This window comes from Carassius auratus, unplaced genomic scaffold, assembly GCF_003368295.1.
Source record: "Carassius auratus strain Wakin unplaced genomic scaffold, ASM336829v1 scaf_tig00020605, whole genome shotgun sequence".
NCBI classification, from domain to species: Eukaryota; Metazoa; Chordata; class Actinopteri; order Cypriniformes; family Cyprinidae; genus Carassius; species Carassius auratus.
In genome coordinates this window covers 73085-123798 of record NW_020525038.1, presented here as the reverse complement: position 1 = coordinate 123798, position 50714 = coordinate 73085, and the positions used below count along the sequence as shown (strand labels likewise).

General features: G+C 40.1%; 1 protein-coding gene and 1 pseudogene across 2 annotated transcripts; both read right to left on the bottom strand.

Moving 5' to 3' along the window:
- Positions 1 to 1875: 1875 nt before the first annotated feature.
- On the bottom strand, positions 1876 to 10399 carry LOC113076510 (protein capicua homolog; annotated as a pseudogene).
- A 10606-nt stretch (positions 10400 to 21005) lies between these two features.
- Positions 21006 to 46951, bottom strand: LOC113076509 (ETS domain-containing transcription factor ERF-like). 2 transcript variants are annotated; one of them, XM_026249203.1, is made up of 5 exons: positions 46407 to 46951; positions 25713 to 25947; positions 23048 to 23163; positions 22009 to 22946; positions 21006 to 21915 (listed from the first exon to the last, which is right to left on the bottom strand). In XM_026249203.1, the coding sequence occupies exons 1-5, from the start codon at positions 46426 to 46428 to the stop codon at positions 21358 to 21360; spliced, it is 1869 nt and encodes a 622-aa protein (XP_026104988.1). In that variant the 5' UTR covers positions 46429 to 46951; the 3' UTR covers positions 21006 to 21357. The 2 variants fall into 2 exon arrangements, with proteins under 2 accessions (XP_026104988.1, XP_026104989.1); XM_026249204.1 differs by having other exon boundaries at positions 21358 to 21915; positions 25713 to 25932.
- Between the last annotated feature and the right edge of the window lie 3763 nt (positions 46952 to 50714).

The following is a 50714-nucleotide window of genomic DNA, read 5'->3' as shown; positions in this document are numbered from 1 at the left end:
TTCTGAAGGATCATGTGACTGGAGGAATGATGCTAAAAATCAAACTTTATTATTGTTTGGGTGTATTTTTGATCAAACAAATGCAGCCTTGATTAGCATGAGAGAGCACGAGTGTAATGTTTTAAAAACATTTAAACAATGTACAGAAGTGCATATTGACATTAAATGGGCCATCAACCACCCTGCTTTCCAGATATTTGCATCTACTGTATATCGACCACTGTAAAAACTGATATCAGTAATTCAAATGCAAAACCACATTTTACTTAACGTTATGTCTTAATTTCAAAGGAAAGACAGCACAATGGAATGACATCTTCCTCTTATGAAGTATTTCACAATATTTCACCAGAATGACTGTACCTGGAAGGCAAGATCATGATACTTCTGCTTCTCTTTGGGTCCCAGCGCGTACCACCATTCACCCAGTATTTTACTGACAGTACGGTTGTCCTGGTTGGGGTGCCGCTGGTGAACCAGGGCACGGTGCCGCTTACTAAAGATCATAAATGCGTTCATTGGCCGCCTGATGTGGTCCTTTTCCCTCTTTGTGGTTTGAGAGAGAAAGAGACAGAGAGTGTACATATTTATAGCACTTTTAACAGAAGACAATAAGGGAAATTAATGATTGCAATGCTTAATGATTGTAAACTGAAACCCTTGACAAGTTTCCAAGGTTATTTTTTATGCTCTCACTAAAATCGAGAAAGTAGACTGTCGGGTGCTACTCAAAGCAAACCAAGCAACTGACAAAATGTCTTGCTGTTTGTCACTATTGCAGCCGACCTGGACACGAATAGACTTACAAATAAAAACGTACCTTTTTGTCACCATCTTTTGGGAGTGCACTGAGAGATTGTGTGCGCCTTTTCACTGGGCTGATGGATGGAGCATGTCTTGAACTGGAAAAAAACTGAAAAACAATATAAAAATAAAATAGAGAGAGAAAGAATTGCATCAAGAACAGTATCAGAAAAAGTGAAAAACTAAGAAATTATTGTGATTTCTTTTTAATAAATATTTTTCCCATATGTGTATATATTTATATTATATTTCATTATGAACCGATATTAATGAAAATATTGTAATCTTAAAGGGATACTCCACCCCATGTTTTGTTCCAAACCCGTAAAAGCTTACTTCGTCTTCTAAACACAATTTAAGATATTTTGGATGAAAACCGGGAGGCTTGTGACTGTCCATAGACTGCCGAGTAAGTTACACTGTCAAGGTCCAGAAAAGTATGAAAGACGTCATCCAAATACTCCATCTGTCATGGACTTTCCTCTCCTCTGTTTCTCTCCACATATAATGAGCTGAACGCAGGCAGTGTACACTCTTCTGTATCAGCGGCGCCACAAGTATACGTTTTTTGTACATATATTTATGCTTTGATTTGAAAGAAAACAGCGCAACCTTGTGGCAGGGCTGACTTAGAAGAGCGTACGCTACCTGCGTTCAGCTCATAATTTTCAAAATGGCGCTACGATGATATGGAGAGAAACAGAGGAGAGGAATTGTTGAATAAAGTCATTATTATTGTGTACAAAAAGTATTCTCTTCGCTTCATAATGTTATGGTTGAATCACTGATGGCAGATTCTGACAATGTCTTTCATAGTTTTCTGGACTTTGACAGTGTAACTTACTTGGCAGTCTATGGGACAGTCACAAGCCTCCTGATTATAATTCAAAAAATTAAATTGTGTAACGAACCTTTTACAGGTTAGGAACGACATGGGGGTAAGTTGAATAATGACAAATTTAATTTTGGGGTGGAGTATCCCTTTAATGTTCGCTTTTATTGTCAAGAGGTGAGATGCAAACAGATATTTACAGGTCATCAGCATTCACTCTCGGTCTCACTGTCACCTCTCTCTTCCACGGGTGGGTCTTCAGCAGTAGGAGGGGGGCAAGACGGGCGAACCTCTCTGTGGTGCTGGGTGTTCAGTAGGTCCCTCAGTCACAAGGGCAACTCCACAGCGAGGTTCTGCAAGTTTTATTCAGTTCAAAACTTTCAACTGAAAACATATATTGTGAATGTGATTTTTGTGTATAGTCTATGTAGTTTCATACAAAAAGCTGTAACGGTCTAAATATAGTGTTTCTGGGTTGTTTTTGTTGTTTTTTTGTGCAAATGTTACCTTTGCCCTGATTTACAAGTGTTTGGCCATCTGCAGGCTGCATTGACATTTTTGTTTGGTTGGTCTCCAGAAAAGGAACCAACGAATGCCACGCAAACACTGGCACAGAGCGGGGCTCCCACGTTGGTCCAAACTAAATGAAGAGACAGACAAACCTTTTACATACACGCAAATCTGTTTTCACAAAACCTACAGCCTCTCTTATTCTCTTAAGAAGGAACTGGTGAAAAAGGACACCTTTCTGTGTCAGACTGAACCTGAATGAAAGCCATTCATATACATACAGTACATCAGTGATTTGTAAAAACAAAGAAAGTGTGTAACTGTCGAGGCATCTGTCATTCCAGTAAACTGTGTAACTCAGATTAAGTACTCATTAGAATCGGGCGGTCCAATCACCCTCTAGCCATGCAAGTCTAGGCAAGTTCCTGTGTATCATTTTAGACATGCTGCAACTGTCTAAAGAAACATTGACCCTGAAAGCACAGTGCATTCATTCTTCACTACACACACTCCAAACACACCTGCTGCTGACCAGCATACCAAAGTCACTCTGAGCCCCCTTATTTTCACAGTTTGTCAGTCTTGAGAAGAAACAGAAAGTGTTTACTGGTGTTCTCCAACTTACAAAACAACATATTCTGGCCACCACAAATTAATCCAGAAAAAATGTTATCTTCTCTTTAATAAAAAAAAATATATACATAACAAAATGTGCAATAAATTAATTTTGGATAAAATACATGTAAAAAGAACTGCCTAGATAATTTGGCATTGGAAGAATTTGGTAGATCGAGATTTGTTCTGAAACATGTTAGAATCTTTTTCAGGGAGAAGGATTCATTTAATGCAACCTTGATAAATAAAAATATCAATTTATTTTTTTAAACCATACTGATTACACCTATTATGCCCTGAACTTTTGAATCATAGTGTACACACAATAATAAGTTGGCATGTTCACATTTTAAATTGGATTCATTCATACTTTAAATTGTGAGTGGCATTGGTAATCAATAATTTACAAATGTTAGTGCTCTAATTGGTTTTATTTATATTTTAGGTTTCTTACCAGTGCCAGGTCGTCCCATGATGATGTCTTTGCGAGGAGCAGGGTGAGGGGACTCGGCTGGAAGGATGAGGGGCAACAGAGCTGTGGGTGAAGGATGGCAAGCCACAGGCTGTGGGAGAGCACCACCTGCATCTGCAGGTCCACCTGACTTCCTCTCTTGCTCTTTACATCCTGAGCCTAATAGTGCAAGGGCAGGTCCAGTGGTTGCATTAGAAGTGGACACATTCAAAGTGGCAGAGTTTGAATGGGCGGGATGTCCAGGAGCCACAGGTGTCAATGACTGAGAGGAAGTCACCAAGACTAAGGTGGGAGCAGGATTGCGAAGGAGAACGGCTCCATTGGTGGCAGCGCCATTGATGGGCACAGGTGCCTGGAGGCCCATGGCATGGTGAGGGGGCAGGCTGTGCTCCCTAGAGCGTGAGCTTCCTCTACGGCTCAAGGGGCCATCACTGAATTTTGCCAGTGGTACATCGGGGTTACGAACGATGACGGGCGAATCACGTAGGGGAACAATACGACGTGAGCTGGGATCCTGTGGCAGGGGTGAGGGTGGTGTGGGAGAAACCAGCATAGGGGGTGGAGTGGATGCGGCAGAGGATGAGGGTCGACTTGTGACACTCCTCTGTCGAGGGAATGAGAGAGATGAGGGGGTGGTAGGCTGGCTTTGGGGGGACAGAACCCTGAATGCTGCTGTGTTGAGGCTGAGGCTGGGGTCATTTAACTGGGGATCAGATTTCGCATAGTCTAATGCACTGGGCAGCGGGGGTGGTGGGGCATCCAGCTTACGTTTACTGGGACTCATGGGTACAGTGAATGTCAGGTTGGTCTGAAAGGTGGGCATGATGCCAGAGATGTAGCGCTCACGTTCTGTGCTGGGAGTGCCAGGGATTTTCGTGCCACTGAGATGTCGAGGGCGGCGAGGGGTCAGAGGTGCTGTGATGGGGCTGAAATTAGCTGGGCGGAAGCCAAATAGTGTGGGTGAGGGGGATGGTGCAGGTGAGAATGGTGACTGATTGGATACAGGTGAAAATGAAGGTGTGCATGAGCGCGAGCTGCCAAGTGAAACCAGCATATTTGCAGCCTCGCACTCATCAAAGTCAAAACGGGACATGTCACGTGGAAGTTCTTGTGGTATAAGAGAAGTCATCACCAGACGTGGTCGAGAGTCCCCGCCACGGCTGCTTGCTTCACTGCTGTCTCGTGAGTTGTCATCCCAGTCATACTCGCTGCTGGTGCGTCCACTTAAACGAAGGTCAGGTGTGAGAGTGCCAGTGCTACTGGCACCACTCCGGTCTCGGCCAACCCCGCCTCCAGCTTCCATCTCTTTGGTGCGCATGGAGAGATGCCGCGAGCAGTAGCCGCGCCTTTGTGACTCCTTTGAGCAGCCTTCACGTGAGCACAGTCTGCGCCACTGTTTGCCATTGAACTTCTTGCGGATGCCTGTAGGGGTGCATACCACATCGCCCTTCTTGTACTTCTGTTGAGCGGCTGTGAGGGGTGTGCGGGAACGGGAAGAAGAGGACGAGGATCCAGAGCCACCCCCTGAAGCACCATGCGAGTTGGAGTTGGGGGTCTTGTCCAGGGAGCCTCGAGAAGAGCTTTGGGGCAAGGGAGGAAGCTGGGATGTGGAAGAGATGACTGGCGCACCTGTGGCTGAGTCCAGGCCCAGGAGCATAGGGGGATGATTTGGGTGAGGAGCAAGCGGCAGATGGGGTGCAATCGGGGTGCTAAGCCCTCTCACCACAGAAAGGTGAGGGCTGAGGTAGTTTGGTTTAGAAAGAATGGGCCGATGCTGAGAAGGAGCCCCCAGAGCTTTGCTTCCCATTGCAGTAATGCCACCATCCCTTAGCTGACTAAGACAGCTGACTTCCAAGTCCACCCCATCTGGGGTAGATGAATGAAGAGGATGAGACTTTTGCCTTTCCCTCTCCCTATCTCGATCTCGTTCCCTTTCTCTCTCTAAGTGCCTATGCAACTCTCTTTCCTGGTCTTTCCCTCTGTGTTGTTCCCAGTCTCTGTTTGAGGCTACACTGAGTACAGATGTGATGGCAGGGTTAACGGCAGAAGACAAAGAATGGGGTGAGCTGAAAGGTACAGTCACAGGATGCAACAAACTCTGAACAAATGTTGGTCTAGTCAGTTGAACCACCTCCTGCTCCACTTCCATGTCATCTCTTTCCTCCCACTCTCTTTCTCTTACCTGCCTACCATCAACCCCTGGCTCTGCTGGCTGGGGTGGCTCTAGGTCCCATGGAGGAACCAGGAGGCGGAGATTTTGTCGTGAGACCCAAATAGCCTGAGCCCTTCCATCATCCTCTACACCTCTCCTCTCCTTTCTCTCATCAGATTGATCCTCCCGTAGCTGAACGCGGTACGGGAAAGACACTGCTGGGTGTGGATCGACTTGAGTGACTATACCTTCTCTGTACCACTGTTGCGCTCCCTCACTGCCCTCGTCACCTCCTCCGAAGGGGACGCAGACTCGTGTGCCTATAGCCACCGGTGCCAAACCTGGAAGTGACGCATCAAGAATAAGGTCAACAGAATCAGAAGCCACTCTAAAAGGGTACTTGCATATGGTCTTTTCTCCATTCAGCTGCACCTCCACAGTCCCATGCTCCTCGCTAACTCTCCGCACAACTCCAGCACGAAACACTCCAGACATTTCTTGGCCCCGATCGTGAGGCCAGCCTTCCCCTAATCTGGGACCCTGTCGGGCCAGAACTCTCTGATTTTTGAGACCTTTGGCAAGGACTCCAGCTAACCCAGATGACAGGCTCTCCTGTGAGGATGCTGAAGTGTTATGTGCTTGTGGCTTTTGGGAGTTGGAGTGAGAATCACGTCTTGAAGCTGTCACTTCTAGGTCGGCTGAGTGTTCACTGGCTGTATCAGTTGAGGAGCAACGCTGTGGGCTAGATGTGCTCACCCCATCCCTCTCTCTGCACTCACCTGCAGTTCTACCTGTAGGCCCAGTTACATTGTTGTGTCTGTACCCAGTGATGCTGTCCTCAACCAGCTGGCTTTGACCTTGTAGGTCTGTGTACGCAGCAGAGGCAGCTGGGCCCTGGCTAGCACCACTTGCATTATGAGAGCTGCTGCTGCTCTGTGGGGGTGTGCTGGGAGTGCTGACGTTGCCATGGTTTCCTGCACAGTGTTCTGAGATGTACTTTTTCTTGGGCACACGGGTCTTAAAAGTGGCCGTCTTACGACTAAACAAAGGGTTGGGGCTATTGCTGGCACTGGTCGTGCTACTGTTGCTGTCACTCTGTGTTCCGCCAGACTTGGAGCTCCCAGGGCATTCCTCTGTTTTCCCAAAATCCACTGCTATACTGAGGATGCCATCCTTTTCTGGAGACCCACTTTTTCTCAGTGGCCCTTCCTGCGATGAGTCAGAATTTGAGGAGAAATGTCTCTTGGGAGAGGTAGGTGAAATTTGGGGTTTTTCTTCAGTTTCTCTCTTCTCTTCTTGTGGGCTACTATCTGCTGGCCTCCTCTTAACTCCTTTGGCGCGAGTGGATGGGGGCGACCCCCTTTCTTGCTTTTTAATGGGCTTCATCTTTTCTTGCTCTGAGAGAGTCTCTAATTCCCCTGATTTCCTGCGAGTCCCAGCCTATCAATATCTTCCACTCTGTTTCCCTCTTGCATCCCGCCCCTTCTCTGTCTTTTTCTTCTGTTCTTGTCCAAGCCTCTTCCTGTTTGCGCTGTGCTTTCCTTCTTAAATTAGAGCCTGCAATGAAACACAGCACATGAGGTGGATCAGTCTGTTATACAGCACTACAGTTCTCATATAGAGAAGGGAGTATGAATACAACATATACAATAAAAAAAACAATTAGTGCACAAAATAAAGTTGTATGTTTAGTGCCTAATCTTATCAAAACATCTCTATAAGTGTGAAAATGGAAAACATAGCCCTGAAAAGTGGATATAACAACTTAACACAGAAAAAAAAAAAAAAAACACAGAACACAAATGAAAAATGCTTGCCCAGACAAGTCACACACTCACTTTGTTTTTTTGGCTGGATCAGAGGAGGCGGGGGAATTCCTTGTTCAGTGGTATTTTTGTGACTCTAAGGCTCTCTATCACTCGCTCTTTCAAATGACCTTTTTGCATTCGTTACAGAGGCAATCCACCCCTACAGTCCTCACTTCCTGTCACAGCACTACAATATCTCAATGTACAATACCATCCTTACACATTACTACTTACACATTCTTTCCTCCTACCAAAACACCCTTTTCTTCACCATCCAAACATCTTACAGTGTGGATTGTGTTTAAAGCCCATTTAAAACCCACAGATATGTTATCAACCTTAACGTTTGTATAAATATATTTAGACACTTCAACACACTTGCTACAAACCATCTTATATACGCCCTACATATTACAAATAATTCAGTGTAATCAAATGACAATTAATTTAAACTTTGAATATCTCAAAACCTGCATGCAGGTTTTATGAATATAAAATATGACTGACTGGTCTTCATTTAATTACTGATGTGCATCTACCCTGTTAGCACACATACAGCATGGAGACGTCTATTTGACATCTGCATTTACATCTACAAGATGTATTTTTTAAGGTGTTTGCTCATCTGCAATACATCTGTAGGACATTTCATATCAGACATCAAACAGACGTTTAGAAGATGAAAACTGACATCTTAAAGACGTCTATCAGATGTTTGTACACAGCAGATGCTTTCCAGATGAAGCGATCTTGCAGATGTATGTGTACTATCTGGGTAATATATTATGGTTAAAGGTCAGAACATGAATGACCTCTTTTGATAAGCCAATGCATGGTGCCATTGACGAAGACGTAACAGATCATTTTAGGTCCGCAATGAAAACTGTCCTATTCTTGTGAGCAGAAACCACAGTAACCACACTGCCATTTGCACTGTAAGACAAGTTTGTAGGCAATATGCAAATCTAAGATATGCAGTATATTACCTCCAGTAAGAAAATTATACCATAAAACAGTGTACTAAGACCTGCTAAGACTTTTATTGCTTTGTCGTGTAGCTGAGTAAAATTTTTGGGTCACTAAACTATTCCAGTGCATATAAGATAACACAACATGTAAATAATGAAAGGTTCTATTTAAAAGGGCACTCAGTTTTTATCCCAATAGTACCACTTGTTTGGATGTTATACTGACATCACTTTTTTTACTCAATGCGTCCTTATTCTGTATGGACTTGCGGATTCCATGCTCTTACACACCAACAATATGTGCTTTCTAAAGTGCCATACATAAAATAAACAGTTTATATGTTAATAAAATAAACATATTTTATATTTTATAATCACTGTGTTAATTTAATATCATTTTATGCTTTATAATGTCATTACAAGTAGCAGTAATTGTAAACTCTGCATGACACACTGTGTCATGTGATGTCAACATGACAATGCTCAATTGCTCATAAGGTGGAGACCCGCTTCATGTGAATTTTATATTTATTTAATGATTTTGAAACTCAAACCATAGAGATGACACCAGCAACATCAAAATTATGGGTTTGATTCCCAGAAAAATTAATGAACTAGTAAAATTTATACTAATGCGCTGTAAGTCAATTTGGACGAAAGGTCAGCAAAATACATGAAATTAAACCTGTGAGCTGTGACTCACATTTTTGAACATAGACTTGAAAGTGCATGATCCAAACATATATTTTTATAATTCATGACCTGAAAACATTTTGTAACATGATTTTGATGCACCATTTTCATGGTAATGTAATGTTTGAATTTAAAATGATGAATTTTGAGATTTTAAGTTTTCAAGTGACATATAGTTTCTGATGATTTCTAAAGTGTGATAGAGAAAAAGTCAACAAAGACGACTTTTTTTTTTCTAGACAAAGGTCAGAACTCCTGTTATGATGTAGGTTTTTGAGGTGCACTCTTGCCATAAATTAATCTATTACTTTTCCTACATAATTTTTAACAAAAAAAAAAAAAAATAGATTTCCAACTACCTTTCCAACGATATATAGATTGTCATGATTAGATTAGGATTTAATTGTAATGTAGTGAAGTAAACTTAGGCGGCCGGGTGGCAGTTAACAGGTTAAATATATACGTGTGTGTGTGTATGTGTAAAACTTTTTGAACTGGCAAAAAAAATTTAAATAATGACTCGCCAAAAGCACACTAATAAATGTTCCCATCCAACAGCAAGTCTCCAAATAAACTCAAATGCCCTGAAACAAAGTAAAAGCGCCGTCTGACATCAACAATGGTGCTGCTGTCGTCGACTTGCGAAAGTTTTGCTGAGTAGTACATACACCGCCGTATCTGTGTCAAGCGCTTTTATTGGTCGTAGTGCCTTACTCTACGCTTACAACCACCTACGACACAGTCGAGTGCTGTAGGCCTCCTCCACAACACAAGGCCGCACAGCAGCTTCCGTCTCCCTGAGGCTCCTGAATCGAGGGAGACGTTGCCCGTGATATTAAAAAATAAGAAGAAATAAAGAAAAAGAAAAAACAATCCTTCTCAAATACACAAATAAATTTAGGCTATAAATATGAAAACATCCGAGTTAAATGTACTGAAGGCACCTGAATATATATTATTATCTAAATATAATCAAGATTAACTAACAGAACAATCGTTAATAACATAACAATATGTTAATGTGAAAAGCTATGGATATACAATAAGCAGTGACAGTTTCTGAAAGGTACACGAATAACGTTACACAAAAGCAGTTTGTTGAAGCTGTAGCTTTAAATATTTTCAGGAAAAAAAGTTTTTAGGCTGACTGTGCACCTCCACCCCTCCGTTTCAATGTGTGTGTGTAACGTTATGTTAAAATGCTTAAGTTAATGTTACTCCGCCATTTTACACAATCCAGTAAGAGGAAAGTAAACAACTGACAGCGAAACGTTATAGATGCGTCCGCGACGTAAAGGCAACACACAGCGTTAAATGTATAGGAAGATCACTGCAGTAATGCAGATGAAAGGTTTCAACTCACCCCGTGAATATTTACAGAGCCGTCGAAATGGTGTCGAGGCGAAAGCCAAGCCTATGAAACCACGGAATCCACGAGAAAGCTTTTGCAAAGAGTGTTTTTCTTCCGCAAATGAGAAAAAACTCCAGCCGTTGAGGTTCCAGGGTACTCTACAGTCGCAAAATGGTGAATGAAGCACTAAGCCTTGACAACCAGCGCCCTCGACCAATCAGCGTTCACTAAAGGGTACAGTAGCCTGTCAGCGCTCGACTAGCAGTAATGAGGGCGGTGTCATCTGTCAAAGTCCCGTTGATTGACAGGTCGCTCGGACCAATCGCGCTATGGGAAAACAAGAAACAGCTGGTCGATCCCGAGACTGCATCGGCCAATGGGATTAAAAGGGAGGGGCAGCCGAGGGGAGTAGGTGGGCAAAATCGAGAAAATTAATAATTTGCGATTTCAAAATAATTGATCGAGGCATTATTCCAAATCAAAATATAAATCAATAAAACGAAAATAGCATAGTAATGTTAACAAAATATAATAAACAGGACATTCATGAATTTTAAAACTGCATACCAATACAACAAATGACAAACGCCTAGTTGTTGGTTAGTTTACAGAATACATCTTTAAAAAAAATTCTTAAAGAAGATATAAAATATGCTAAATCTGTTAAATCTGTTATATATATATATATATATATATATATGTGTGTGTGTGTGTGTGTGTGTGTGTGTGTGTATTTAGTTCTAAAGGTAAAGTGGTTCAAGCATACTTAGACTTAGAAGTTATTTCCTTCCTGTTTATTATTTACGTTAATATCAGCCCTGACAGTGAATCCCACTAAACTGGTAACCGTGCGCTTTTCCAAAAGCGAATATTTTCTTAAATATGATTATTTCCATAAGAAAACAGGCAGAAAACTGATTTCCAAGTCTGAGTACGTGACAGGTATTTTAGCATATATATATATATATATATATATATATATATATATATATATATATATATATATATATTCTGCCTGTTTATTATGGAAATAATCATATTTAAGAAAATATTATATATATATATACATAAACACACACACACACATAGGCGCAAAATTAAACCAGACAAAAGATGCATCTGCGCTGCGCAGACCGATCTGCGTTACTGCGTATGACATAAAAGTACCGCGAGAGTGATTGGAGTGCAGGCGACTCTCTGTGCTTTTGAATTGCTCTCGCGGTACTTTGATGTCACACCCCGATCGTTCTGCGCAGCGCCGATGCATCACGAACTAGTCTAGGACTTCAGTAACTCCTGTTTCATTTTACACTTTCTATACCCTCTCGAATCCAGCCAATCGCGGAGCTCGCGGTCTTGAGACCGCCTTACACCGGCAGCTTCATCAAATCGACCTGTGATTGGTCAAGCTGTAGGGGTCTCCAGACCAATGACCAAGCCATGTGATGAGCTCATAATGCCTGTTGCCATCAGTACAACCAAAAGGGAAGGGTTGAGAGTAAATTAGTCTAAATGAGGAATTAAAATGCCTAGCCACAGAGTGTAGCAGACATAGGTTTCTGCATTGCAAATTCAGTTTTTATCATTGTGGGTGGCCTCCTTCAAGCCATATTTGAATAAACGTGTGGTTTCAACCAATGCAAATGGTGTGTGTGTGTGTAACTGCACGCTATGGAGATGATCAGTTTATGCATCACAGCTCAGCTGGACCGTCGCGCATGCATGCAATAATGACATGCAATGGAAAATTGCATAACGCACACACACACACACAAACACACACTTAAGTACTCAGTCATCCACACAGAGACCATAATCTCTTAGTAAACGCCACACCCTGTTTCTGTTCTTCTGTTAAAGCTCACGAGAAGTCCTGCAAGGGGTTGACGTTCAGTACAGATACGTGAGCATTTGTCTGTCTTGTGTGAGGTTAACATTTAACTACGAGAAGAAAAAAGTTATGTCAGTGCTCAAAGGCCAGTTTCGGTCTGACCTATAAAACAAAGTGAAATCGAAAGGGAAAGGGAGGCCAAAAAGTGGCATATTCAGTCATAATGAGACTTTCAGGTTGACTCAGTACACACTTCGATGGGGATATTATGAAGTACAAAGAAAGGGTATGAGGCCTTCAGAAAAAGGGCTGAGCTTCAGAAGGTGCCAATTTGAGCTTTTGACTCAAACAGTGAGGAAACAAACAACCACTCTGGTCTGACTTAGACACAGACACTCAAGAAGAGTCTGAAAATGTAAAAGTCTTTAATTAATACCAAGAAGTGCCTCATTAGACAATTCACATATAAATAGACCCTATAAACTTTCTTGAGCACCAAAGCAGTACTTTCAAAATTAAATTCACGTGTTCATGGAATTATATACGTATATATATATTTCAATACAGTATATATATATATATATATATATATATATATATATATATATATATATATATATATATATATATATTTAAACTACTTTAAAATATTTATTATTATTTAATTTATTATTTGATTAATTTTAAAATATATTTTTATTTATTTATTTATTTATGTCTCATTTATTTATCTGCCTTACAACTGGAATCTCTTTTGTGTTCTCTGTTTCTTTAATTTGGATTCATTTAAATAAAGTCAAAAGCCAGTCACTGTCAATCAATCTAGTCAAATAGCACAGATACACACTGCTGCTTCAAAGCACACAAACAATCATAATTAGAGACAAATTAGGCCTCCATGTTACAACCAACCACTGGTTCATAGTGCCTGATTTTCCAGCAAAACTTAACCTTTGACCTACCCTTAGCAGGTCAACGAGCCCTCACAGCAAGTGTCCAGGCTTCGCTGTCAATCAAGCAGTGTGTGCCCCAGACTCCTCCACCCCCTCCTCTTTTGTAAAGCATTTTATTATTTCAGGGTGAAGAAAGAAATCAGATTTCTATGGTGTAAAGTGATTAAAAACCTTGACAGAGTATGCAATGCAAGGAAATGTGTGACATTTGCATAGTCCTGGTTCCTGCACTGAAACTACCAGGGCAGAGCATATCCACAAACTCATAGAGAATAACCAAAACTATACAAGGTTTATTTAGCACAGTGGCTAGATTAACAAATAACCAGACACCACCCAGTCTACATATTCCCTCAAGTTTAATAGTAATGACTTTATGATTCTCTTCAATGAAAAAATAGATAGCATCAGAAATACAATTACAAATGTATCCTACAGCATCTAATACTTTAGCTTCATTCATCACACCCAAAGATAAACTGCAGTGCTTTACACTACAGGACAGGAAAAGCTAAATTAACTTTTTACTGCATCTAAATAAACAACATGTTTATTAGATCCTGTACCCACTAAATTACTGAAAGAGTTGTTACCTGTAGCAGAAGAGCTGCTTCTCAACATTATTAACTCTATCTTTAGGTCACGTTCATTCAAGCTGGCGGTTATCAAGCCTCTTATTAAGAAACTGCGACTAGATCCACTGGTAAATTAAAGACCCATTTCAAATCTTCCATTTATATCTAAAATTTTAGAAAAAGTTGTGTCTGCTCAATTGAGCACCTTCCTACACAAAAATGATCTTTATGAAGAATTTCAGTCAGGTTTCAGGCCCCACCATAGCACAGAATCTGCACTTGTTAAAATTACAAATGACTTGCTTGCTTCTTGCGTCAGACCAAGGCTGGATCTCATTGCTAGTTTTATTTGATCTTAGTGCTACGTTCGACACCATAGATCATGACATACTCATAGATCGATTACAAAACTATACAGGTATTCAAGGGCAGGCTCTAAGATGGTTTAGATCCTACCTGTCCGATCGCTACCATTTTGTTTATTTAAATGGGAGTCATCACAATTATCACCAGTAAAATATGAAGTGCCACAAGGCTCTGTCCTAGGTCCAGGGGCGGATCCACCCCAGTTGGCAGCAACGAATTAAAGATTATGGCTAATTTGAAAATTTACGAGCGTGAATCTTCCGTGATTCATGATCCGGCTCCGGCTCCGGCTCCGAACTCCCGAACTGATTTAAATTATTTGCGATCCCCAAACTGACTCAAATGATTCGCCAACCCGCTCCGAACTCCTGAACTGACTCAAATGATTCGCGATCCCGCTCCGAACTCCCGAACTGATTCAAATTATTTGCGATCCCCAAACTGACTCAAATGATTCGCGAACCCGCTTTGAACTCCCTAACTGATTCAAATGATTCGCGAACCCGCTATGAACTCCCGAACTGATTCAAATGATTCGCGAACCCGCTCCAAACTCCCGAACTGATTCAAATGATTCGTGATCCCGCTTCAAACTCCCGAACTGACTCAAATGATTCGCGATCCCATAACTGACTTAAATGATTCGCGATCCTGCTACGAACACCCGAACTGATTCAAATGATTCGCGATCCCCAAACTGACTCAAATGATTCGCGAACCCGCTCCGAACTCCCGAACTGACGCAATCTGCCTAGGGCACCAACTCCCAGAGGGGGCACCATCCCAGTTGCTCCAAAAAAAAAAAAAAGGCTCGCAACCTTTACAAAGTATTAATATACTTTAATACTTTTTTGTTGTTGTTGTTGCTATAAAAATAGACCTAAGCCATCAATAGCCTTTAAAATGACTTAAAATGCATTATATAAAAAATAATGAGGCAATAATGATTGGTTAATAATAACACTGTTACAATACATAATGTAGGCAAATACAAACTAAATCTTTTATTTTTGGACACCTTTTTGCTATAGATGACACAGGCTTTATAATTTCTTCAACAAAAAACGTGCATATCACAACCCTTACAAAAATAAACCATGGTTTTATCATAGTAAAACTTCTTAATTTCCTTTTGCATGATTTCTGAATGCTTGAGACTATAAAATAAATTAGAGTCATAATAAAGTTATAGCCAGAGCTACAATTGTGATTTGTAAATAATACAATTAATTCAGTTTTTTATTTGATTAAAGTTCTTTTTTCACCCCTACAGTAGGTGTTTTTTCCATCATCATATTTGAGGAAGGGGGGCACAACAATACAATCCTGCTTAGGGCACCCATTTGGCCAGCAGCGGCCCTGAAGGTGTTGTTATACACGTCTCTGGGAATGTGTGCTCTACTACACACACACACACTCACACACACACACACACACACTGAAGCACACGTGGTGGTTTCAGCTCTTAACTATATTGACACATGATGTAGGCATTCGTATCGTATACACAGACTGACAGAAACTGCAATGTCTTTACGACAATCTCTCAAAATAAAATTTCGGTATGACTTGAAGACATTCAAACAGAACCATAGGACTATTGCACAGTAGAGCAATGTCAAGTAGGCCTAATAGCTAATAATAATAGTTAATTAAAAAACACAGAAACTCTGTCTACAACTCACCAAAATAAAAATTTGGTCTAACTCGAAGAAATTATGTAAGAAATTGCACAGTAAAATATAGCCTACTTTAAAAAAGATATACTAAAACATTATTTTAAAGGAATATCACACAAGTTTTCATAGATATTTTAATTTAAACTTGCCAAAACAATAACACCATATTTTTCAAAAACAATTTCTAAAAGTACATTTGTATTTGTGCCTATAATGTTTATTTATTTATTATTATTGTCAGCTAATAAAACCTATGCTTCAGGGACCATATTCATATAACATCTAAGGCTAAATGTAGCTCTTGACTGGTTGAGTTAGATGATGATTAACACTAAACAGTAGAAAATCAGTTGAGTCTCCCCAGCTGGAAATGTCATTGGCTGTTAAAGTCTTGTTTTTCTTATAATAAACTGACATATTGATAACACTGAACCTTTTATAACGCTCTTAATTACATGTCGATGCATACTGTATGCATTAGTGAGTGTGGTGGTGTTTATGGGGTATGGTCACTTATTCCTTATATGAACTGTTTCAAATGCAAGACATTGATTGCATGAGATTAAGTTTGTAAATGATAGCCTGTGTCTTTTTGTAGTGTGCACATATATTTATCATCAAACTGTGATAACTGTGACTAAATTCAGTATATATACGTCTGCCATTTGTTGCCACCCCTCAAAAATTCCTGCCCCCTTCTCGCCACCCCATCAATATTTTTCTAGATCCGCCCCTGCCTAGGTCCTCTGCTATTTTCAATATACAAGTTGCCTCTTCGTAATATTAGAAAATATGAAAAATATGAGAAAATATGAGATTAGTTTCCACTGTTATGCTGATGATACTCCGCTATCTCAACGAGACCAGATGAAACTTCTCAATTATCTAAGCTAACAAAGTGTGTTAAAAATGTGACCAATAATTTTATCCTATTAAATTCAGATAAGACAGAGATATTACTTATTGGACCAAAAACAGTAAATAGAATCTAGTAGACTACAGTTTGCATCTAGACAGATGTACTGTTACTTCCTCTTCAGTCAAAAATATGGGTGTTATATTAGACATCTTGTCTTTTGAAAACCATATTAAATCATATCAAAAACAGCATTCTTCAATCTTAGAAACATTGCCAAGCTATGAAACGTGTTACCCATTTCTGATGCAGAAAAGCTAGTTCATGCATTGATGACCTCTAGACTGGACTATTGTAATGCACTTCTAGGTGGTTGTCATGCATCTTCAATAAACAAGCTACAGGTAGTCCAAAATGCAGCAGCTAGAGTCCTTACCAGGTCAAGAAAATATGATCATATTACCCCAATTTTACAGTCTCTGCACTGGCTACCTATTAAGATCCGTATCAGTTACAAAATATTATTACTCGCCTATAATACCCCTAAATGGTTAATAGTGTTCTAAGAAAGCTACAATCCATCACTCTCCCTAAGGTCACAATACGCGAAGTCCACTAAAGGAGGTAGAGCTTTTTCTCATTTGGCTCCCAAACTCCGGAATAGCCTTCCTAATAATGTTCGGGGTTCAGACACACTCTTTGTGTGTAAATCTAGATTAAAGACATCTCTTTAGCCAAGCATTCAAATTATGCATCTCATAATCTTGGACTGCAGTTACATCTGATTAAATGTGCATTATTATTCTTTAGTTTCTGTTAAACTAATTCATTTTACTTGTTGGAACTGCAGCTACGCTAAAGATGTCTCTATTTGTTTCTTCAGTCTGGATCCAGAAGTGAGAGAGATCATGCTCTCAAATTTTGCTGTAATTATGATTGCATCATAACATTGCTGTTAATTGTGTGAATCATCTGTTTGATTACATAATTTTTTCATACATTTCTGCCATATACATAAACTGACAGTCACCACTGATAAGCTACTACTAAATACTGTAAAAACTTAATTTTCTGTAAAGTTGCTTTGCAATGATTTGTATCGTAAAAAGAACTTTACAAATAAACTTGAATTGAATGTCATGGTACATATATTGGGTGTTTTATGTGTTAAGATACATTATCAAATATATACTTTAAGCTATTGCAACACTAATATTACCAATTTCAGAAATTATAAATAGCTTAATACCTAAACATTTTTTTTTTAATTGGTCATTTAAAAACGCTTTGGAGTAAACCCATGGCATTAGGTTTCTGGGTTGGCCTATATATATTGACATCAGGACTGAACTGCTCTGAAAGGTAAGGAGCTTCATTTTTACTTGAAGATATGAACATTATTTTATTATATTAGCTCAAAGGTGAACTCTTTCTAAACCGCTAGTGGCGCCAAAAGGAATTGCAAAAAACAAAAAAAGTGATTAATGGGGACTACTAAACTAGAACAGGAGACAGTATAACACACACACACACACACACACTTCGCCTTTAAGAGTCTCGAGTACTGCTAAACAAGAGTGAACGGTGACGGTATTTAGCAGCAGAGGGCGCTGTTTTATAAGTAATTACAAGTGGATAAACTTCTCAACTTCTAAGTTGTCTTCTGCACGGTACTTTTTTTAACCAAGTGCAGCCTAAATGAGGAAACTATTTTAATATACATTTGTTTCCAGGTTTCAAAATGCAGGTTTCTCTAAAACGAAAGATTGTTGTTTCGCGTTGAGCTCACAAAAGCGGCCTGGTTCGTGCTGAAACGTTAGCGTTAACGGTCGTCCTGTGGCGTGAATTTCTACTTCATTAGAAAAGCAAATCCTGGTTGATTTTGCATCTCGTTTCAGCTCAGACAGGATCTGGAATAACAGCCCTGGTTCTTTTGTGGTTTAAACTGAAGCAAAGGCACTGCAGAATTCACAGGTAAAGTGAAAAGAGCTTAAATGTGTGCATGTACAGGCCTGGATTCGTGTTTAGCAGATTTTGTTCCAACTAGTCCCAAAAATACCATGGTATAACTACAGTCTGTCACTTTAGTACTATTCCAAATAAAACCCATTATATCAATTAAGTGGAAATCTGCCATTCTAATTACTGTAACTTGATTTGGTTTTAAATTGAATTAGATTTAATGAGATAATTATTGGTTAGAATTTTCTGTGGTTTTAATAGATGGTATAATTAAATAATTGTGAAATATTAGTTGTATTTCTATGTGTTTATCACATACAATACACCATCAACAGAAAAAAATAAAAAATTGATTAAATGAAGGACGAAAAATCCAGATCCGTTTTTACCTGTTTTAATGAACCCTGATTACAGTTTTAATTACAAGAGCAAAAGAAACCACATGAGAAACTGAAGTATGCATGGTTCCTTGTAACGTCAAGTTTCGTCTCTCTTTACAAAGTATTACATAACCATTGAGAGAGATGGAAAGCTTTAAGAAAGAAGCAAAAGGAGAGAGACCTTGAACACAAAGAAATATTTGTCTTTTTCTTACATCATCATCCCTTCAAAATGGAAAATATATATTTATATATGTACACACCCCCCCCAAAAAAAAAAAAAGACATTAATGTCTCCCTCCCTCTTAACCTGGTTTTCTAAATTACAACTAAAAACCAGCAATAATACAAAGCCAGAGCACTTTTATATCAAGGTATCAAAGAGGGTAGAGGAATAGGCTTTATTAAACAGGTTAAAATCCAGGTAAGGGGTACAAATGAAATACCAGCAATATCAACAATAAAACGATAAATGGTAATATAAACAAAAAAGGTATAATGAAACAGCTATTTTTATATCAAATAGAGAGCGAGAGGACAACAAAGTATATTCTAACAAATAAGGCAGCTGTCAGTTAAAATACAGATATTGAACCTGTGTAAGGCCGCCAAGCAAACTCCAAAAAAGTCAAAAGAGGGGGAAAAAAAATGAGTGTTAAGTGTGTCAGGTCCTATACTTCCCACTTGAGATCAGGGCTCAGGGCCTGAATGTCTACGGTCGAGTTGTCAGTTTGGTGAGGTCCCTTTCTCCAGGACGTCATTGACTACGAAGTCCATGCTACAAATGGAGCTGGCCGTAGCCAAAAAGGATGTGTTACCTGTTCAATCTTGATTATCGTAGATAAAGAACAGCCTCCTACAACTAAAACACTGCAGAGAGACTGAGATGGAGAACGCAAATGCGACGGGTCGATTTAAAACTATACGCAGACCTTATAAGGCCAAGTACAGCTGTGGCATTCGGGGTTCTCAACGATTGGTCAGTTTTTCTATAACAACAATTTTTTATTTTCCACAGTAAAGCACAGTAGGGCCCTGAAACTAAACTGAGTTACCATATAGATTTAACTACTGAAATAGAATTTTGTATCAAAACCAGCGTTTGTTCTTTTATCAAATATATATATATATATGACTATCGTGCAAAAAAGTGAGAATATATGGACTCTTAATGCAAATCTTATTTAGGATAGTTTCTTTTAAGGTACAAAACTAAATAAGGCATTAAATGCAGTGTTTGAGGTCATGTTTCTAAGGCCTCTTCTTTATGGGAGTTTGTACGTGTCGATAAATTAACCCATTTGAAAGCATTGTGGGCAGTCAGTCTTCTGTAAAAAGGCACAATGTTTGTTCAGCTGAAGGCTTTATATTCAAAGACAACCTGTTGAATAGAGGAAAGGGATCCGGGGAGGTATGCCTGAGATTTACCGCCAAAAAACCATGAAGATTTGCGTTCTTTATAAAACAGCAGGGTGTACAGGATTGTTAAAGTGGTTTTAGGGATGATCACGAAGCTAAAACCATAAAGCGCTCTCTGATACGTTGCCCAAATGTTCCTATTACATTCCCTCAGCGTTACAACTGCATTATGAAAAATAAATAACATGTTGGAGAAAGAATAATCATGTGATCTATAATTTGTCATCCAGCTGATGGTCAAAGATGGACTAAATTATATAAAATGAATCCCCCAATGTATATACATGTGTTAAGATACGTTAAAAGGTTGTTGAGTGGTCCCGTCAGCCGCTGAGCTTGCTGGACAGCTGGTAAAGTTGGTGTCCTGAGCCGGGAGTGAAGGCCGGTAGCACGATAGCATTAATGGCTCTGAAGGCAGAGACATGAAGGTCATGGTTTGAGAGTGAAAGGCAAGCTGGTTCTGCAAAAAGTCTGGGACTTTAATCTTGGTATGCAAAACACAAGAAAGAGCGTCTGTAATCGCAGAGTCTGAGAACTATGATTGAGTGGGGTGTGGTCAGCCAGCATCCTTCCTGCATTTTTCACTTCATCCTAGAGTGTCGGTTTAAAAAAAAGACAATGTCCACTTGCCTGTCACCCTAAATTTCATGGGTATGAATGACAAGACCAAAAAAATTTATCACCACCATCTTTTCTCAGATTTTACAGAATTGCATCAACGTCCTTTTTAGGCACTACTGTAATCACTTTATTTATATATATAAAAAAAAAAAAAAAAAGTATTGGGTTGATCCCTAAATCTTAATTCAATTAGATAAGTGGGATGATGCTAGTCTAATGCAGCAAACAAAAAGGATTGGGTTTGGTAAGCAGGTGGCTCTGGCTAAACTTGAGAAAGGGGACCTGTTACTTAAAATGCATAAAAAAAAAAAAAAATGTCAGTATTAATATTTTTAGTGTTGCAAATTTTTGAAGTGAGTGAACCTGGATGTTCAGAAGTTTGAAAGGTGGTTTGGGCATCTGAACTCGCTGAATGGCTGGTCTTCACGTAACATTTGAGAGCAACAGTTGCCTTCAGCCCTTAAGGAGGACAGCTCTGTGTTGGCAAGTTTGTGTTTGACCACGCTCTCTTCAGCAAATGTTGTTTTCTAAAGACAGCTGTGCTGTCGCTCGCTGCAGCTCAGAGCTCACCCTCCTCTGGCCTGTCCCCAGGGGTGCAGCCAAAGTCTCTGGACTCTTCCGGTCTCCATTTTCCTCGCCCAGTTTAGGCTCCACATCCTGGGTAATTTCCTCTTTCTCTGCCCTGCTCTTCTTGTCCTCAGCCTCTTCGGTTCCTGCCTCCATTCGCTGGTCCTCACTCCAGCGGCGTTTAAAACGTAGCTTCAGAGGGATGCAGCGTGTACCCCCGGGGCTAATGGGAGCGCCCTGACCCAGGTTTAGCTCTCGGGGTTCTACTTTAAGACCTAAAAGATTTGCCCCAACTCCTGAGGTAGGGGCAGCTGGGGTCTTGAAGACGTCTTCCTCAAGATCATCATCATCAGTCATGCGATCGTGGTTGAGTGGAGGGGCGAGACCACCATTGGGGTGGGGAGGGGAAAAGACATCACATTCATCATCTTCATGCTCCTCCTCACTGATGTCAGTGACCTCAACTTCTTCCTCCGACTCCATGTCTGAGATAGGCTCAACCTACAGAAGGAAGCAAAATGAGTGTTACAGAAAACCATTTTGATTCTCAAAGGAGCTACAGTGTAGATTTATTTTTTTAAAAGGTGAACATACCTTGATCTTCGGTGGACCAGCTGTGGTTGAGTTATTGGTCATCATTCCGGATGAAGCAGAGTTTGAGGCTGAACCAGGCTCCCCGCTGTAAGAGAAGGAAGCAGTAGTGCTTCCAGAATTTTGAGCATGTCCTGCTCCAGCCGGGTTTGGCCCTTCTCTCTGTTTGCGACCCAGTGGTGGTGGCTGTAACTTAAACTTGAATGGAGAAAGATGAGGCTCCTCAGCCTGGTGGTGCAGAGGGTGACTGGACAGGTGTGGACCTACACCCGCTGGCCCTCCCAGTCCCTTGTCTGGGCGCTGGGGCTGGGGGATGACGATGTTGGGATAGTGCAAGAATGCACGAGGACTCAGATGATAGTTGTAGACACTTTGAGTGTGAGCCTGCAGGTAGCGCTTCATGTCTTCTGGATTAAACGAGAAGTGAGAGCCCAGCATGGGTGACAGGGATGGAGAAGGTGTGTAGGCCATGTGAGATGTAGGGGTCATGGAGAGAGCTGGAGAAAGAACAGGACCCAGCAAGCCTCCAGGTCCTGGGAGAGGGGACACTGGGAATGGAGACAAGGGATCAGGGTGGACCCTGTGTGGGGGCGCATGGGGCCCACTCCTGGGGAGCCCAGTTGGGTTTGGCGGTGCACCGTAGACACGGAACAGAGCATCGTGGGACAAGCGAGAATGGAGCAGGTTTCTGAAGGCACGGTCAGCCGAGCGGTCATCATTGGGAGCCATGCCAGTTTCCTCAAGCTCCGAGTTGGTGGAGGTGCCATCGCTGCAGTCGGATACAGAGCCACGAGCAATGCGTCGAGGCACAGCACTGAAGACACCAGGACTGCGCAGTTCCTCGCTAGGAGAGAGGATGTCAGATGGTGTGGATGGAGGGAAGCGGAAATGATTGCTTACACCAGATGGGACAGGCGGTGCACTTTGTGGAACACCAGAACCTATAAGAAAGGGTGAGAAATGTTAATAATTGTTTTGCATTGTACATCAAACGTAATGTGTGGGTTTGAGAAAGACTAAATTTATGATGCGGGGTCTTCACCTGCAGAGCCCATGTCAATGAACGGATAGTTGACCAGCACTAGCTTGTTAAAGTTGAACTTGTAGGTGAATCTTTTCCCTTTGGTCTTGTGCAAGATCCTTTTGTTGTAGTAGTATCTGCGGAGACAGTGTTGGCATGATTACACAATTGGCAAAACAATAATGAGGAGTCACAATTTGTTGAAGGCCGTTCATTTTTATGTATTTGACATTCTTGCATTTGTTAAACTTTGCAAAGCCAAGTTCAAAGATAAAAATGTTACAACAGAAGAATTTAATTTGCACATTTAATCAAAATAAAAACAGCTTTGATTAGTTTTCAAACACATAAGTTCTCTTGCAATAAGTGATGCATCAAAAACGAAAGTTCTTGGCTGAAACTGAAAACTTGGGACAGAAAACCCAAATTGTTCACTTTAAATTCACTTCTGAATACCTGTAAATCTATAAATCATATCAATATTAATATTTAACATTAAATTCAATATATTCTTTCTTTAGTTAGACTGGCTTTACAATAACAAAATTGTCATTCAAACGGCATATTACATTAAATCCAATTGACCTGGATAAGATCGCATGCTCACTGCTTTTTATGCTTAACACATTTTCTTAATCTTTTACAGATCTGTTAATAATCTTTTGTGTAGCCAAAATTGTAGTAAAGTGTTGTACACACACAGGGCTACTACTACTACTACATGTGAAATGATCACATGCAAAATGTCTTTTTTCCAAAGAGAGAAAAACCAAACCCTTTTCAGTTAAAGCTTGAAGTATTTACTGTACCATTAAGGAGCACTGAAGGTTATTATATATAACATGCATGTTAATTTCTCCCATACATGAAAGGATTCAACCAACCGGATTTAGATATGTGCAGAGCAGATACGTGACTTCATGGCTATTTGAAGCTTTGGATGTTGAGGTGATTTATGGTTTCAATGTGTTTAATTAAGACGTCAATGAGGGTGCGGAGAGTACATGTGTGAGAAGACATGATGTGTGAATCGGGGCACTGAAAAGTTCACAAGCGCATACTCAACCAACAGAGAAAAGGGCATACACACAACACTTACACATGCACAATACTCTTTGAAGTGCATCTGAACATGCTTCAAAAGAGCACAAGATCTCTCAAGCGTTGTCTGTATTTGCACACGCGTGTTGTGCAGACATTCACATACATGCAATACATACGCTGTTGAGTAAAACAGCTCATCCATATGACCTTTTGTTAACTTTAACTGAGCTTAACACGGACGACATTCATTATGAAAGCAATGGTCTGGTTATGTGATGGTCTACAAGCGGCATCAGGTTATCAGGTAAACAGAACGAGTGTCTACATGTTATTTTGCATTGTGTGTTGGTCTGGAGTCTGTTCATTTTCAACAGCTCAACAAAGGGACGCCTGTGGAGCCTGAAGTCTGTCTGAATGGTGTCTGAATTTTAGGTAACACGTGCAACCTGTTAGGTATGGATGAAAAGACTGAGCAGAGAGAGAATGTCTTTTAGTCTTTCTTTCCCTAATGACTAGATTCAAGCTGAACATTTCCCCCCAAATAATCTGCAGAATAGATTTACTAGTAAAATCTGTAAACTAAATTGAAACTACTGCTATTGGTAACTGAACAAAGCATAATGAAATTAGTGAAGTGTACATGTTCGATCATCTCTTCAAGTTATATTCATTCAAAACTCTTTTAAAATGCAATTATATACTTCGAGTCTGATGGTATTACCATTTCTTTCTTTTTTTACCATGTTAATACCACAGATTCACTGATGCACCTTAAAAGGACCACATAAATATTCATTTCAGTACATTCAGTACCAAGGTATATTCCAAATATAGAGCCCCAAAATTCACAATTACACAAATGAAGAAAGCCAGCTTAAACAAAGCTTGAATAAGTCAAAGTTTGTGGTTACAGTAGAATGTATGTTTTTCGGAGTTAACCTTGAAGGACATGTTTTGTGTCCTCCACATGTGTTAAACATAAGCAAATTCCCTCCAAAATCTCTGCTGTGACACTGAAGAACTTTCTGGTTCACATCTGAACTATACATAGCTTTCTATTCCCTCTCTTCTACCCCTCCCTGCCTCTTTCATTCATATGTCCATATGTCTCTTTGAGAAATGAAAGGAGTTCTCAGAAGTACAGGACGCACACTAGTCCAGTAAATGATGGTTGATGAGCGCTAAGTGGGCTTGATTATTCTGGGATGGTGAAGGCAGGTTCAGTAGGTTTGAGTGGGCATCCGCAGGTTGCCATGGTGACTGGTCCAAAGTGTTGAATAACATGAGACACACAAACAGACAACTGGACAGATTGCGCATGACAGACGAGGACAGAAAAAGGAAAAGGCAGAAAAACTGTATACTGGGAGGCCTATTCACACCAAGGATGACTATAATGCTAACTATATAACTAATGTGTTGGTAAACATTCTAGTTCTATTGCAACAGCGGCATCCGCTTTTAATGATAATGAAAGAGAGAAAAAATATTGTTGAATTACTTGACTGACAGCCAATCAGAATCCATCTGACTTTAAAGCGCGTGTATTTAAAGTGGCAGACGTCCTAACAGGACACTTCTAATTCACATAATGGGTTATTGTCCATTGCGATGGGATTTTATAAGCAGATTTAGTCTTCACCTGAGCGCTCGGCTGAGCTTGTCATAATTCATCTGGGGCTTGCACTTGCGGGCGCCCCACAGTCGTGCCACCTCGTCCGGGTCCTTGATGACGAATTCGCCGTAATCCCCCTGCCAGGCGATGACATCGTGGTACTCCTCCTTCCGCAGCAGCTCCAGGATGAAGTGCCAGAGCTGGATCTGTCTGGAACCAGGACTCGACTCCGGCTTGTAGGCCCAGTCTGGGAAGGCAAACCCTAGAGGTCAGACACAAAACACTCTTGAAAGTCTTGCCACTTCCATGCAATCTAGCCAACGTTTGGTGAGGGTAAGGTGAGGGCATGTTTAACCACATCTTATCTTGATTAATAAGGGGTTGTATTACTTCTGCTGTCTATTAAATGACATTAAGCCAAGGGAATGATGGGTTTCCAAGGCTGTAGGCCTTTATGCAGACTAACTCTCTGGATTTTAGTCTGGTAAAAGTTTGTATGCAAGTTCTATTTATCTCTCAGTCCCCTCCAATTCTGAATAAGCTGTAAGAAATGCCATAGTGTCTAGCTAACAAGCGCTTTGATCCAGAATCCTTGAGGCAGTAGTCAAAACACACACACACACACACAGATGGTACACAGCCTCTACTATTAGACTCAATACTTGCAGAAAAATAAGCAGAAGGCTGCTGGAGGCAACACAAAAACACAGCCATGACTTTAAGGGTCTTTTGTCTCATTACAGAAAATGTTCTTTGAGACATTAACATGGACAGACGGTTACACAACGTGCTAAAGACAGACCTATTACGAATCCATACACAACGCTGAGTCAACGTGACATCGTGAAACAGCGGAAAAGCTCTTTGAAACAAGCATGTCAGACACATCTGAGAAAGACCAGAGAACGTTTGCCTGTTTTTTTTTTTCACACACGTTCAAATATGCCAAAGTCTGCAGACTCAACCCGAACGAGGTGAGGTATTTCTACTTGCTCTAAATTAGACATAATGTCCTATAAAGAAAGAAAAAACAATGAACCAAGATTCTATCTCTCAGGCACGCTATGTCAGGTGGGAACGACTGAAAATAACAGCACAATTCCCACACTCGCACACAAAAGAGAGCGAGAGGGTCTTGGTGCATGACGTGTCATGGTGTTCACTGGAATGCCTCTTTCCAGAGGTGTAAAGAGTACCTGAAACCATACTGGAGTAAAAGTACCTTACAGAGAATATTACTCCAAAACAACTTGAGTAAAAGTCTTAGAGTATCTGTGTAACAAACATTCATAGGTCGGGAAAGAGAAGGAGGGAACCAGGTCCGTTCCCATAACTCTCAGCCCCACCCCTCTCATCACAATCTAATTTTGACAGTACTTAAGTATTTTACTAATATTAAATATAGGCTCAAAGATGCACAAATCAAAGAGACATGCCAGTAAAACTAAAAACTCTTGATTTACATTTAGTCATTTAGCAGATGCTTTTATCCAAAGCGACTTACAAATGAGGACAATAGAAGCAATCAAAACCAACAAAAGAACAATGATAAAGAAAAGTGCTATAACTTGGTTAAATGTGAGCCAAAAACCATCACAATTAAAAGAACCAAAGATTAAAACACTTCAGTCTGTGTGCATTGACTTTAATACACGATTTTTCACAGTTTGGGTTGAATTACTGAATTCTAATTTACTGAGGTGCACCTGTAGTACTTTCAGATGTCACTTCTTTTGAAGCAGAAATAAACTGCTGCAGAAAAAGCCTGGTGCCACGTGAAATGTAATTGCAACACTCATTACAAATGTAGTGGAGTTACAAAAATGTAGTGAAGTAGAGTAAACATTGCTAGTAGCTTTGATGCTCAGTAAAACTACAGAGTATCCAAAAAGATACTCAAGTACAATAATTAATTACATTTACTCAAATGCTCTACACCTCTGCCCCTTTCAGGCGGTTTAGAGCTTGGCTGCTAATAAAGCTCATCACAGTGTTAGGCATCGGACACAGAACAGCTCAGCATTACCGCCGCCGCCAACCGCACACATGTGCTGCGGGGACTCACGCTGCGCAGGGGGGCGGTAGATGATTTGGACACCGTGTGCTGGTACTAACTGTCCGTGACAACTGCTGAACAGTCGGCAATGTGGCTTGACTCATGATTGAGATGTTTGGTTGAGAGATCTGGCAGATCCGAGATATAAAACTGGAAAAAGCAGCAGATCAGTTCGATATCTTGTGGTAAACAACAGAGTCATATTAGCAACAAGTCAGTGATTTAAGTTTCACAAACTTTAAATAGCCTACGCAATTTTGGCTCATGTATAAAGTTATAATAACAGTTCAATGAGAGTCAGACTTTGTTTCAGTAACCACTTAGCAAGTTCATTCAGAGAAGTATACCTCAGGTTTCTTCAGACCAGCTCATAAGAGTCATTTAAATCATCAATCAGACAGTGCTTCTGCTTCCGGCAAATGGACTACACAGGTTGCACTGTATGTTTTTAATTTAGTAAAAAGAACCAGCTAATAACAGTAATTTGCTATAGAATCAACTTGCCATTAATTAGCAAAAGTATAAACATTCAATGACAACTGCAAACTCATTCACGACTTGAGAAAAAACTCAACGACTTTATTCCTTTTGCTGTGTTGTGAACATTCAGGAAACGCTGGAATAAATGCAATAGAAATTAGAAATTATATAGAATAGTCAAAAAAAAAAACAAAAAAAAAAAAAAATTTAAAAAAAACAAAAGGTCCAATTTTGGCTTCTTTTTCAAACCGGTTTATAGGATTGCAACTTCAAAAAGTCTCCAGATCCTCAAGTCAAATGCATTTCCCACCATTCATGCCAATTTTCCCAAGACATGTCACACTAAACGGCTCATATATGATTAGTTGTGTGTTTGTGGGACCAGACCTCCACTGAGCGAGTGGGCACATAGAAACGCAAAGCATCCCACAGTGTGTGTGCGTCAGCGCTGACTCACGGCATATGCGTGAGTGTATCTGTCATTCAGCTTTCACAAGAAGTGCGCCTTTTTCCTCCACTCTTATACCTTTCTGTCTCTCTCATGTGTTGGGTCCCTGACTCCCACATGATCTCCTAGCAACAAGACACTTTAGTGCTATAAATACACGTATAGCAGAGAGAGAAAACGCTGAATGCAATTAATCAATTAATGAAATCAAAACACACAAGCTAAAATATCCAAAGTAAATTTGATTTTAATCAACAGAGAGATTAAAGGGACAGTTTAACCAAATATTAACATGTATTAATGTAGTTTTGAACTTGTATGACTTACTTTATTCTTTGAAACACTGAAGACTATTTAAAAAACACCATTTTTTTTTGTCCATGCAATGAGAGTCAGTGGGCTCCAAAGCTGTTTTTATGGACAAAACATTTTTCAAAATACCTAATTCTGTATTTTGCAGAAGTCCGTCAGTCTAAAGGTTTGAAAACACATGAATTGTATATAATTATATCAAATAAGTTTTTAATTGTACAATATATGAAGATGTCAAACTTTACATTTGTGGGTGAACTATCCCTTTAAGTCTATTTATTGCTATTCCTAGGTGGTTGCTTAAAAATAAGTCTTTATTTAATATTTTATCAAAAATATTGAAAATGTTTACTATACCCAACACAATTTGACTGTAGCCAAATCTCTAACCAGCAACTGTAACAGGGATGTTTGCCCTACAAAAAAAAAAAATGAACGAGAAAGCCAAAATTGTGATTATAAACAGAAAGTGATTATAAACAGGTAGACGTCCTTTAATAAGAAGAAGGGACATAAAATAAACCCCAAATGAGGGCTAAACATCAGACTCTGGGGAAGGCTGAGGAATGACTTTACAAGAAACCACTTTGAGGTACTTTCAAACAAACCAGTGTGCCATAATACACTCTTTTTTTTCACATAGGACCACAAGCCCACAAGACAACTTAACACGTGCACACAAACATACTCAATCAAAGCGCAATAACAGCTAAAACAGGCACGTCCCCTGGTGTCTGTGGGTTCTGCTGGGACCTCTGTTTCTCTGACTGTTACTGTCACTAATGGGTATGGAGTCAGGAGACTGCCAGACGAAACCCTCACTCGACAGGGCCCTGAACACACGCTTAGAAAAACAATATGACATAAGCCTTACATGATAGCACCTGTACTAACTGTACTGGAACAAACGAACAAACTGGCTGGCCAACATCTGACCGAGCATTACACACAAGTTTGAGGAAATTGGACGGCAATATCTGCCTTGTAGGGTGTAATGGTACAAGTATTCGTACCGAAATTTCTGGTATGGGTCTTTCTGGTCAGTACGCATGTGTACCGAACAAATACAGCGTTGTTTTATCCACTGTACAAGTGGAACTTCATTGGAAACTTCAAGTATTATATTCAAACAAGAGATTGCGTCTTGGCGCTCTTTCATATGGTGACAGCTCGCAAATAAACGCGTGGACTGTGTAAATGATGATTTAAAATCTGCATTATGTGAAATTTACAAGCTTGCATATAATTGTTATTTTAATTTGAGTGTTTATTATAGAAAAATAAATAGTAATTCAATTTAAGTTTGAGCTCCGCAGTTAATTGTAACCTTAGTTATGTAAAAGGGATCCCTATAGGAAGACTGGCACTATAGGGTCAAAAGCCCCTGGGCCAAATGTAACAACTCAGCTTTTGGGTTGTTTTGCAGATCTTGGGTAAGACATAATCCAATTTTTGGGTAGTTTTTATATTACTCAGACCCTGGTTCAGACGTAACCCAGCAGTTGGGTTATTTATCGCTGGGATTTTAGGTCTTCTCTTCATGAGAGCACCATCGAACTGATGCATTCTTCAGTAAAATACAGTTTTGTGCACATTTTATTTTATCTATAATATAATTACTTTGCATTTGCTTACAGGCGCGGTGTCGCGGTCTTTTCGTGTGATGTAAAAGCCTGGTGCTTTGCATAATTTTTTTTTTTATTCATAAACATACAGAATATAATACTTTGAATGTTAAAACATGTCCTCAGAGCTGTTTTATTTTTGTTTATTGGCAGGTTAAGGAGTCTCAGCAAGTTTCAGCTAGAGTGAAATGCATGGCCATTTGTTCAGTAAACCACTGTATGTATATATATATATATATATATATAAAATTGTGTTTAGTCTTTTTCCCCTGCTTTACCAAAACCATACCTAACAATGACGTCAAAACCAAGGTAGGTGCTGAACCGTCATGTTTGTATACCGTTACACCCCTACCGCCTCGGCATCATTCTTTTGCCCTTTCTGTGCCAAACAGTCTCTAAAAACAGCACCTATTGCCGTTGTCTCTGTTTGTGATTAGCGTTCAGCTGCAACAGCTCTTTTTTATGGCAGAGCCATGACGCAAGTACGAAAAGAAAACAAAAACGCCGTCCTCTGGTCTGTATTTAAAGGCTCAGAAATGTTTAGGGCCCCCGCGCTCATTCGTTCTGTTTCTCTCCATCTCTCCCCCACTTCCCTCCCTTCCTCCTATTCTTTGTGGGCTCTATATTTAGGCAGAGGAAAAGGTCGTTCTCCATCTACTAATGATGATGGTGACAGGGAAAAAAAAGGGTACGAATGTGTGCCAGTTTGAATGTGTGCAGGATGAGTAATATAAAAGAACCACGAGCGGCTCTGCTGCCTAAATGTTCCACTTACAACCAACAATGTTAGTCTGCTTTGAAAAATACAGACGGCCGAATGATATGGGGCTACGTTGGCGTCCGTTCGACAGGTGGTTGCATTGATCCGAGCTGCGTAGAATGAGTCAGTGTTGTTTTGTGCTAATGAGAACGTTCCCGACCAAAAATACAACAAAACCCTGCATGTTTGTGTGTCTCACATTCTCTCAGGGCAGAACGGATATCACCTTCTAATTTGCGTTAAGACGACTCATCTGGGTGATACCTGAAGGCTTGTTTTAGATGCACACAATCAGACGCTTATTCGATATTATGATACAATATTATTGGTACAAAATGAATCATTTCCAAGAAAATCGTGATAATTAACACTTTTACCAGCAGTTTTGTGCCCACTGTTTGTCACAGATTACAAGAGAGTGTCAAGACACAAGACAGAGCTATTTATAATAGCATCTCCAATTTAAACCTCAAGAATCAGAAATGCCAACATTGTTTGAGGTGTTGTGATTCATTTCCAATTATCGTTTCTTTTCAATGGCCTGTTTAAAAGAATCACTGATTCAACTTTTAGTTTGAATCGTCACTCAAAAATATAAATGAACAAAAAAACCTATTTAGGGAACAATAGTAAGAAGGCTTTCACTGACTTTTCAACAAAGGCTGTTTGGTCAAACTCAAGGTTCTTTTGATTGAGAAAAAAAAAGAAAAAAAAAGAACTTTTGAACCATTAACAAAAATAGATCAAACTTAAGATGAACTGCCATTAATATTAACAACATTGGCAGAAAATAAATACATAAAATCATTTAAATATCAGTTGTTGTTTTTTAAAGATGTATTAAATGGCCATTCACACCAAGGACGATAACTATAATGATAAGTATTATTATTTATATAATAATTGCTCTAATTTTTTGCCAAAATAGAAATAGTTAGAATTCATATTTCTAGTCAGTCTTAATGTGAATGGATGTTTACATGGGAAAAACATTCAATCACACAGAGCAGAATAAGGAGATCAGTGGACAACAGATACACCGCTTTTCCACTGGGGCTGGTGCCGGAGCCCAATTAGGAATACAAATCATAAAAAATCCTGAGCCAGAGCCCAGATCCTGGTTCCCAAATGTCCACAAAACCTTGCTGGTCTCAAAGTGCAGTTTGAAAGAAGTTTGAAAGGAGCCATTTGGCTTGCATTGATGCATCAGCGCTGCACAGACCAATCAACACATGAAATCAAAGTATCGCAAGAGCGGACGACTCTTTATTCTTTTGAAATACTCTCGCTGTACTGTCAAAACACAGATTGGTTTATGCGGCACGGACGCATTGCGAACAAGCCAATATTTAAAAGCCGTCAAGAGTTAAAGTAAATAAAAAACATTAACAACAAAATTTAAAAAGTTGAATATGTCGCTCTTCCACAAAAAGATAACAAGCGATTCTGGTCACAGGTTGGTGAAGTCGAGGGTTCTGCTCCCTGCCAGTGGAAACATGAGCCGGTTCTGAACGAGCGCCAGTCTTGGCTGAGCACCGGTTCCAGCTCTGGCACCAGCCCCATTGGAAAGCGGTAACAGACAGAGATAGGGGAGGATATGAAGAGAGCGAGCCAACAGACACCCAGGTTGAGAGGAGAGGATCAACCGCTATGCACTCTTACATAACGCACTGTGTGTGTATTTGTCTACCCATAACACAGTCATGCATCTTCTTGCCAACCCTGACGGTAAAGGTTCAGGGTTGTTGCCCCTAACAGGCATTTAAATGCCTCCACTTTATCTCTATAACCCCCAAAGCAAATAACAACCTCTCTGATGCATTCGAGCCCCTGGTGCGGCGCTAACTGGAGAAGGTGTGCTGAATCTGATGCTTTGCTTGTTGATCTCTAGTTACCTACTGAAGGGTCAGGCCAACGGTCTTGAGTTTCTTGAGGACACTGATGAGACTGATACATACATTCAGCCATCCAATGAAATTTGCTTACACAATTGACTTCAATAAGTTATACTGCATTGAAGCCGGCTCAGATAATTGCTACAACCAGTTTATATGCTTCCAAATGAATTTTATTGATTTTCCATCTATGGAAAATGCCGTCGCCACAGCGCAAAGGTTTACAATTGCACTAGGTTGCAAAATGGATGCTAGTTTAATATATAATAAAGTAGGCTTTATTATGCATTAATATTAAAGTTATATTGTCACTCTAAAAACGTTTTTAACTGCAACGATTCACCAAATATGATGTCTATCAGTTCAACATCAATGCACAGGCCAAGGTCCAGTAAATGATGAACAGCATGTTTGCAAGGTAAACACTTCGACAGTTTTAATTTAGGATTTGTTTGTCGACACACCGTACAACTAACACATTTGACTGAACAACAATAATACTTTAACTGTAAATAAGTCAAGGTTGACTGATCACAGCAGACTATTTCCATGAAGGCCATCGCTGAAGTTTACAGACGCATGACTACATGCAAATGAAATTGAAAAGCACTGACAGAACTGGCATCAGGAACAGGTTTACACAGATAGCGGCATCTCTAGAATAAAGGAAAGCGAATTCATAGTTGACAGAGTGAAACGCCACAGACATAATAAACAAGTGATAAAAGATAAGTATTTTAATACTATAGCATTCTAACTAAATAAATAAAAAAATAAAACTAACTATTATTTTACAAGCATTGTAAAATAATATTTCACAAGCATTGACTCCACTACTCCAACATTATGAAAATAATGCAACGAGCAACCTGTGCCAACAGTATAGTCAAAACACAGATAATCTGTTTCCTTGATCTAAAGTGTGTGATATTGTGCACTTGGACAGGTGTTTTGGGAACACTTTAACCCAAATATGAGAGAACCGAGGGCAAAAGGGATCAAGTGTTTTAAAATGTTTGCACGCGTGTTGTCCACTGCACTAAGCGAGGCTCTAGGTCATTTTGCCACCCATGTCACACCGTGAGGGTATTTCCCACCCAAGCAGAGACTGAAGAGCGCCTTGTGTCCCGAACACCATCGCCAAGGAGAAGCCATTAGCTATGTCTAATACTTTCACAGCTGCGGCTCCGTAAGCTAAACATCTAGTAGCTGTTATTTTCATGTCTACAATCTTCATGTCAACACCAGAGAGACCAAAAACTCCAGTTACCGGCACACAGCGGTGGAGACAGTGCTCCAGATGTCCGGGACACCGCAGCGCGACGGCCAACTCTGCCCAGACAGAAACCAGACGCGTCACAGGGGAGTTCCTCGTAGGGATATGATTAAATCAACCATAAATGGTCAGGCAGGGCAAGTTTCTGGGCCAATTTTCCTGCTATGTGAGGACTGCCGAGCATGAGGAGCAGCCTGCGACGGCCGCCTGCCAAACAATCTTTACCAACAGGCCTGTGCAGGTCTCCTGAGTCGCGTGTGCACTCACTAACCAGGCCTGCAACTACCGCTAAAACCTTTCTGAAACATTAGCTTGCAGTGCACCTCATATGGCACATGAAAACTTGGCTGAAAAGCATGTTTTTGGGTTCAAATATGCATGATGAACATAATACCTGCATTTTTAAACTTCTGAAGAGGACTATACTCTTCTGCAGGTTTTGTTCCAAAACTTGGCCAATATTTACATTTTTTTAAGCTGGCATGAAACATGAACTGAATTATCCCATCCTGGGAAAGCCAAGGATTTAGCTGCACAAAAGTTCAGTGTCAATCAAACACTAATTGTGGATTTACTACAGAAAGCCAAGGGTATAAAAATGTTGTTTGACACTGCTCACAGAGCTGCTAATATCATAAGAAAAAAAAATTAATAAAACGTAAATGAATTTCAATGAAATTCATTAAATGAAGTAAAACAGAACTGGAATATTATGTAATCAAAATGGAATTGAAATATAATTGGAAAAACTGAAACTAAAATACATGCCTCTGAAATTAATTAAAATAATGTCATTTATGAAATGTTTAACCAATTTATCTTCAGCATATTAAAGGCTAAAACTAATTAACTGAAACAGACAAACCAAAAAACTGCTAAAACAAAACCAACACCAATGCCTAAAAAATGAACAGAGAGATCTATAACTGTTTTAATCTAGAATTGCTAAAAACTTTTATATTATTAAAGATTTTTAAATTAAAAAACTATAACAAGCTATCCCTAATCAAGTTATCATAAATCATTAATCAAGTTAGTTAGATTACAGCTAATACAAAATAATAAGTTAATTTTCGAAGGCAGTAAAGATAAAGTATGTGCGGTCCATTGGTCACTTATTCAATGCCAGCCTCCATCTATTAAATTGTCCTTCATACAAGTCTGCCTTTAACTATTTGCCTATACTTGACAGTTTAAATGGTTTAGAGTTTAAATGGTCATTGGCCACTCGATAGGAAATGTAAATTCTCCTTTAATGTGAAATATTAAAAGCATGATTTACCAGTGCAAAAAAACACAAACAAAACCAAATTAGAAAACAGCAATTCCTTTAGTTGACTGGTAATGTGGAATTGATACAATTCAATCTTAAAAGTCTCCCAACCATCATGTTCTCTTCAGCAGAGTGTTAAATCACACACTCCAGTGGCCTTCGCTCAGGCAGCCGAGCAAAAGTCATTAGAACCACCGAGGTTGCAAGGGTGATAGTGGCATTAGGTTTTATCAGCCAGATGTGGATTTCTAATATCTTATCAGAGTAAAGCTCTCATCCTGGCTTTATCTCCTGCTGGGAGCCACTTCTACATGAACTTTTAACCGATTTCTTTTCCTTCCCCCACTTCTGTTCGCACTTAGTCATGGGCAGAAAAGATCTATCAAAGTAAAACCGGTGCAGATCAGCTTGATTTCTCAGGTTCCAGATACCAGTTCTAGATAAGGAAACCTCCAAAAACGGATAAAACACCAATGCCACAAAGTAAAATCTAGATGTTTTTAATGCTGCCTCTGCATAGGTATATGCTCTTCAAAGTTGAAAATAACTTTTCACCAAGTTTACCAAAATGATGTCGTCAATTACTCATCCAAAACTGAGGAAAAGAGGAGGACATTCTGAAGAATGGTTGACTTGCATTGTATGGATAAAAACAAAACTGGAACTGGGAGACTTTTCAATATCTATTTTTTGTGGTCCACAGAAGAAAAAGTAAAGGGTTTGGAATGACATGAGGGTTTACAAATGATGACAGGATTTACATTTATGGTTGAACTATCCCCTTAAAGGTACAGGTTGTAGGACCTGCCACTAGAGGGCGCACTACCAAAACAAAAACAATCCCGTGGTTTGATGACGCTAAGGAGTGTGGAATGATGCGATTTATTGTCCTCTACCCAACCGCTGACAGCCATTAATCAGACGGAAAGATAAATCATAGATTTAACGCGAGTTCAACGATTTGCGCAAGTAGATTACATACAAAGTCAATGCTACGACGCGATCAGACTATGGATCAGATGCATTCTCACCCGGGTCTAGAGACGCGATGCCCCGCGTTTGGCGTATATGCCCCATAATACTAATCTTGTTGATCGTTATAATAGCATACATTTTCTGTAAAGATACGAATCAAAACAACTCACCTGTCGAGTAAAACACAAGCGAGATCGGCTTCTCTTTCTAGTTGAAGTTTGTCGCGAAGCTACTTCCGCATTTGTCCACGACACTGTTGTCATGTGGTTTCTACATCAGTAAAGGCGGTAACAAAGGGTAACTAACGTCATTGACAGGCGACTGCACTGCCCCGTGTCACTGTTTAGAATGGGAATTTTCTCATGATTTACAACTAGTTGAAAACATGAGAGATATTGTTAGTAATCAGCTGGACAAAATAAATAGCATTAGCCTAGTGGTTTTTGGACATTTTATGGCAAATATCTTACAAATTGTACCTTTAAACCTGAGATAGTACAAACCAGAGAGATTGTGCATGATAATGCTGACGACTTGAGGGAAACTAAAGCGAACCTCACCCTCCTGGTCTTCAAGGGCAGGAGGAAGTCAGCCAGAATGAATCTGGCTACGATCTTAAAGCTCAGCGTTTTCTCCTTGATGCTCCAAGCTCACTCAGAGCAGCTAATTTTAACTGCCATCATGCAGCCTGTGCCAGATCATACAGGGTTGGGCAGGAGCGACCAGGAGGACTCTTCTCCAAAGTTGCCGAAAACAGCAACACAAACTTAAACTGACTTAGTGGAGAAATAAACATGGTGTTTGCCTGTCTCGCCCAGTCACTGCGCTCCCTGTTATTGGTCTGTTCAGAAGACAGCTTACTAAATTCTCTACGATGTTCCCTCCCAGTTGTGGGCTTTGAATCTGATTCTTCCTCGTCCAGTCGTCGGAGATCACTGTTCTATTACTGGCATTTCCACGTGGCTGCAACTGGCGACAGATGCCATACCTAGCCCTTGCAGCAGCGCAAAAAAACTGTGCAAGTTTCTGTCATGCTGAAAAAACGAGGCGTATTCGCTGGTGAACCCTGCAATTTCTATGATGCTGAAAACAGGATTTAAGACAATTCTCCAGTAACAACATCTAAAAGATAGCATTTAACACAAAGCTCTGCAACTTGTTGCAGCATGTATGAAGACGTTCTCAGTTGATGTCCCCATTGTGAGATTTACCTGTGGATTGGGGGATGGGGACAGGTACTCAACTGATATGCAAAATCTGTTGAGTTAGCTAATGTTGACTCAAAGATATACCAAAAAATAGTTGCCATAACAGCGTTATTCAAACCTTGAGTGCTGCATCTGAAGTAACTGGTGGAGCCAGCACTGAAATAAACCTAAGCTTGTGTTTTGCCAATGATGCAATGTCTGATAACGTGAAATGGCAACATGATTGTCTGATTTCAAGCCCTTGCACCCTGCTCAGTGCTGTGATTGGTCCACATCAACTGCAAGAAAGCACCATTTAACCCAAAGGATGGCCGGGAGACAGTCATCTGGGCCCCAGGTGATTCTCTAGATTGTATGTGTGTGACCTGGCTGAGAAGTGTGTGTGTTGTGGAATGTCTAAAGAAAAGCGAACGAGTTTGAGAGTGTGGCAGACAGGAGACTTGGTGTCTGAATATCTCCATGGGGACCCTGGAGGCAACACTCAGTGTGTTCAACCTCCTCCATTAACGACCAACCACAGCAGGCAACGACTATGACTTGCATCTCACCTTTAAAGTCAACAAGATTTGGCATTTAATTCCAATTTTAATAAAAAAAAAAATATTAATCAATATTGAAACTGCTTAAAAGTAAGGTAATGATACACCATCTTAAAAATGCAACACTTAGAAGATGCATTTAAGGATGGTACATTTTCAATTTGTCAAATTTAAAATAAAGAAAAACTCTGATTGGATGACGATCGACTAGTCCTATCTAATAGCTTAAATTAAAAAAAAAATCTATGAAAAACTTTCTTAAAATAAAAAAAAAAGTGTACCGATTAAGCACATTAAAACCAGTGGTGTATATTAAGAAAGTAAATGGAAGTCAATTTTGATTTCACATTAACTTTAATTCCACTTTCCACCTCCATATCAGGATGTAGTATTGCATAGTTTCCTAGACACTATTTTGTAGAGTACCACAACGACTACAAAATGCTGCGCATAGAACACTGATACCACCCATCTGGAAAGAAGGTTGAAATAAAAAAAAAAATTAAGAACGAGCAAGAACATACTATCACAAAAGAGATCAAGAGCATGATGGAGTGGAAAAAGAGGTGGCGGTGTGGGGCCAAGAACGAGAAGTCAATAGATTGCCTCTTTTCAAGTTCTGTGTTGTGGTTAAGTCTCTAGACTCAGTCTTCACTTTCATTTTCCTCCAAAGACAAATGCACAGACACACACACACACACACACACACACAGTTGCTGACGGCACACGCCACGGCTCCAGCTGTGGGATTAGAAAGCCGCCGCCACAGTCGCTCCCTGCAGTACCGAGAACCCTCGCCAATCCCCTCCCTAGCTGCTAATGGGTCTTTCATTTACAAGCTTTCCATTAGCGCACAGACATCAGGCCTCCGCAAACTATGCACAGCCACATGTCAGTCACTGCCACTAGCTCTTGATGAAGTTAGAATTAGGCTAAATGTCCCATTGAGGTCGGCATGACTTTATAGGTCGTTCTACTCTAAACCACACTCTTTAAAGGTCTGGAAATCACCTAAGAACCACGAGACATTAGAATCCCACCGAAAACATTTGGTTCGCAAATAATTTCAACTGCTAATACTCTAATTTCCACTGTTCTGCAAAAGTGGCTGAAAGTTCCACCACCACATTCAGAGGCCTACACGGAATCGGAAAGCCATTGACAGGTTCTGAAAATACTCTATGTTCCAAGCAGACCTCCGTGACTCAGATCAGGAGGCCAGATCGAACCTGCGTGAGCCTTACGTAGTATCAATCATGATCACTGACTCTCTTCCTCTCTGTATCTCTATTCCAAGCCATGCTGCACTAGCACTGGATTCTGCCTGCAAAAATAAATTGGTTGCATAAAAATAAAAGTGGGAGCGAGTCAAAGTGGCGTCACCACAAAGATGGCAGCTCAAGAGACGGAGAGAGCGCACAACTGTGAGAATTAGGAACGCGTGTGTGCCGCCTCCTTGAGAGTAGGCTGGTGTGTGTGTTTGTGTGTGTGTGTGTGTAATGCAACACAGACAGCAGCCATTATAGTGGAATGTGGGGGGTCTGGGCCCCACTAATAAACTATGTGCTCCACACACACAGCTCACAAAACACACACTTCAACCATGACTTCTTGTCTTCATTACAACCAGATTACGGGAATGGGGTGCACCACTGTCACAAATTCACCCTGATTTATATTTGTCACAAACATAATAGTTTAAATGATAGAATCTAGAGTCAGTCTTAAGGCCCGTTCACACCAAGAATGAGAACTATAAAGTTAACGATATTAGCGTCCACACCACTGAACGATATCATCGGTTTACTTTGAGCGCATCTGCCGCTTTAAATACTCGATCTCGTAATAGCAAGATGAATTCTGATTGGCTGTCAATATTTTTATTGCTCAACAACTGAAAAAAAAATTGTTCTGAAAGTGTTTTCCAACTATATCGTTTCTCTGTGCCTTTTTCGCTGTAGTTGTGGTGTGGACTCTGCTATTCTTTAATATTGAGAACCATTTTTAGAACTATATCTTTAACTTTATAGTTATCGTCCTTGGTGTGAACGGGCCTTTAGAATTAGTTCGCAGCAGTTCACTTGAATGGGGACAGTACTATGAAACTGTGACAAAACTATAAGCTGCATATTTTAAAAAAAATTAAATTTACAGTTACCTTGGAAAACAAAGTTCACTGCAAGCACTGTGCATTAAAAACAAATCTAGAAAAACAAACAGAAACGACTGAACGAAGCACAACAGTAGCGTCTGAGAGAGTTTTACAATGCAAACTGACCCCAACCGCCAAACCACAATGTTAACTGAAATACAATAACTGATTGAAATACTAATAGAAAAGAAAATTTGACTAGTCAGTTGTAGGGCTGGGTAAAAAAATCGATTTTTCGATTAATCGTTTTTTAAAATGTGGTCGATTCAAAATCGATTCTCAAAGGCCATGAAAGGATTTTTTTCCATATTTATTTCCGCAGACATTGAACGTAAGATTAGCGTTAATCTAATTACAAATCCTCTCCACTAGATGTCACCCTCTTATGTGCCTTGTGCGATGTTACCAACGAACCTGTCATTCATTCATTCAGTTTAAAGCAGTGGTTCCGTCACGAATTCAAATGCGGCTCACCATATGCTGAACACATTTTCTGCAATGTTGTGCGTCAGGTCATGCTCCCGTTCGCGTTTTACAGACTGCATCTTAAAGCCTCTTATACTTTCTGCGTCCGCGAGTCCGCTATGGACCGCAATGCAGGCTTGATGTAAACATTGCCATCGGAGAGTGTGTACCGAGGCTCTGAGCAGACAACCGCGCGGACAGGTGCGCGTGGTCAGTAGTCTTCAAAAGCACAATTGCACATGTTCAGACAGTGTGAAGAAGCCTATTGCCAATCGAACCAATCGGGCCGGGCTCGGGCTTGTGCAGTAAATGAGCGGTCATGTAATGTGTTTCGATTAGCGCGAGAAAGATGCGAAAATGTATGCTGAGTAGTTGAAACGGAGGCTTGCTTCTAACAATTACGTTTTGGTAGCACCAGCAACTAAAGCAAAGTCTGAGGTTTGGAAAAGTTTTGACCTTGTTTATAATGAGAATAATGAGTGAATAATGACGCACCATCAGTGAGCGCAGGAGCGCGCTGAAGCCATCTACAGTGGATTCAATCATTTTCCTCCACAAAAACAGGTAGGCCTTACCTAATCTTGGTGAGTAAATGTTTTTCAAATAATAACTAAATATTATTTGAGTCTTAAATGCATAATGTAGACAGAGTAGGCTATATAAGCTAATGTTGGCATTATTATTTTATTATGTCAGCTGCTATGGCGAAGCAAATCCGGCAGAGCCTTTATCTTAATTCATTTCGTTATTGCCAAATACCCATCTTAATTTATAATTTATTTTAATAAAATTTTTTTAAGAAAGACTTGTTTGTATTGGTGTGTTGGCCTATTTATATGCTAAATGAGCCTATACCTAGGGCTATTTATAGAGTGCTGAGATGTTACGATGTTACAGAGGACTTATTTTATTTCTTTGTTCAAACTTCCAAGTGGCCTATTACGTTAGTCATGTATAAATTATGTTAAACCATGTATAAATGACTCATTCCTGACAAAAGGCAAAAGAGCTGTGTGGTGCATACATTTGAATAATGTCGGGTTGTAAATGGGTTCGGGCTTTTAAAAAGCTGTCAATCAAAATGTACGTGTCGGGCTCGGGACATGTCGGGCTTAACTTTTAAGGCCCGATAACAGCTCTAATAGAAAATCGAAATCGAATCGATTTGAGAGCTTGTGAATCGAAATCGAATCGATCTGGAACATCTGAATCGATACCCAGCCCTAGTCAGTTGTTGGATGATCGATCAGTCATCCATTCAGACTCATGCATACCAATAAAAAACCCTCAAATTTTTATGACTATCATTGAAAACACTGTATTTAAAAGGCACAAATATTTAAAAAAAGAAAACATAAAACAGATTTTCACACATGCATCATTTTTAACTAGTTTATTGAAATGAACAATCCAAAAAAAACTGATATGCTTCAACAGATAGGAAACTGATTTAACTACACTTTATATGACAGAGAGTTTAGACAAGTGTGTTTGATTACTTGACATAATTCGTTTGCCTGCACTGCAGTGTGCAATATGACATGACATAAAAACCTGATTTGTGGCATTTGTGACGCCAACAAATATTCCCAACCTAGTAACCCAGGAATTAATTTTTTCAGATAGTTCCAAACTGAAAATAAACTCTTGAATGCTCACTAACACTTCACAACTGTCCTCACCATAAGCCTGGGCACGAATGGGAACGCACTTGAAAATGTCAGGAAAAATATACACATCGCAAACTCACAAATTGTTACACATGACCACACACACACACTGAAAGGACAGCCAAAGCCACATGCTCACACAGGCAAACACACACGGGGGGAAAACTGTCAGCCACAGTCTCGACAAAACCTCAGAGTTCCCACCAAACCGTGGTCTCCACTAGACACAACACAAGTTGGTTGAGCTCAGACCTCAGTTAGCAACCTGCTTGGCACAAAGCCGCGTGCCGTGCATGCCATTTGATTCACAGACACCTGAGTTCTCAAATGCAGATTAAAGAAAGGTGTGCTGACAGATGACAAAGTGCCACCTGAACCCTACACCACCTGTGTACTATAAAGAAACAGAAGTCACAAGAGAGGAGCGCGCCGTTACAAACTGCATTGCTCATCATGAGATCAACCATGAATCTCAAAAAAACTAGCTTGAATCCGACAGAAAGGAATTGATCTGAGATTAGACAGGAAAACAAATGAGAGTGACTCAAGAAAGATAAAAAGAGAAGATATTTCCAGCCCTTTTGAACTGAGATGATTTAGGTCACTGTGATTGAATCCATCTTTAGATGCCGGAAAATGCCTTGCACAAACCCAACATGATGTCCTATGACAACCGGTACTCATCACAAGCTTTCCTACTACAATATTACTGTCTGTATTTTAAGCAGAAGATTTAGGACAGAGTTCTGGCAGAATTCATCCTTATTCAAAGGAAAAATAATAACTCATACGTCTATTTAATGGGAAAAACAAGTTTAAAGATGTGACAAGGAAGCTTCAAAGTATCTGGAAGCTGAGATCTAAGCTTCACTTCTGCTCGGATAATTCTCTAAATATTCTGAAAAGAAGCTCAAGTTTTAAGAAAAAAGTAAATATGTCACCATAGGTCAAATTGTAGTATACAAGTCTCACTGTGTGACTGGGTTAGATGTTTGTCTATACGGTTTCCAGGAAAAAAAACACAGGCCAGGAAGCACAGCCAATCTGCCGAGCCACATAAAACACACCAACCAATTGCATGCACACTTCCTGAGCAACTCTAGACAGGTTAAGTCTTAAGCAGGCCTGATTACATATGCTAACTCCAAAAGCAAGACCTGTTGTCTAAAAAGAATCCACACATTTAAAACAAAGAAACAATTTAAATCCTCCATACTAGATGGTTTGTTATGGAAAAGCTCGCAGCAAGTCAGAAATTAAACACCAACACCTAAGCTCAGCTCAACCTGACCCAGACCCTCCTTTAAAAAATAATGGCACCCACCGCCACCCTCCCAAAGCACTGGCTAATTGCCCATGTGGGTCCCTTAAACTTCATACGCTGGAAGAGACAACAGAGAGCCCCGGTTCCAGATGTGAGACCCACATGTGGCAAACTGTTGATATAATGAATAACGCAATTGGAAAAAAGGCACCAAAAATAGGCCACTTATTGGCCCACAAGGCAGACAGAAAGATATCGCGCTTAGCTGGGCAAGAGTTGACGGCCAAACAAGAGTGCCAAAGTACAAATAACTGATGCAACAGTGTATCTTTTTGCATAAACCCTAGTGAGAAGCACACTGTAACTTCAACAGCAGGTTTAATACAAAATAAATGTATTTTCCTGTGACCCAAGCCAAATTCTGCGACAAAACTCACATGTGATCACAGCAGTAGTGAAGTGGGAATCACTTCATCCCAACACAATACAATTAACCAGCAAGTAAAAAAGCGGGTTTAGGCGACTCTTTAATTCCTTGGGTGGCAAAGTAGCTTTTCCAAAGAAAGAGGCCAATCTCATTGCTCCAACACAAAGCCTAGGTGACCTGGGCGGGGAATAGCTCACCTAAAAGGAACAATTTGACATGGCACAAAGATTAACCGTACAGCTCATTTCCGCTTGTAGAAGATCTTTTCTCCTTCTGTTTATTTTCCTGTCTAATCTTAAAATAAAGGGTTGGGTGATGGATAAAATCAATCCCGGCATATAGCCTACCTGAGCTACATGTTGGGTATTTTTATCTGCAATGCACATGCAGGGAATCTTAATGAAATGCTCTGGATCAATGAAAACAACTTGGAGCAGACACTTTGTGAGTTCTGCTACCTTTAAAACCCCACTCTGTTTGGAGTTGACATGAGTTAGTAAGTGTGCGCAAAACCCCACCTCTGCACGCCTACATGAAAACGCAGACTTGCGTCCCAGACACGACGCACAACATGGAAAACTTCTACCATACCATAAGAAGGCTTACTTTATACTGCAGACCAAATGAGGGGGAGGACGAATGGAAGAATTAGCTAATGGTTTAATGCATAAGACCACGACTCCAGCGTTGGTGGAGCTCAGACACCCAACTGAGACTGAACTGACATGAGCTGGCACCATTTCTACATACACCCAGATGAATATTCACCAGGTTATTATGAACCAAGCGGTTGTAAGGCACAGATTACAGTGCGAGACTACTTTTAGATAACATACACACGTGGGACTTTACAACTACTCAGATGAGTTGGTATAAAAACTGGCATCAACTCACTTTCTTTATCTAGCAGTAACATGAAGTGAACTCAAGGTTCATATCTGTCACAGGTTGTTGTTTATATTACAATTACTTACTGCAAAACTAAAAATCTTACTTTCCTGCCCATTTAAGGGTTACAGAAAAGTGGTTTTAGCTCATCAAACAGGTAAAAGTGATTGTCAGCATATCTGAAATAAGCCTCCATACAAAGTAAACAAAAAAGCAGGAGTTACTTAACGACCTGGAGTCATATGACAGTCAGCTTTACATTTTTAGACACAATACCCCATAAACGAACTAAACACAACAGTAGACACAAATCGAGGGTAAATATCTAGTGTAAGATCCTCCAGCTCACACAGAGAGGCGCTGTGATGGGATGCCACTTTCTCTGGGCCAAATGGCTGAAAGTTGCTCGCAAATGGTGGATGCCATACTGGATCAACACAAGCTCTTAAAAACCCCTTTAAACACTTTTACACTTCTCATAAAGTTTAATGCATCTGGAAGCGTGACAAACACGTTTGACGTGAATCGTGTCTAAAAGAGACGTGACTGTCCAAGTCAAATAGTTGAGAGAATTTGTGTGATCTAAAATATCGATTTTCCCTCTAAAAGCAAACTTTTTCGGGTTAACCAACAAGTCAGAATGACAGATACACACATATATAAATCACACAATATAGAAGTGATCTGTATAGCCTGCATAAAACAGACCCAAACTCATTAAAAGTAACTTTGGCAACTAGTTTTTAACTTTACAATGCCTTCCTAACAACAATATATAACATTGTGACGTTTAATATTTATCTGATTTACGTCTGTTCGAAAAAAAAGTCGCTTAAAATACAAATATTATAAACCCATCTAATCCGAACGGAATTAGCGGGCTGCATATACCCAGTGAAACTCCTCTAAACGCTCTAAAAATAAGTTTCTGGCATGTTGAGTCATCTAAAGTTGGATTATACCCATCTGCTGTTCTTGTTGTTGTTGTTGTGTGGGAAAACGTACCCGTGTCGCCCGGGGTCTTCATGTTGGAGAGTTTAGCCGCTTCGTTAGCAGTCGTGCTAACTGAGAAAGAGAGCGAGTTAGAAAGAGAGAGAGAGATGAAATTAACTTCTTCCTCTTGACGAGCTCAGGATCGCACACACAACTCCTCTGTAAACTTTTCCTCCTCAAATCCAGCCCCTTCACTCGTCCTCCCCCGGTTTGTTTGGAGTTTTCTCGTTTTGTTTTTCCTCCCAAGCGTGGAGGACGCTCGTCGCTGCCTTGTGGCCGGACAGACTCGCTCTTTAACGGTCAGATGTCGGAGCGCGTCGTGCCGATGGAGGAGCACCGTGTCCGCGCTGAACTCCTGGTTACTTTATATACGCTGCGAAGTCGCATATTCAAGGCTTCTCGCTGAAACACGAGGCGAAGCCGACAAAATCAAAACAACCGAGGAGGCAGATATGCCCGATCCACTTTTCTCCCTCTCTTTCCACGGACTTTTTCTTTTTCCACTCACTCCTTGCAACTCTCTCTCTCTCCCCCGTCTGCCCCCTCCCTCCTCCTCCTCTTCTTCTTCTATCGGGGTGTCGTGTTTCGTTCTTCCAGCCACACGGGGCCGCCCACGTTAAGCGGGGGAGGGAGGGGCGGAGAGGTCGAGTAGCCACGCCCACTCGCCATTTGTGCCGGGGCTGGCGTCACTGCGGCGTTTCTGTGGAGACCGCCAACGCCGTCCGAATCTTGACCGACACAGCGAGGTGACGATGGCATGTTGTCCCACAGAAACACACCAAAAACCAACAAAATCTTCCCTCAATGGTGGTCTCACGTTCCTCAAACTTGACACTGCTAAAAACTAGCTTTGTATTAAGGCTTGTTGTGTTACTCAGTGAATAATGGCTCACACAGAGACTGAAAATCTGTTTTTATTTAACCTTTTCATCCATCGAAATGTCTGTCTTTCTTCGGTGAAACTCCTCTTTTCTTACAATAGACATAAAGATAGTCCATGCAACTTGTGCATAGGCCTACTTGATAACTTGATATTAATTTATCCATTTTTTTAGCTTTACAACTTATATTTTATGCAAAAGTGCCACCAATAAAAGTCATAATTATTTTTTGAAAAGTTCCTTCACCCCTGCTAATGTGACTCAAAGTTTGAGGATGAACAAGCTTAAAAAAGTAACATAGGAAACATTTAGTGATTTAGCATTCACTTTTATCCAAAGTGACTTACAAATGAGGACAATAGAGGCAATCGAACTAACAAAAAGGAAGTTATATGGAAGTGCTGTGACAACTCTCGTTATTTTTATTTTTTTTGTTAGAATAAATAAAAATAAAACAATAATATAGAATAGAAAGAGAATAGAGAATGCTAATGTTAGATGGTCATTTTTAAAAGAAGAATAAGTATTGTTAGCATCAAAGATAAGTTTAACAGACATAAATATATATACGCTGAAGACTATAAATATACAGACTGCAGTAACCTTTTGCAGAAAAGGCCATGGATCCAACAGATGCTGAAATTATAGCATATTATGTGTGTGAAGCGAAGTGTCACAGTGTCGTAGCATATGGATTGAGCGCGACAGAATGTTCTTCAAGGCTGTTTACTCAGAAAAATGCAATTGTTATTGAGAGTGCTAAATGTGGGCTGGAGTGAGAAACGAATGCGAGTCTGTAGGTGGCCTTCTCTTTTCCTTATCTCTCATTCTTTTCCTCCACCGCCTCCCTTTCTCACACTCAGAGCTGGAGCAGTTGTCAGTGGAAACTCAAGGGTAGTAGATGACATTTGTAAAGTATTTGCAGGTAAGTGCTAAAGTAACAACTTGGCGTTAATGCTACAAGCGAGCACAAGCACATAGGCCAGGCCTTGAATACTACTTGTATGCGATCTCTGGGGACTTCCAAATACTGAGAATGCGACAAAACCCCACACTCATTAGCCTCTAATTAGCATTTGAGGAAAAACTGACATCTACCAGTAATTGATGTTAATTTGAAGAAGGCTCTGGGTGTACAACTCTGAATACACAAGCTGGAGCATAAGCAAATGACTCAAAACGAGCAAGACAGAGAAAGAGACAAAGATCTGGTTAGTGGCCTCCTTTGTGGCACGACCCCGCCGTCTCTAATCAGAATGACAGACAGACGCGCAGGAGAGAAAGAGATGGGAGAGATGGAAATGAGAAAAAAAGAAAGAGGAGTCATACTCAAGGCAAATGGGCCTTGGGAACATACAAAGTGGCACATGGCACGGGACGAACTGTAGTGCTTCTTTAGTGCAGCACTAATGGGCAATTCACATATTCTTAATGAAAACCATAACTGTGCGCTAACAGAAATAACCCTTTTTTGGGAATCCAAGAATATCAAAGCGATGGAAGGACATAGCAGTGTAAGTACGTCATAAAGATTACTCCAAAATGGATTCGTAGGGAGTAGAAAGAGGTAATTTATGTGCTGTTTTTTCCATGGTATTCTCAGACGGCTAAACTTTTGAGTGTTCACGAATCTGAACACTGACATGCACGTGATCATGTGAAGACGAGAACGGGATCAGAGCACTGTCGCTGTGTCCGAATTCACTCACTTGTTCACTGAATCACTATTTTCAATGTAGTTTATCACTTTGAAAGGAATTAATACTTTTATTCAGCAAAAACACATAATAAATGCTGTTCTTTTGAACTTTCAAAGAATCCTGAAAAAATCACAGTTCCCACAAAAAATATTAAGCAGCACAAATATTTTCAACAATGAGTAAAAATAAAATGTCTTCAGTGCCAAATCAGCATTTTAGAGTGTTTTCGCAAGGATCGTGTGACACTGAAGACTGATGCTAAAAATTCAGCTTTGCATCACAGGATTAAATTACATTTTGAAACATATTAAAATAGAAAACTGTTACTTTAAATTGTAATAATATCTCACAATTTTACAGTTTTTCCTGTATTAATGATTTTTAAAATGTGGCCTTGGTCAACAAAAAAGTCTCCTAAATAAAACATTTGTAAAATCTTACCGACTCCAAAGTTTTAAACAATATAGGTTAGTTCACTGCATGGTAAAGAAATGAACAAAAAAAAGATAAACCATGGCATTTTAAAACAAATATTATAAATAATTCTGACTCAATACATTTTAATGTTTCTTCAATCAAAGTATGACATTAAAAAAGTTAAAAAGCAGCACCTTAACAATATAGTATCAGCTTGTATATATTGGCTGTACACTCTAGAAATCAGAGTGCATTATTGGTATAAAATGCTAAACAATATGTTCACCCTCAAGGGAGTTAAGGATATACCATCAAGGGAGTTACGGATATATACATTTGGACGAAGCAATTAAATCAAGTGTGAACACAGTCTAATGGGAGTTTAATGCACGCTTTAATTGTTTTTAATTCCAGCAAGCAAGATTAGGCTTGAAAAAACACATTCCTTGAATTATATAACCAACAAATTCAAACAATTACCAAATTCTTTCCTATGCATGACTACATCTTATGGCACATCACTAATTTCAGCCATGCTGCATTAAATTACTTGTCTTACATAGAAACAAGATAGATGTCAAAACAAATCAAAGTGATCCTTCAGCCTGATGTCCTTTATTTCAACTTCTCAACCACTGACGTCAACACAAAACACCACAATCACTGCAATTAGTGTCCTATCTGCCACACATCTGAGGCCACTGATCACTCAGCTGAGGATTCAGAATGAATGAGGAAGATTAATCACTGACAGCTAAAAGTACTGATTAATGAGCGGTCATTAAACTTCATGAAGTACTGATCAAAGGAACTTTTCATATGTTGTGGCCAGGTTTACAGTGCAACAAATACAAGCTTGTCAAGCAAGACAGAACGGGGGTGGACGGGTGTTTCTGTCATTTCTGTTGAAGGAAATCTAATGATAATGTAATTGGGGTTCGGGAGGAAAAAGCGTCCTCTCTTAGTCACCTTCCAAACATAGGCTATAGGCTAGTTCTAGTAGTAGATGGCCCCCATTGACCCCATGAAGGGGGCCCAATATACACATCCACATATGCATGCATGCAGAATCCAAACACACACACACTCAAACGCACAAAGGGAGCATTGTGCACGAATGATGGAAGGTTCTTATGTGTGTGCATGTGTAATTGCTGGTATGAAGGTGTTTAAAGGTGTCAAGGTCAGCAACATGGCATTCCTTTATATTTATCTCACCAGGTTTTCAAAAAACTCTCCTCTTCCAGGTTTCCCAGCTGAAAGAGAGAGAGAAAAAGAGGCCGAGAGAGATATAGAAGTGCTGTGGGACCAACAGGGAGGAA

Bases quoted from the DNA above. Each gene is read 5' to 3' on its own strand.
- LOC113076509 (XM_026249203.1), bottom strand. From the start codon at position 46,428: ATGAAGACCCCGGGCGACACGG. The intron at 25,948-46,406 runs GTACGTTTTCCC...TCTGACCTCTAG, and splicing joins GAAGACCCCGGGCGACACGG to GGTTTGCCTTCCCAGACTGG. The intron at 23,164-25,712 runs GTGAAGACTAAA...CTGTCTCCGCAG, and splicing joins AAGCTCAGCCGAGCGCTCAG to ATACTACTACAACAAAAGGA.